We start from the raw sequence: 72,089 nt of genomic DNA on the forward strand, positions 1-72,089 counted from the left end.
ACATGCAACAACTTGGATGAATCTCAAGAGAATTATGGTGAGTTTTTTTAAAAGCCAATCTCAAAAGATACAATCTATTATTCCATTTATGTAACATTCTTGAAAGGACAAAATCAGAGCTGGAAAAGACATTAGTGGTGACCAGGTGAAGGAGGAAGGTAGATGGGGCTGTAAAGGAGTTGCCTAATTGATCCTTGTGGTAGAACTGTTCTGTATCTTGACTGTGATCACATGACTCCACAGATGTGATAAAATCACATAGGACAAAAAGGAGTGCATGTAAAACTGGTGAAATCTGAACAAAGCTGGCGGACTGTGTCAATATCAATTATTTGGTTGTAATATTAGACTACAGTTACATAAAATGTTACCATTAGAAGAAACTGGATGAGGGAGGAATCTTCATTATTTCTTGCAACTGGATGTGATCGAAAATTATCTCAATATAAAAAGTTTAAAAGATTCAACTACTGAGTAAAGTTTAAAATATATTTATAGTTCTTTTTGTCCTTGGAATTCACCCCCGCTAAGCATGGTCAAAATTTTTATATTCTAAAGCTGCTTGAAACAAATCTTTTCTCCATGTAGTTGTATTACCAATTCAATATCCAGTTAAATTTTTTCCATTTGTTTTCAGTATCAGGAATTTTTTGTTAAATTGAGTTGTGTGTGTGTGTTTTTAAACACACATACACAGGCAATGCATTACATGATTTAAGTTATAAATACATGGAAAAATACATAGAGAAGTCTTGTTTCCCTTACTGGGCCCTCCTTCTTACCCTTTACGGGTAATTGTTTTCATCGGTTTCATATGCTTGTACAAACAAATATTTGCCTCCCCTTATTTTACTCAAAAATCAACCTACAACATATGCTATTCTTCATGTTGCTTTCCCCTCCAATATTATTTATTTTGAAACAACAATTTATCTTCTCCTTATCAGTAATACATAAACAATGTCCTCATTTAAAAAAAAAACTTTATTATATTTTACTGCATGGATGTATCATCTACTCAACCAGTTCTCTTTTGCTGAACTCAGGTAGCAAGTAGTAGCATAATGAGTAGAGTGAAACTTATGAAATTTCATACTTATCCTGGTATATCTGTAGTATACATTTCTAGAAGATTGTCATATTTAAATATTAAAACATTTATAGTGTTGCTAAATGCTACCAAATTCTCTATAGGTGATATACCATTTTGCACTCCTTCAAGAAGTTGCAAGCACATGTCCAAAAGGGTTATTTTCTGTATTCTGTATATTCTGCGTTTTTCTCAACTTGATAGTTAAGAAATGGTTCATTACTGTAGTTAAATTTATTTTATTACAAGAGAGGTTGAACATCTTTTTAAACACTTATGTGCTATTTGTACTTCACCACATGATTTGTCTTTTCACGTCCTTTGCCCACTTTTAATTGGGTTGCTCTTAATTTCTAGGAGTTTATACTCCAAATAATTATATAATACTCTATATAAACCATGTTTTACTAGACTGGTCTCTTGATAAAAAGTGTTTTCAGCTCTAATGTGGCCTATTTTCATCTTTATTCAACAGTTCCTCTCTCTGAGGCTTTCCCACAAGGACCAACTATGCACTACCCCAGACATTCTCCCCATCCACTGATCTGTACAGATATAGAGACCTATATTTGTGGGATTTCAACAAGAGCCAAGTATCACTTCAGGATCTGAAGCAAACCACAAAATGTGTGCAAATGGGAAATGCTGTTGTCCTAAACTTTAATCGTTTAGCCTATAATTCCATTTACAACCTATCAATGTCAATCACAGCCACGAGTTAAACTGCACTTTTAAAGTAACCCAAGGAATACTGAACAAGCCATCCAGCCTTGTACAGTCATGTCTTCCCTCAGGGTAATTGTAGCTGTGGGGCACAGCAAGAAAGAACTGAAAGGACAAAAAGCCTGAGCAAACGGTTGCTGGGGCGGGGGGTAAGAGAAAAAATGAACACTAAGTTATATTTATGTGTGATATATTATTAAGGTTTGGGAAACTGTGAAAGACAACCGACTAAAGAAGTCAAATGTCCAAGTTGCACTTGGGAGTTCAGTGGTCAGGAGGCATGCAAAGAGAGGCAGAGAGTGTGGAAAGAAATTAAAAGGAAGCAGGAAAAAAAACAACTTCCAGGAAGAATTAGAATCAAGAAGAAATACAATTCAAGTGTAATAATCTCCTGGGAGATGTCTCTACTATAAGATGAAAGGGAAGGAAAAGTTGTTATAAAGACATACAAGATTGGGTTGAGCCAATCTGTCTGTTTATTCTCTGATCACATTTAAAAATAACTTGTCCCAGAAACAGTTTCAGCACAGCATCAACATTACTGTGTGGGAAACTGAGAGCTGGATTGTGGCATAGGCATTATCGGTCACCTGTTCAGACCTGCTTCTCAAAGTTGTAGCTTAGAAATCATCACCCCAAATGCAAGTGCAGTGGGGTGATAGCAGGAGTGAATATACCTGGGTATGTATGAGTTCTTCAGGATGGTACTAGACTGATAGCCAGGAACCACCACCCACCTAGTCAAAAGTAACAGAAGGAAGCATACAGCTGTGAAGCATTCCTCAAGAGCCACTCACCAGCCTTCAAATCATGGTAGAAAAAAATCAGAAGGGCATGACCTACAGTGCTAACATTCCCAATCATTATATTCCTAGGCAGCTGATCTATTAAGCTTATAGTATTTATGAAAATCAATATTTTAATAATTTTTTTGTAGCACTGGTAGAAGAGAAAGTTTGTACTTGGTGGCAAGAGGATCTGAGTTCAAATTATGCTTCCGCCACTTATTGGCTGTGTGGACTTGGGCAAATGACTCAAGGTCCTAAGGGATCCCATGACCTATTCTAGAAAAGGGGGATAATAATCACTATTACTGGGAAAATGAAATAGTTATTGTGAAATGGAATAACACTTGGCACGTAAGTGCTCACGACATGTACCCTGTCTTCTAGACCATTCTTTAAATTCATTCCTGATAGAAAAATCTTAGTCCCTTTTCTGTCTTAGAAAGTGGGCTTTGGCCTCAATTTTGGAATAAACATGGACAATATAAAGTTAATATAATGAAGAATAGAATATTAAGGTACTTAAGTGAGGGGAAAAACCTATAATCTAACAATATAGAATGTTATAGACACAAAGTCTCAGATGTATATTTGGTAATTATTTCTCTTATCTGTCATTAAAATTTGAGTTGGGTAGGGTTGAATGGGAACAATATAATTTTTTGGAGGACACAATACAGTTTTACAACTTTGAATAGAATGTAAACTTTCAGAATCCTTCGGCATCAAATTCTACTTTACATTTCACTAAATAAGTGAGAAAAGTTATTTGGAGAGGACCTTGAATATATGGCTGAGGGGCTTTAGTGGCAAACAGGAAACCAGCAAAGATTTTTGATCAAATTATGACATGATGGAAGGTAGACTTTGGGAAAATTTTCTTCAACATTGGTAAGCATTCACTGAACACCCCACCAAACAGGATGTATGAAGTAGGGCATGGGATGGATTGAAAGGATGGAGGCAGTTTGCAAGTCATCATAGCAGCAGGATGATCTTTTGAGAGTAAAGAGGGCAAAGGTAGGGCTAACTTCTTGAGGGCAATAAGGAATATTTAACATCTTCTGTGGACTGGTGCTATCAAGATCCAACAAGAGAGCAATAAAGAAATGACAGTCTGTGCTGAAGAATCAGTTCATGTTAGGGAACCTACTTTGCACAGTAATGACTTCTCCAAGCAACAGTAAATAGATACACAGCAGATGAACAGGGCAATGTTGCTTCTCCAGACTTGAATAGTCACAAGATTAGAAACATAAAATATGAAGATTCTGTAATAATTTAAGGAAATTGTTGATACTACCTTAATATCATACTATAATTAATAATGTTCATGAATTTAAAAAATAATTTTTAAGGTAGCACTTCGGCATAGTAAGAATACAAAAATGATATGTGAAGAGGTTCTTTAAGTAGCAATGACATCCACACTAAGAACATTAAGATTATTTAAATATAACATGACTAGCTGAGAAATAAGTAGTAAGTCAAGAACTCCTGAGGCTTGAGTGTTTCCCTTGAGGCTCACAGAGGATATAGTAATTCTTCTGTAAGAGTCTCTGCTTTGACATAGAGATGGTAAAATACCACTCGGCTCAAAAAAATTTTATGATTCACTGGCTTGTAAGGTGAGGCTTAGAGTAGATATTGGAAGGAGAGGAGGACACTAACATTTATTGAATACCTTCCAGGTACTAGTTGAAGTGCTTTACATGTATTTTCCCTAAACATACACCAACTCTTTGCAGTAAGTATTATTAACTCCAATTGAAAAAACCAAGGCTCAACAAGGTAAGTAAATTGACCAAAATCACTCAGCTAGTAGGTGACAAAAGAACCAGAATTATAATCCAGGGCCTATGAAGCCCAAACTCCATGTTCTTTGTACTACACCAAAATAGTCAATTAAATTTAAGTATGGCCTTATAAAAATTTAGGTCAAATAAATATGTCCAACATAATACTGTATTTAAAATGAATTCTGAACATGCTTTACTCTCCCGCTTACAAGACAGTTACAAGACAGCTGTAGCAGATATGTGACCCTGAAAAGAGCTTCTCTTCAATGTGTCATTTTTATCCTTTTAGGAACTGCACCCAAAAGTTGTGCCAAACTAAAATAACAATCAAGTTTACTGAGATATTTATCCCAATGACCTGTCACCTTTCGAATGTTCAGTCTAATGTTCAGTCCTTTCGAATGTTCAGTCTAATATTCAGTCCTTTCAAATGTTCAGTCTAATATTCAGTCCTTTCGAATGTTCAGTCTAATGTTCAGTCCTTTTGAACGTTCAGTCTTTTTATCTTAAAAGAAAAGTGAAACTTAAAATCAAGAAGGTAGCCACCGGAGTATGTTGGTTTTATACCAAATTCCCATTTTTGCTGCTAAAATATAAAGGCAAATGAAATACCAGATGCAATTAACACATATGCTCATCCCTGTGTGGGATGTATAATTGATTACGTCAATGAAAATTGTATTCAGCAGTACAATGTCAAGAAAGTTACTTTTGCAGAATTACTGCATTTATACAAAAAAAAAAAAAAAATACCAATATAGGCAGCCAGTTTACCCAGTGGTTTTCAAAATGTTTGATGTAGAGAAATGGCTGAACTACTTATATACAATATGCAACTATTCTTTCACAATTTGTTAAAAATCTTATAAAGACTAGTTATGTCATTTACTTTTCTACATTTTACTTTTTCATTAGACAGGAAAGTTTCAACCCAACATGTCATTTTCAAAGGAAAATAACTAGACTTGTATAGAACACTTAAATTCCTTAAGACTTTTGTCATTTTAGAAAAGAAAGCAACATTTTGTTTTAATGTTCTTTCAAATTCATTAAAAAGGAACCTTTCCTGAAATTTCGAGCACTGAGTTATTCTTGAGGAAAACACTTATCTGGTTTAATAACAATGATTATCAAATTATTCAGTCTCCAGTATTTTTGAAAAATTGGCCTTTTTTTCCCACCTACATTTTAGTGCCATACTTTGATTCTTTTGATAAGTTAACAAAGATTTAGAAAAATACCTAAAATATAGAAAGTGTTACTAAAGCTTCCTCTACTGCTTTCAGATATTTTGAGGGGGAAAACTCAGAACAGCTTGATAAATCTAATCAGCCATCTCTGAAAAATGTTGTTCCACTGAAAATAATCTGTACACAATAGCAAATGCATCCAAGTTACAGGGAATTTGGCCTTCTCATATCCTGTTACTGTGATTGAAAAGTGGACCAACCTTCTATGAAGTCAATTGGTAATGACTCAAGTTTTTAAATATGCTTTTCCCTTTGACCCAATAGTTCTACTCCCAGGAATTTAACCCAGAGAAACTCATACACAAGTTTCAGAATATATGTGAAAGAAAAATATTCACTGAAACACAGTACAAAATTGTAATTAGAAACAACCTAGCTGAATATCCACTGTAGATTGGCTGACTAAATTGTGGTTTTTAAACAATTAAACGTTGTGGAGCCTCTAAAATGATCAGATAGAGCAACACGTTCTGACATGAACCAAAGTACATCATCTACTGAGTAAAGAATCAGGTTATAGAGCAGCATGTATATTATAGTTCTAAATTATATGTTCTTGTATGGATTGGAAGGATACAGCTCAAGTTTTTAATAAAAGATACTTCTGCACAGTGAAGTTAAAGGTGGGAAGTATTATTTTAGTATATACTTCTATATGGTACAAGCTACAATAGTATATATTACTTTAATTTTTAAAAGTCACCCCCAATTAATTCAATTACTTTTAAATGAGGCAATTTTATATAATTTAGTGGTATTATGGCTATAAATTAAAGAAAAAATATCTCAAATTGTTTTATGATTTCATTTTGTGTTTCAGTTCACCAAGTCTATGATATGTAACACTTCCGCCAGCCACAGTATCTATTACTGTCCAGGCGCTGGACAGTTCTCATGACAGTGCCTGCCTTAGAGAGTCCTGGATGAGGCCACATTGGTTCCTGCCTATTTCAAACCTTCTCCCACCTACTCAGTTTCCATGAACTCCCCAACATCCTTTCACCAAACTCAATTTTTAGCCATGGCCAGTTCCTGTTATACTAGAGCCCTGTTATACTTTGTCTTCAGAAGCTCCATGATGGTTTGAAAAAAATTCTTTAATTCCTCTCATTCCTTCTTAGGCCCTGAAAGAAAGGCTCCTGATCAACAAAAACATGATATTTACAATTGTATTTAAAGTTGTTCCTGGGAGATTTCAACAACAACACTATTGCTGTTTTCCCTAGCTATCTCAATATGGCTAGGATTCCCAGAGAAGGGAAATATTTTGCTGTGGTATCCTGCTCTACTAAATGACTTGTTGCCAGCACCCACGTCCACTTCCACACAGAAACTCCACTACTTGAGCAATGCCCCATGTCACTGAGACGCAGAGAAGTCACAAAATTAGAATGAGAACAGTAGGTGCTTAGAGAGTATCTTAGTGTCATTTATTTTGCATGTAGGCAAAACATTATTCCATATGCACATTAAAGAAGCCTCTCCACCAGATTTATCCTTCTATAAACCATAACTATTCCTTAACTATATCACAGATCATTGTATGACAATAAAGTCCCCAAATGCCAACAACCACTCAAACCTTTTTTTCTTTCCTACAGTGTTCTTCCTCCATGACTTCTCTAAGCTCAGTTATTTTTGTTAGACATGGAAGGAAATGTGACACGTAAAGAAATATAAAAGAGATTAAGAAATATTTTTGCATTCATTTAACACTACTGTGTGTCAAAATCTCTTGATGGCTAGTAGAGATGAGGAAAAGGCAATTTGTCCCAGCAATCTATAAATACTCCCTAAACTATTCATTTGTTTCTCTTATCATTCATCTAGAATGTGTTTCTACCCAAGATCAAGATTTCAATAATAGTATAAAAATAGCTACTAACACATATTGAGGACTTAGCACTTTTTAGGTACTAAGGTAGATATTGTATCAACATTTAATCATTGGAAAAACATCATGAAATAGGTACAGTTTACTATTTCTTTTACAGGTAACTCCACTGTTGGTAGAGAAACTTATAGAGAATTGAATAGATTGTTGGTTTTTCCAATAAATATGCCCTTCTGGAATATTTAAATTATAAGCAAGCATGCTAATAAAGACTTTTGTCTATCACTTTAATACAAATTTATCAGAATATAAATCTACCTGGAATTAAAATATACCTGTTATAGTATGCTATATGAAATATGTTTCTGTCTTCAATGTATGTATCATCAATACTTGAAGAATCCTCATTGAGCATTGTTTCAATGAAGCAAGGTTATCAAGGTAAAAGGAGTATGATAATCAATTTTGGGTTTTAAAGTATTAAAGAAAGAGTCTAACTTGAAGAAAGGTTTGGAGGAAAAAGGTTAGCAAGTGTTTTACTTTCCACCCCGAACAAAGATGAGTGAGCTACTGAAAAAGGAAGAAGGAAGAAAGTTGGAAAACAAGAACAGAATAGACATTGGTGTACATAGTGGTATACAATGCTCCCTCATTTAGGCCTGGATTGTGGGTGGGATGGGAACTCTTATATTTGGACACCCAAGAATAGAAAGCTGTGTATCTGGAGCTCTGCAAGAAAGAAAATCCATCCATGTTCCCTACCCTACGATGGCATGAGTAAAGAAAAATGGAGATGAATGAAATTTAACAGAAGTAGAAAAGTTTTGATGGTCATGCACCTAACACCCCAAGAAAAGCACAGGGGATCAGCTTAACCTGACCCATGCCTTTAGGCATATAAAAGAACATGAACACAGAGAAAACTAGCAGGCAGGAGGGTATTATAGATTGGGACTAAAACATTGGCTATCCATGCAAATGTAGAGATAGATACCAAAAAGTGAAGGTCATGACTGGTTGATTGTGCGTATCAGAAAAAGGAAGGAAAGGAACAAAGTGCAGAAAAAGGAAGGAAAGGAACAAAGTGGATGCCTTTCCTCCCACCGCCACTGCAGCAATAGATTATTCCAAACACCTGCAAATCAACTCCAAGGCCAGAGAGGTAGGTGAACAGGGTTTCATAAATCATCAAGTGATTAAGTTTTACATCTGAAGTGACTGATCACTGACTTTGATGTTGTTTCCACCCCCAAAAGACTGGGAAATCATTAATGTGATGTGACTGTATCTACCTGGATAAGAGCAGACTAATTTTTCTGGTACTGAGAAGGCAAGAAATTCAGAATAGAAATTAAACTCAGCTATGGGAAGAAATAGTTATAAATTTTCCATGCTAGATTTTGACATCAGCCAAACCCATAGCAGGTGATAAAAGACATCTAAAAGCTAAAATTGCCTAATTCCAAATCTGTCCATTTCCACCACGTTCCCAGTGGCCACTGTCTTGGATCAGTCATCATTAACCCCTTCTCTGCTACATACTCTATCACAGGGATCTTGAGTTCTACATTCCCTGGATTTTTTGAAATTTGTTGTAGACACATCACAGCCTAAGTGGAAGGTATAGGGGAGAAACCAAAATTTTCCTTTGAAAAATGTCAATTTTCTCTTCCTATAGTACTTTTAATTGTTTGACAGAGAAGCACTGCTAGTCCTTTCCTGAGTCTGTCTTACCAGGGAATTTACTGGCCAATTCTTTAGGCCCTACCTTATGTTCCTCTGTGTTCTATAGTTTCTTCACTAGAAGCAGTAAGAACTGGAATTTCAGGGTCAAAGAGCTTTCCTCAGCCAAAGTTCTCATCCCTGTCAAGTCCTAATGAAAAACTTCAAATAATTCTTATTTTTATTTAAATATTATCATTACCTATATTGTCTGAATGTGGATGTAAATACAAAAAGCCACAAATATTTCTCCTTTATCTTCTTTCCTGTTACCTTCTCTTGATTTACTAATCATCTTCCACTGTTTTTACTCTTCCTAAGTCAGCTTATTTTCCTCCATAGGATGTAATTTAACAGCTTGTCTGGTCCTTTTTCCTACCCTACTCATATATCAATGCCTTCTTGTTCTGGTCAGCAAATCTTCTGCCAAGCATGTTCTCCCCACTCTTCATTAGATGTACTCTTTCTTTTGCCAGGAGCATTAGTTTAGTATCATGCATTATGGTCCAGAAAACTAAATTCTGTTTGACACCATCTACAGAGCCAGCTGTTCACTTTTCAGTTCTTTCTTTATCTTCCAAAGTTATGACCTTCAATTAGAAGAAATTAAACCACCATCTGTGTTCCCAAGACCTTCAATTTCCTACCCAGGTTTCTAAATACATATACATTCTAGGGTTTTTTTTCTCCTTTCATACATATTTTCAACAGTTCTAATTAAAAATTGTACTGGTGTGTAAATATCAAATGCTAAATGACTTCCTATGGATTAATCAATAATGTTTTATTGTCATTTAGTCCTCAGTATCAATGAATATTGACATATTAATCTTTATAATTCATTTTACTTTCTAAAGAGAATCATTTCAATTATAAGAAATATATGAAACACATTTGAAGCAAAGAATATACATGAAAATATTTTGCAATTATATTCCTGTTAGAGTTCGGAGGAACTAATTTTTCAATGTTTTAGAAGTTTTAGGGTGTGTTTTTTTAAAACACATCCAAGAATAAATCTTTAACATGTTACTCTCCTCTAGTCAATGACTATCTGTTATGTTCACTAATTGCATGCCTTTATTCAAGCTATGAATTTCTACACAGATGAAATGAATGGTCCCATGAAAGATATGAAAATCAATAAGCTTAACTTGACTGTTACTGAGTTAAGCTGAGGATAAGGGCTGTAATTCTGTTTTACCTTTTAAGGAAGACCAAAGACTTTTTCTACAACTTGAATATGTATTCAGGGAAAAAAACAACTATGGATTTGAAAAGTTAAGCTAAAAAATGATCAAAATCATCTTCAACATGTTTTTGTATTTTTGGCACTCGTGTTGCCAGTGTGACACAGAACCATGCAATTTACAAATGTTAAGTTAAACAGTAGGTTAGAACTCTTGGGAAGTTTTACTGCTTACACTTATTATTGAATTAGTATATCCTAACTCCTGAAAGCCAAGGGAAAAATTCTTAAGTAATAAGACACTTCCACAGGATTTGACATGTTCTCCTCCATACAGTGGGTGCTTTCTAAACCCATTCTGAGTCAGCACCTAGATCCCATTATCCCTTAAGGTTTAAATATCAAACTCAAGCTCTCTATCCCTAGGGTTTACTGATAAAATACAAGGCACAGAGTTAAATTTGAATTTCTAAGAAATATTTAGTAGAAATATACCTCAATTGAAAAGGATATACTCATACTAAAAAGTATTTATCTGAAATTCTAATTTAACTTAGTGTCTTGTATTTTTATTTGCCAAATCTGGCAACACAATATCCCTGAGTTATGGGAATTATTTCCAAAGGTTCATTTTCATATGATCAGCTGCAACTCTGAATGTAGTCCTGGGCTCATAGCATCCATGAATTCAGATGCGGCACCAGTATTGAGTTACTTGTTGCTTCGTAAGCATCCATAAATTTTTGGATGGTGAGTTCTAACCCTGTAACCAGAGTGGAATAAAGGTTTTATCTTCCAGGAAATGGCCCTGTGTCTTTATCTCCCTCCTTCTATTCCCCCAGCACCCTTACTCACTGGGGCACCCTTTCTGATTCTTAATAGAGCCATTCCAATGTTCTGAGGACCCCATCTGATTGTACTCTGGTTGTACATGATAATCACCTGGGAAGTTTTGAAAATACGGTAACTCACTCCATCCCAAAGTAATTAAATCAAAACCTCTGAGGCAGAGTATTTGTTACTCACAGATGATTTTAATGTGTAGAAAGGTGGAGAACTTTGCTGCAGAGAGGGGTAGTGATAGTCAAATTTAGTTGCAAATTCAAATCACTTGGGGAGCTTTTTAAACATTCCTACAGCCCAGACTTATTTCATGAGAATATCTGGGGGTGGGACAAAAGCACCAGTTTGTTTTTTTTTTTTAAGCTCCCCAGGTGAATCCAGCTACAGATAAGAATCAATGCCCCATAGGCAGGCAGTGTTTCCACAGAACTTTAAATGTCTCATACCACCACCCACTGATATCCTCTTCTTTCTACTCTTCTCTTACTCAGACAGTATAGATCTTAGCTAATTTTCTTTACACCCACTCCCCGACCACCCCCCTCCAAAATTATTCAGAGTGGCATTTCTATGAGTTGCAGACTTTACTGAAGGTTTGGGGCATAGGGGTTTTATATTTGAGAGATACACACACCAAAAAACTTTAATATTAGACATCCTTAAACCTCAAAGTTTTTGGTTACCCTGACATGTCTTATTTAATTTGTTCTTACTAAAGATATCTTGACCCATCAAATTCACTCACATTTTTACATAAGGCAACTTAGCCCTCCTCCACAGTGTCTGGCTATACACAAAGAATCTTTGAAGTTTTATTTTTTCTCTGGTCTTCCCACCAGTGTCTAGCATAAAAGAACAGTGCACAAACACACACACACACACACACACGCAAATCATAAAAGGTGATATCAATACCCCTATCACCAGCACTGTACACACACCTAGCCCTAAGAAAACTGAGATGTTAATCAACTTGAACTTTAAGTAACATTTTTTTCAAACAGTTACATAAATAACTGTTGTGGGAATGAATGTAATTATAAAATGTGGTAATGAGAATCCTCCATTGAATTCTCTAATTTCAAGGCAGATTTTAAACGTTTACAAACACTTGGTTACAAAAGGTCAAAGGACATACAAACTCAGATTCTCTAAGTAGTAAACTTCTATAAAAGCAAAAGTTAGAGAAGTGGTCAATAAATAAAAATTGAAAATAAAATTTTTAAACTATTCTCACCAATTTATTTCTGGGCCATTCAATTTAAGCCTATTAAATATCCTTTCAGTATTGTTTCTTTAATTATCATTTGTGGTTTTAATATTGTACATACATTTATTTTGCCTTCTCAAGGCTCACAGATTGACCATTTCTTTTTTTTATCATCCCAATTTCCCATTCATTCTCAAATTAGAAATGAATAATTAGGAAGTAAACACAAATTGTTTTAAAGCTGAGTAAATGCTTTAGTGGTACAACTTTGGTGTAAAAAAGTTGTTGAGTTTTCACATTAAATTTTGAAAAGGGATTTTGTTATTTAATAAGATCACAGTAATAGCTACAAATTACACTCAACTATTAATTATCCTAACAAACCAAACAAACTTCAATGGCATACAATGTTTAATTTCATAAGCCCACATTAGCTGGGGTTTGGCTTGTATAGGCTAGGACTCACTGGGATTGACTCTAAGTTGCAGGCTGTGTTCAGGTGTGTTCTACCAATAGCTACCCAAGGCAAATTCCTCTCGTGATGAAATACAGGAGTATAAAAGCAAACTCAACTGCACTTTCAAGCTTTTTCTCACATTATATCCACCAATATCCATTGGCCAAAGCATATAACACGGTGAAGTCCAAAGTCAAGAAACAAGTATACTACCCATCATAAGGTTATAATAGATATTAGTACTACTAAAAACAATTCAAATTTACCACACTATCCTAGATATTTTCATTTCTGGAATATAGGTAATATGTTAATATTTTTCCCCATATATCAAAGCTCAGTGGGAACCTCAAGTCTTTCTCCTCTCTCTCTCTCACCTCTTATTTCTTCCTCCAAGATGGAAGAAGATGTCAAGTACAAGAGGCACTAGAGTATTGTATTAAATAGTATGGACTCTGGTATCCAAGTTTTAATCCCTCCTCAACTATTTCTTAGATGTATAACCTTGGGCAACTTAATCTTTCTGTGTATTGGTTTCCTCATCTGTAAAATAGGGATAGTAATACCTACCTCATATGGTTGTCATCAGGATTAGATGAAATAATCCATGTAAAGTATTTAGAACACTACTAGCAAACAGAAAGTACTCATGAGTTATCTACTTAACAGGAGGAGAAAGCAATTATAAATAGACTTGGGTCAAGGTTAAATGTTTACATCTCCCCCCACTTTATCCCTTGGAGCATCTTTCTTCCAAGTTAATATGTATCCTCCTTCTTCCTACAATGGGTACTCTGGTAAGACTGACCAGTCAAAGGAAGCTCCATTCCTGGAAAGCCCCACCTGGGGAAAGGAAGTTGGTGCAGTCTTAAGAAGCTGGAGCTCTTGTCCTAAAAATATAAAAGAAGTTCCTTTCTTTCATGATCCTTTTTCTAACTGAGTAGGAAAATATTCTCCAAGTAATTTCTTCATAGAATGAAAGCCATAATTTGAGCACTTACTTTGGGCCAAAAATTCTGCTAAACATTTTGCATGTATTATCTTATTCAATCCTCTCAAATATACTAGGATATGGATTATATTTTCACTACATACAAATGAAGAAAATTTAACTTGCCCAAGGATTAACAGCTAACAAGTGGCCAAAACTCAATTTAAAATAGATCTGACTCCAGAGCCTCTTTGAAACAGTAATTTTAGGAGTCCTTCAAAATTCTTAGAATATGGCATCTAAAAATATATATTCTGAAAATAAATACAAAATAGGTATGAGATAGTGCTTTATATATAATCTGAGTATGAAGAAAAAAGATCACTTTGGCAGTTCAACAACTGATCCTTTTCCATACTTACCAAGGAGAACCAAGGTTGAAGTTCCCTTTCAGATTCTAGAACTTACCCAAAGGAAACTCAATCAGGCAATCTAATTGTTTCCCAATTGAATCTTGCTTAGGGGTTACACTGGTAATAGGAGGCTTGCAAACCCCTGATGGAAACAAATCCCACATTTTACAGAGGCAACTAGTAAAGCCAAGATATGTACTAACCCATCTAGTATCACTCAGCTAGTAGTAAACCTGAGGTTAAAATTCAGGTCTCATATTTAAGATTAGAACTCAATTATAATGAGATACTCGATTTTGAAAATGCTATAGCCAAAAAAAGGGAAAAAAAAGTACTCATTCCATCACTTAACAATGAATGCTAGGACACTTTCTTCATCACCTCAACTAAGAATGTCTTCCTGGCCCTTGCTCACCCTTGAGAATATTTCCGAGATAATATTATGACATCCACGGCTACCATGGATGGCCACACAGATGTGCACAAGTTGATGGGGGCCTTAACCATACACGGTATAATTTACACTGCACCCGGAGTTGTGCAACATAGTGATCTAAATGACATCCCGCTCATTTGATAAAAACTCAGATCACAGAAAAACGAGTGCTCTGATATTCCCTCCATCCATTCCATGAAATTTTTATCCTCTTTAGAAAAGGGGACAGTGCTTTTTCCTGGAGCATTTTGCACACTACAATAAGCCTCCATACAAAATCTGAAAATATCTTGTTACAAAAATGCAGGATAATGGCTTAGCTCCTGTTATCTTCTTTAGCTGGAGAGTGGATGCAAGTTCTAAGAGTCTGTCACAGATAATGGCAATTTCATACTAGCTCTGCTAAGGTACTCATAACATCCATCCAGTTTCAAAAGACTACAAAATCGTGTTACTTTCAGATTTATATTCTGCATTTTTATCAATTTGTAGGGTCTTCCAGCTACATTAGAGTGATATTATGGTCTGTATATGAAACAGAAAACTATCATCTTAAAATAGACTATAATATTGCACCTTATTAAAAAATACAAGTGCATTTTCTCCTAGAGACCATGGCTTACAATAATGACAGTTATCAATATGCAATTACTTTGGTTACCTTGGAACATATTTACATTCATTTATTTAATGATAATGTAACACATTTGTATTCATTGAGGTAATCTGTAAATATGATTAAACATGGATGCCCATCTTATTCTAAGGGATAAAATAAAAATTGTAATCAGCTTTTGCACCGCTAAAAATAGCTCATATTAAATTGAGAAAATTGCATTATGGCTTATTTCAAACACAATTGCAAATTATTATACGGAAACAAAATCACAACTTGGATAACTGCTATGCCTATGTGAGAACATTCATTCTACCCTACAACGGGACATTGGAACTAGACTAACAGGGCAAGTGCTTCAATTAAAGCATCATTGATTGTTCAAGAGCAATTGTCCATTTATCTCCATTATAGTAGATGGATGCAGAGAGATGGTCAAGTGGTGTCTAAGGTATATTATTGAGAACATAATTGGAGATGATGCCATGGACTAAACTGTTTTAATATTAACAAGAATTCATTTGGTTGGCGGTTGGAAATATGGCTTAAAGATTCATATTTATATCAGGATTTTTTTAATGCTCGAATTCATAAAGCTGTCTGATTAGGTGATCAATTAATATTCAGAGATTTATATCTGGGAAGCAAAAAATGCTGGGATTAAAATATACAAATATGCCATAATAAAAACTCATTTTAATGTAACTTAACTTACAATTTTTTATACCTTAAAACACTTTGAAAATGTCACCAGAAACACATCACTCATTAAGGATAAGTAAAAAAGTTCTCTTACAAGTGGCTCTAATTAGTGGTCCTCCTGGAACTTAAGAACAAAGCTCTCTTTATTCCATGCCACCCACAATGTTGTCTTCTCTCAACATTATTGTTCTTTATCACAAGCACGTTAGGGGCTCCCTTGTTCAAAAACATCAGTCCTTCTAGGCAGGGTTTCCTACACCAGCAATAATTAAGATGCTTCATTGATCAAAGAAGTCATTTTTCAGATAAACTATAAAGTTTCTTTGCTACAGAGATGAAAAATTATGTTCCATCTTTGTTAATAGTTTGAAAAGTATCCATATGTGATAGTCTTTCCAAATGATACTTTCACTCTAGGGTAGGAGGGAGAGGAGAGAAGTTATACATTAGCATGTGAGTTCCATTCAACTTTCACCAACAGAAAACACATCAACTCTAAAATTCACAACTTTACTAAAAAAGAATGACTCAGACTCACAGGAATAAATTTACTTGATATCTACTTCTCCGATCATTTTTTTCCTTTATCAGTATTTTGATTAGAAAGCCAGCATTTTGTGAAAGATTTTAAAGTGCTTAAAAACCAAGGTGTATGTGGAGTAACTTATTTCATTCTTTCATTTTTTAAAAAAAGTTATGCCTCTGATTTCAAGGGAACAAAAATGAAATACACCAACTCGTCTAACTTCTGCACACACACCAGAGTATCCCTGGGAAGGATGGAGGATAAAAGTGTGATCTGACCAGCCATCCTTCACCAGGCCATTTAATGGCATCTCTAGGTGGTAGATAATGTGAACTGATATTCTCCATTTGCATTCCATTCTGCTGGCTGGAGATGGGGAAACTGTACTTCCCCCATTCTTTTGAAGCTATGTTCTCAATGTAAGTTAGGATGCGTGAGATTTGGAAGGTAGAAGTGAGACAAGAGTTCTCTGCCTTCCCCTTCAGCTCTTTCTATTAGGAAGCAAATTTTTAGAAATGTTGGGGTTTTTGGTCCAGTTCTCTAGTATCCCTTCTCCATCCTAGGGGATCAGAGGCTATTGCAGCTGCAGCACCTTATTATCAATTCTGGCCTCCTATCCCTGGATTACAGCTGCAGGGTGTGTCTTGAAACCACAATACAAGTGGAGGTCTTAAAGGTAGAAGTTCTCCTAGGGAGTCATTCCTGGAACTTAGTGTCCACTTTTTGTTAACATCTAGTTCTCTGTATTAAACCACTTCCTGCTAAAGATGGTGCATCATTTCTTCACTGATCCCTCACTGATGCACTGCCAATTCTTTCAAACAAAGAGCAAGATCATCTCAGAGGGGACTCAGCTGGCACCAAATTGCTCTTTCAGAAAAAGTGTATGTATATGGGTATCAGAAGTTTACTTATATACCACCTATATATAATACATTTATACATAAAAATTCAATATTTTAAATACATACATTATAGATTACAGAGAGAATGGAAAGGGTGATTGATTATGTAGGGTAAAATTTTCTTTATCTTTCAAGAAAGAAGAAAGGAAATTAGAAATTTATACAGTAAAAAGGGAGCAATAGTGAGTACTTAATTTTAAAAAGTCCTGAAGTACTACTATATTACTATTTATAGCCTGTTTTAACTTGTCTTTCTTCCTAAGAGTTATAAATATCTATATTAATAGATATAATACACTTTTGTTTCCCCACAGGTTCATTAAAAGCAAAGGCAAAACATTCACATTCATCAAAACTGAGGCAAATGACTTACCTAAAGGCAAAGTCATACAGGACCCACCCCCTGCTCTCATCCCATAGCTCACCATTGAGCCAGGGGAGGGAAGCCTAGGTTCAAAGACGAGCCCTAACCTCTGCTTTCCCATCATCTGATCCTTGCACCAAGTACCTAGTGGTCACATCAACATGGATGTCCAGGTTTTCCACACACTCCCACTACCAAAAACTAGAAAGCATTTAAGGTTATTTTAAGAATTCCTAGGAAGTTGGATGATCCAGAAAAAATTTAAAATAATATTCTGATTTTCTTCATTTATAAGAGAGTCTGCTCCCCAAAGGTAGTATTACTAGCAAACTTCAGAAAATAAAAGCTGAAATATACTTTATCATCATTAATTTGAAATCTAGTTCTCCATAAAATTGATTCTAGAAAGGTTAAAGAATTGAAACTATGTAGGCTGGATTTTATTTATTCCCTGAAGATCCATCTCAGCCTCCATGTGTCTCTGAATTTCTGCCTGTTTTTCCATCTCAGTCTCTTTCTCCTTGATATCTCTCTACCACTGCTTTCAGTTCTTCTCCCCAACTCCAAGTACATTTTCTGCCTTTCCCTCTCCCACTTAATTTTTTCTTTATTAACTAGCTATTGTATAAAATTGAAATTGCTCTCTCCTGTTGTATTTAGTTTTAGTCTCTAAAAGTAAAGGATTGAAAAGTTTTATAATTTTCTCTAAAAACACTAATTTTTCTGTATATCAGTAACTCTCAATTAAAAAAAAAATTCCCAGCATTTCTCAAAACTGCTGCCTTACATGAAATGTGATACTCATATTGTGACCTTACTTCCACTTGGAATCACTCCTAACTGTAAAGGACTTTTTAAAAAAATAATTCTTACATCTAGAATATGAAAATTATATTTAGTTTTGGCAGTAAGATTTCTTAACAATTGATTTTTTTTCTTCTTCACTTCGTATTTTTGCAGTGTATACTCTAACAGGAGAAAACTTGCAAACTTATAAATATCAATTGATTAAAATTCCAGTTTCTCTATATGCTATAAGGATAATGTGACACACATAAATATAAAACTTTTACCTTTTAGGGCAACATCAGTGTTGTTTAAATAGATGTATTTTTCCTTGTAAAGGACAGATGTACTCATGAATAAATTGCATCCACATATTAACATGGCTTTGTTTGCAACCCAGCCAGTTTAATAAGAACTAGACAATAGAAAACAAAACCAGAAAATGTTCTGTAGGAAGAACAGTGGCTGTTCTAAACAGTCTAGCCTTATCTCTTCCTTGCTTCCATCTGAGGCTTCAGCTCACCTTTTATTGTTCTATAATTACTTTGATCTACTGGGTTTTATAAAACTAAACATTTTTAAATAGCCATGGCATATTCCTTTCAGTTTAATTTCAGCCTATACTAGTCGAATTCTGTCTCCTCTTTTATCATGCAGCACTTGGTGTGGAACGTGCTCAGATTCGACCTGGCAGAGTTAATTGCCAGCCAACACAGCTGCACCTGAACCTTATCAGCGGCACAGCACTCTGTAGCAAAAAGAGTCCGACTGGGTGACCCGATACCCTGGTAAAGTTTCTATCTTGAATGACCTTGAGCAAACTCATCAATTCTCTGGTTCTGACTTTCCTCACCTGGAAAACAAGAATTTTTGGCTTGACGAATATAGAGCTCCTTGAAGCAAAACAGTCTATTATTCCAAGACTTATTTTCCAAATGTCAGATATACCCTAACTGAAGGGACACACTCTGTAAAGGTGAAAGTGTTTTTTGTAACAAATACAAGTATAACCCAAACAAGTCAACATTTATGGAAGAAGCAAACGTGATCCAACTATGGTATTTGATGCCATGAAAGACAATCAAAAAAGTTCCTACCCTTGAGGAGGGTAAATCAAATTAAGGTTACAAGGCATTATGTATAAAGTAAGATTCCAAAAGACAGATTAGCAAGCACAAACCACAGGAGACAAAATGGCATGAAACGGTGCTGAGGAGAAGCATGAAATGTCAGGAAGATCTAATCAGGAAGGATTTCCTGGCGGTGTCTGTGTTCTGAGTGAATCATTGCAAGTAAGGTTTGTGTACTAGGAAAGTGTACTAGGAAAAGGAGGTAAAGAATTTGGGGCTCAGGAGGAATGTATGAAGGTACAGAGGCATAAGCAAATATTTAAAGGGCAACAGTGGAGTCAATCATACATTGGGGTTTCTTCCCCTGCAGAGTATGTCCTTCAGCACACCTGAGGCAACATAACTGTAAACTCATCCAGTTAATTTATGCTGAGATCACATCAGCAGGAGAGGCTAGCTGTACTGTCCCTGCAGCTCTGATTCTCAGGCTCATTACAGCCACGGGTTTATACTCCCATGATATTAGACTTCATGATCCAACATCTCCCAGACACTTCCTCAGAACTTACCAGGTGGTATTAATTAGATCACATGTTGCTCTGCCTCCAATTACTGTTAACTTACTTTACATGTTACTTCTCTTACTAGCGTTCCCATAAAGAGGAGACCCCCAATCAAATACCTGAGGGTGACATCAACAAAAGTCACACTCAGCCAAACCCTCACCATTTAATGGAATTCCTACTGCTGTTCTTGCTTGCTTCACCTCATTTTTGTGGTATCAAGAATGTAAACACTCTAAAGTTTTTAAGAGGCTTTTAAAAGAATGTTTCCAAATGTTTTCATTGGATTGAGTTAACCCATTCTATTTTTACTTACCATAACTAAAACATTTTCCACCTCTAATAAAAGATACTACTCTTTTGATAATACTATCCAATGAGGAGAAAGGTTCATCTTAGAAGACCATAGAGAATCAGATATTTTTATCATTACAAAATATATAACAAGTCCATAATAAAATTTGCATTTGAGGAAATGTATTAGCGGCTATGGATGTAATACATAGGTGCTGATAAGTGAACAGATGGAGGCAAGACAGAAGCCATTTCAGTCTTCTAGATATAAAATAGGAAGGCCCCTGCTTAGGCTGGGATGATAGCATGGAAATAAGAAGGCCTAAACCTAACACATATACACAGACAAATGTTAAAAGCGCTTAACAATGCACTGAATTAGAGGTAGGAGTACCAAAGACATGTAAAGAGTTACATTAGAAGACTAAGAATGACGTTTAGGGATGCCATAGTTGCTAAGACAAACCTTGTTCCTTTCTTCAAGGAGTTTAAAAACTATCAACATATGGTTGTAAGTAATCAGTTTTTGTTTAAAGTGCTGCATTAGGGGAGTCCAAGTTATTATGGGACAGGAGACTCAAGCAGTTTGATACTTAAGGGAAGATCTGAAGGGTACACAGGAGAGGAGGTGGGAAGAGCAATGCATTCAAATGAGATCCATTTTCAGTGCAGTGCTTCATTTGAGATGTTCATGAGAAATCCAATTATTTTCAAACAACTCTATGCTACACATTTTACAAATGCTGTTTCATTCAAATCACACAGCAGTCCTACAAGGTAATTATTATTCCATTTCTAAACCCCCAAACTGCTAACACATTAAACTGACCATGGTGGCAAGGCAGGTAAGTACCAAAGTTGGAATTTGCCCCAGTAGGCTGCCGAAAGACCCTGCTTTGGTACATCAGGTGTTTTTCATTCTGAATGAATTTATGTCTGTACTCACTCCCTTTGGCACTAGCTCCACTCTGAATAAACCCAATTCATCTTTTTGACAGCTCTTAAAATATTTAAAGACACAATTATGCTCACCAACCCAGCTTTTAAGTTTTCACCACGTTGTAAGGATATATGTGTTTGCATATTATAATCACAAGAACTATTACCTTACCCACCGCCTTGTGGCTTGTTTATTCTTGTCAACAAAGCAGTAATATCATTTTATATTGAGACACGGCCTGATTTCTGTTATGAACCGCATATACGTTTCTCAGCACTCCGTCCAATTCCTTTTGCATACTCCACATCTCCTTTCAATCCCCTTCAACCTACATTTCTCTCTTTGACTTCCCTTATTATTTTTCACAGTCCCAGTCACTTTGACATTAGTTATCAGTAAGTGTTTATCACAACACCCCCCCCCCCGGCCTGTTCCTTTTAGCTCTCTGCCTTAATCTTTCATCTCTATTACCTGATAGATTTTTAGTTATTTTATTTGCCTCACCAAGCTTCTCCATTTGCTGTTTCTCTTATTCATGAGCTACCTTAAGATTCTGCCCCTTCCTTGGGCTAAACTCCTACAGAATTGTCTGTGCCACAGCTAACACATTTATCTTATTGCGATTTTAGCAATTTTCCTATTAGAAAATCCTATTAGATTTTCTAGTAGAAATCCTAATAGATTTTCTATTAGATTTTCTAATAGGAAATCCTAAAATTTCCTATTAGAAAATCCAGAAGCAGTTTTCCTATTAGAGTAACCATTAATCAATGCTGACTAAACACTATAACATTTACAGGAAGCCAAAGTTTTTCCCTAGTAGTTCTCTCTCACACATTTCTAATTAAAGCCTGCAAGTAAAAGCTTGACTGAAAACAGGTGAGCTTTACTAAAGAACACCTGTTTTAAGACTTGAGAGTCAAATGGAAAGACCCCTTGTTACATTTTTTTAAATATGTATAACAGACATTTTCTTTTCTTGTGTCTGAGATTTAAGGATCATTAGTTTGAAACAATAAAGTACATAAGTGAATATCTTTAGGGAATTTAAGGAAATTTGTCAAATATCTCTGTGACAAGTAGGTATTTTATAATTTCTAAACATTGACTTCAAAACCACTTTCAGCTTGCAAAGACAGGGGTTTATTCTGTCCCACTGTACATTAAATCCCATTAATGTTAATAGGAAAACATAATGAGCCTCATGATATGTGTAGGGGAGTGGAAGACTTTCAAACTGAGAGAAGACGCCGTAATTGTTTTGCTGCCTTTAAACTAGCAAAATCCACTAGATGGCTACACCAGTAAAAGTTCCTATGTGTTATATACAATATCACCAGAAGCAGTTTTCCTATTAGAGTAACCATTAATCAATGCTGACCAAACACTGTAACATTTACAGGAAGCCAAAGTTTTTCCCTAGTAGTTCTCTCTCACACAAAACACACACACATACTTCATAGCACTTCTGAGGAGAGGGAGCTCTGACCCTAGAAAATTCTCAGGACACAAAGGTTATACCACCATGACTGTTGTTTTCAACAGAAGTGAAGACCAGAGGCAAGAGAGAGCATGGGCCCCTGAAAACCAACTGAGAATCACTCTTGAATCTATTTCTTCTATAATTTCTCTCCCTGGGCACTTTCGAGTCTTTTTCTCTACTCTAAATTTTGTCTCATATGTGTGGTATAAGGTAGGCTTCAGACTCCTCCCTCTTTAGAGAGATCTCATCCCTGGAAGACCAGGGTGAGTAGAAGGGTACCATTTTGTCCCCTCTGGGTGTTCCTACCTTGTCATATGAAGAGATGCTTCTTCTTCTTCAGAAGTAACTGAGATCCTCCAACCTGCCTCCCATCCTCCTCACTCTCCCCCTCAAAGAGGTTCTCTTATCAAACCGTGCAATGAGGAGAAGAAACACTACCCATACACAGCCCAGGCTTCTTTCTCGCCTTTTGAGCTACGGAATATGTGGATGTTCCTCCCACTCCCGTTCTTCATTAGTAAGTACACCTGAGCCTACAGCGCCAATTTACAAAGTGGGATCCATGAACAGCAGTAGTAGCAACACCTGTAAACTTGTTAGAAATGTAAACTGTCCTGCTGCATTCCAAGCCTACTGAATCTGACACCCTGGAGTTAGGGCCCAAAAATCTGTGTTTTCACAAGCCTTCCAGGGGGTCCTTATGCATGGCTAAAGTTTAAGAAGTACTGTTCTAGAGCAGTGCTTCTAAAATTGTAACATGCACTTGAATAGCCTGGGAATATTGTTAAATTGCACACTGTGATTCTGAGATGGAACCCAAGTTCTGCATGTCTAGCAAAGTATCAGGTGACTCTAATGCAGTTGGTCTTTGGACAACCCACTTTTTCAGCTTTGGCTGAACACTGGAATCACCTGGAGAGCTTAAACACCATGAATGATTGAGCCCCACCCCCCAGATATTCTGATTTAATTAGTATAGTGTACAGCCTGGGCATCTGGACCAATTTTAATTACAGATCCAGTTGATATTTCAGTATCTATGTCAATTTTTCATTAGATCTAAATTCATAAATAGAATAATGTGATTGGTACCTTAAATCCCAAGTGGGAAGTTCATTGGGAAGAAGTTAATAGCATAATCTTACTCCACTGCAGTCCATGGAAAGAAATGCTGTTTTTCAAATTCATTTGACAATTACTGTTCTTTCCACAAGAGCGTTAAGACCTAAGATTTTCAAGGTCAAGATTAGAGTATGAGCCTAGGAGAAAGGGAGCAAAGAGATTTCTCAAGTCTGCTTTTTAAAAGGAGGAGTCACAACACCCTTATGGTTTGTCAGGCTCATCAGTATGAAAGACTAGATAAGGGAATTGCGTCAACTCTAATGGGTAAGATAGTATAAATTAGTGGAGTTTCCTCTGTGGCAGCTAGCCCTGAGTACCTCACAAGAAGGAGAAAATAGCAAGGTGATCACAGAGTTGGGAATCTATATTCTTTTGAAGACGTGCCTAAGAATTAACATCTACTGAGAACCAATCCAATAAATAATGGTCAGATGCCTACTTTTGGGCAGGTGCTGGGGATAAAATAATGAAGAAAGGGAATTCCACTTCCAGATTGGTAGCCTAAGGAGGAGACTGGCAATCCTGCCCCCTAGCAAAACAACGATAACTGGTGAAAAAATTCTGTCTTTAAAATCTTTCAAAAACTTCTAAGTATTGGGCTTCCCTGGTGGCGCAGTGGTTGAGAATCTGCCTGCCAATGCAGGGAACACGGGCTCGAGCCCTGGTCTGGAAAGATCCCACACGCCGCGGAGCAACTAGGCCCGTGAGCCACAACTACTGAGCCTGCGCGTCTGGAGCCTGTGCTCCGCAACAAGAGAGGCCGCGACAGTGAGAGGCCCGCGCACCGCGATGAAGAGCGGCCCCCGCTTGCCGCAACTAGAGAAAGCCCTAGCACAGAAACGAAGACCCAACACAGCCAAAAATAAATAAATAAAAATTCTAAGTCTCTGCAAATTTTCCTAAGGACAAAAAGAAAATGAAGAAATACATATTCAAGGAAATCTACTAAAACTCATTAAGAACAGAGTCTATGACATTTAAACCAATACTCACCTCCTATGAACAAATATATGCCAATAAATTAGATCACTTAGATTAATGGAAAAATTCTTAGAAAGATGCAAAGTACCAAAACTGACTCAAGATAAAATAGAAAAAACTACCCACAGAAAAAAGTCCAGTCCTAGATGGCTTCATGGGTAAATTCTACCAAACATATAAAAAATTAATACCAATTATTTACAAAGTTTTCCAAAACACTGAAAGGGAGTCACTGCCCAACTCATTCCAAAAGGCCTGTATTACGCTGATACTGAAACTAGACAAAGACATCACAAGAAAAGAAGACTACAGACCAATATCTTATGAGTATGGATGCAAAAATCCTCAACAAAATACTAGCAAGCCAAATTCAGCAACACATAGAAAGGATTATACACCATGACTAAATGAGACATCCCAGGAATTCAAGGTGGGTTTAACATTCGAAAAATCAATTAATGTTATACATTATATCAATAGAATAAAGGACAAAATCCACATAATCTTTCAACAGACTCAGAAAAAACATTTGGCAAAATCCAACACACCTTCATGATAAAAACTTTGAACACAATAAGATAAAAGGGAACTTCTTCAACCTGATAAAGGATATCTATTCAATGATACCCTATCAAAATCACAAATTTTTTTTTCTGCAGAAATTGTCAAGCTGATCCTAAAACTTGTATGAAAATGCAAGAGACCCAGAAGAACCAAAACAATTTTGAAAAAAACAACGTTGAAGAACGCAAACTTCCAGTTTCAAAACTTACTACAATACTACAGTAATCAAGATAGTGTGGTACTGGCATAAAGACAAACATAGGTAAACAGAATAGAATTGAGAGTCTAGAAATAAACCCTCACATTTATACTCAACTGATTTTCCACATGGGTGCCAAGACAATTCAATGGGGAAAGAATAGTCCCCATTGAACTTTCAACAAATGGTGCTGGGACAACTGGAAAGGCACATCCAAAAGAATGAAGTTGGGCTCTTACTTCACACCTTTACATGGATCAAAGACCTGACTATAATATTTAAAAGTATAAAACTCTTGGAAGAAAATATAGGCAGAAATCTTTGTGACCTTGAAGTAAGCAATGGATTTTTAGACATGACACCTAAACTACAAGCCAAAAAAAAAAAAAAAAATACACAGTTTGGACTTTATCAAAATTAAAAGCATTTGTGCTTCAAAGGATGTTATCAAAATAGTAAAAAGATAACCCACAGAATGGGAGAAAATAATTGCAAATCATATATCAATCAACAAGGGATTTGTATCTAGAATATATAAAGAACTCTTAGATAACTCAATAATAAAAAAAGATAACCCAATTTTTTAAATGGGCAAAAACATTTCTTCAAAGAAAATATACAAATGACTTGTAAACACATGTAAAATATTCAACATCATTGGCCATCAGGAAAATGTAAAATAAAAATCACTACTTTATACCCACTGGATGACTAAAAAAGACTGATAACAACAAGTGTTGGTGAAGATGTGAGAAATCAGAACCCCTCATACACTGCTGGTGAGAAGGTAAAATGGTGCAGTCATTTTGGAAAATGGTCTGGCAGTTCTTCAAAAGATTAAACAGAGTTACCATATAACCCTGCAATTCTACTTATAGGTTATATATCCATGAACAGTAAAAACATGCCCACCCCACAAAAACTAGCACATGAATGTTCACAGCAGCATTATTCATAATAGCTAAAGAGGGAAAACAATTCACAGGTCCATAGCTGATGAATGTATAAATAAAATATGGTATATCCATACAATTGGAATTCTATTTAGCCATAAAAAGGAATGAAGTACTAATACATGCCACAACATGGATAAACCTTAAAAATATTATGGTAAGTAAAACAAACCAAGCACACAAGTCCACATATTACATGATTCACTTTGTACGAAAAGTCCAAAATAGGTAAATCTACAGATATAGAAAGTAGATTAGTGGTTGCCTAGGTTTGAGGGAGTGAGCAAAAATGGATGCGTGACTGCCAAGGGTACGGGATTTCCTTTGGGGGTGATGAAAATGTTGTAAAATTGATTGTGATAATGGTTACATGACTCTGTGAATATGCTGAATCCATCTAACTGTATACTTCAAATGAGTAAATGTTATATATGTGAATCGTATCTCAATGAAATTGTTACCAAAACATAGTGACTAAGATCACCAGTAATCCCTGCTCCCAGGGAATATTCCAATCTCATAATTTTCTCCCAGAGTAGTATAATATGCCATGGGAAGAGATAGGAAGGGTATTTAATGTTGCCTTGGGGGTGGGCTTTTTCAAAAGAACTTCCCAGAGAAATGATAAGTCAGCAAAGATTAGAAGACTAAATAGGAATATTGAATCAAGAGAATAACTAAAGCAAGGAGAATATTTCAAACGAGGAAATTTACACTATGAAGGGCTAGAGCAAGAGAGAGTTCGAACATTTGAGGAACTAAAATAAAATCCAACTGAAAGAGTTGTATGATAACTAGGGCATGTGTGTGTGTGTTGGTGGTGGGGGGGGGTGCTAGATGAGAAAATTACTGTGAAGAACCATGTGGCCCATGGTATAAATCTGAAATTATACTACATCCTAAGAAAAAATGGGGAGCTACTGAAGAGTTTTAAACAGAAGATGGAAGGGGCATTGGTAAGATATCTTCTCATGCACACACCATGTTTGGATTTATTTGTCTTATCTAGTAGCTTTTGAGTTCCTATACATAGTCTCAGGAAAAAAAAAAAAATCTTGCTAATGTGACACATAAATCAGAAGACATAATTTGTCAGATTGACAAATTTGGCTACTCAGAACATTTTTAAAAAAATTCTTTTTGGCAAATATCGCTTTGCTGACTTTACCAAAAGTAAAGTCAGAAGGCAATTGCCAAAACCTTGAAAAGCAAAATCAGAAGGCCATGGCAAGACAAAAAAAAATTTGTAAATTACCTGTCAGATAAATATTAATTTCCCTAAACAATGAATAGTCCTTATAAATCAAAGAAAAAAGCCAACTTACAGAATGAAAATAGACAAACCATGAATAGAAAGTTAAAAGAAATGGAATACAAATGACTCAAGGCTTTGAGGGTATTCTCCAGTCCTCTTAATGACTGTGAGATTCCCAAAATCCTTTTATAAAAAGTATTCTGTTTAATCAGAGTTAGTTCTGTTGCTTGCATCTAAGCACACTCATAGGAAGCTTACAGTTTACTAAATACCAAAATATATGTATGTCATGTATTCCAATACACAAACTCCAAGGTAATTAAGTTGCTGTATTTCTTATGTAATAACATGCTCTGGGATTAGTAAAGAGTTCTCAGGGAGGTTCATTTCCCTAAGTTCTCTGAAAAAGGAAAAGAAGAAACTTGCACAACAAATTGCAATGGGAAGCTGTTTCCTTATCTAATAAATGTCATTATTGTTAACTGTACCCTTGCACTGAATTGAGGAAAACAGTAAAGAAATAATAGTAATAAACACTATCTGCTTTACATTGTGAAAATTAATAAAGGGAAACTTCACTGAAATCGGGCTAGTAGGCCAGAAAGGGGAACTCTCATTCATGTACCACTCAAGAACAATAGAGATCCCAACAGAAAGAGATGTATCTTGCATCTCCAGCAGGAAGTAACACTACTTTACTACATTCAGCAGGAGGAAGAAAACATTTCTCTTTGCCTGGAAACAGTTCAGCCAATCAGAGATTCTCACAACTCAGCCAATGAAAAGTCACCATACTATGGACTCCCAGTTTCCTCCAATGGACTTTCTGTTATAACAGCCCCTCCCAACTTCTCTTTCTCCTCTGAAAAAAGAGTTTCCTCTCCTTTCTTTTACCAGGCTTGCATGTGGTTTGCCATAGTTGCACCATCCCAAATTACAATTCTTTGTTGTTCCTTAATAAACCTGTTTTGCTGGTAAAATAACTATCTGTTTTGTTGTTTTAGGTTAACAACATACACTATCTTTTTCAAACCACACAACATCCCAAGGTAGGAGCTCATTTTACACATGCTGAAACAACTATCAGAGATGTTAATTACCTTGCTTAAGGTCATAACTAGCTTTGAACCAGATAATCTAGTCCTCCTCTTAATGGCTACATTGCATTACCTATCTAAAGCACAGAGAAAATTACTTAAGGCTGTTTACCTGTCTATTAATAATAACTATTCATGAATGAAAAACTGTATTGTTTCTAACCTAAAAGATGGTCTAGGTAAGAACAATAATATACAGAGCTACTACAAAAGACTAAACAAATGCCTTGAAGACATCTTAAGATTCTTAACACCATCATTATTACCCTGAGAACATACCCAAATAGTTCCAGGAGGCAAGTTAATATTAACCCTACCATAAAGCACTCTACATTTCCTGTAAAGCGTTTGTTCTCCATCTTTTAATTCATTGTATCTAGACGTTTCTTTTTGCCCATTTGAACCAGTGCTGCTTTTTTAAGTTACAATTCCCTTTATTTTTTTCCAAATATTTTAAGATTTTTTTTTAAAGAAGATTTTGAGATACGGAAGGACTCAAGCTAAGGATGAATTCAAGGCCCCAAACTAGTCGAATTACAAAAAGAAAGGAAATCATCAAGTGTTTGCTAGTCACTCTCATAAATTTGCCAATGGAGCACCATGTATTCTTCAACAGACATTTACCGGGAGCCTAATTACTTTCCAAGGTGACAGGAAAACACACAAGAATAATTAATGCATGGTCTATGTCTTCACAAAACTCACAATCTAATAGAAAAGATAGGACATAATCAAAAATAACTATAATTCAAGTTGAAAATAAATGCCATGAGAAGGAAATATATTACTTTTGACTAAGAAACAGAAAAACATTCCAGAGAAGTACAAATTTGACATGCAAATTGTCCAGGGAGAGCATTCCAAGTGTAAGGGGCAACGTGAGGAAAAGCTCAAGGAATGAAAGCCTTGGTGTCTGTGCGCAACATAGAAAAGTATGATTTCACTGTTTGGTAGCATTATGAAGGGTAGAGTGTGGGATTCGACTGGAAATAGAGTTTGACTTGTGAAAACTTTCAGTGCCTGGCTCATGAGTCAGAACTTGAATTAAGTTATGTAATAGAGGCCATGATCATCTAAACTAGGTACAGGTACACTGAATTCTGACTGTGTTTAGGCCATAGCAGGTGCTCAATCAGTGATGCCAACTGCATCATTATTTATTATGACATATCTTTTACATTAGTAGAATTAGTGAGGTGGGCAAAAGAAATGACCCATAAGTAAATGGATACATTTAGATTTTAGTCTTTATCTCTTACATTTATTCTGCATGGCATTTAGAGTTTTGAGAAATACATGACATGCATAATGCTTCCCAAAATATTTACTTGATAGGTAACAAAGTTAAATGAGTTCTCATACTTGAAATAAAGAACTGGATGTCCTAAATACTTACATAAACATACTTACTTACATACTTACATAAACATAAATCTGGGTTTGTTTGTTTTTTTTCATTTCTGTGCCCAGCATGAAGCTGTTAGAATAGAGTTGTTTTATACATCATTAAATAATAATATTTATCCTGCAGAGTTAAGCCATATTAATTGCATTTCTCATTTTTTCTTTTGACTTCAAACTGAAACAATGCAAAAAATTACAATCATTTTAAAGTTGATAACTATAAAGTCCAAAATTTAATTTTTCTACTCAAGTTATACTAAGCATCTATTTTCATTATACGAATAATAAACTTTTAGACACATGTAAGTTTAATTCATTTCCTCCTTAGTTTGCTTTGGGGGACACCTAGTTCCCTACTATTGGGATCAAGGTGTTTTTAATTACCATTTAAGTTGTGTGAAAATTAGTTTTGAGACATCATTTTTTTTTTTTTTTTCTAATATGTGTCTCCTACCTGATGACTGTTCTTGAGAGAATCATTTTCCAGGTGATAAAGTATGCCCAGAAAAATACTAATCATTTGTCATTTAGGAAAACAGGGGGCATACATATGTGCTTTTGTTTATTAAAATATTTCTCTTGAGTACACACTAAGCTTAAGAATCTGTCACATGATACACCATATATATATATATATATATATATATATATATATGTATATGTGTGTGTATGTATATGTGTGTGTGTATATATATGTATATAAAGTTGAATTCAAGTTAAAGTTCAAACTCAGCCATGTAAAAAGATGACTGTGACTTCATAATTATCAGGGCAGAGCTCCAGGCCTCTTTATAGGTCAAACATGGTGGTCTCTATCATCCTGTTCTAGTTGTTGGTGGATCTGTGCTAATGACAACCTATAAATTATGAGCCCAGAAGCTGAGGGTCAAATACAGTGTTTATATCAAAGAGTTGGTTGTGTTCCCTTGAATCTGGAGACAGGTTGGCCTAGGAGTCAGCAGAATTGGGTTTTGTCCCAATTTAGCCACCAACAAGTTTGTGAAACATCTTCTCCAATCTGGTCCTCATCTGTGAAGTAGCATTGATTCTAAAGGAAGACCACCTCTGGCCATAATGTTATAATAACAAGAAAAAGCACTTATATGGCATATTTCCATATTCATTGCCTAAAATAATACTCACCATGAACCTGTGAGAAGGTATAGGATAAATGTGAAAGACAAGAGGCTCATAGCAAATGCAAAAATTTCAAAAGATAACTCCAAGGCTAATAAGATATTTCCCAAGCAGCCTGTCATAGCCTTACTAAAATTACCATGACCCGGGGTTTGGTCCTCAGATTTACAGGCTTCAGAACTCTCATTTACTGACAGAATTATCACTACCATCACTACTTTACAAATAAAAAATCTTTGGCTGAAGAAGTTACAATTTAGTCCATGATCTAAATGGAAATGGGTAAAAAAAGACAGAGCCTGCTATTGATAATAATGAGCAGAGCAATGCGAATTTGGAAGGACAAATCAAACTGGTTGTAAAATAAAAGCATTTTTACAAGCCTGGTAAAGAGGTTTCAGCTGTTTGTGTATGCAATGTCACTCTCATTAGTAAAGGTTATCTTGCAGCTCCAGTCTGTAGTTTCTTATTAACAAAATGGAAAGTGAATATACATACTAAATTAAACGTTTCACCTCTTCAGGGCCATATCTGACAACTCTGTTTATCCATGCATTCACTCAATTCAACAGTCATTTATTAAGCCTTGCTATATAGAAGGCAGTTTCATTTTGGGTAGCATAGAAAAAGTCAATACTCTCACAAGCAGATTCATATTTTTTATTGAATCATAAAAATGTAGCTTACAAAGAAGGTATATAATAGCACTGATATCTTTGGCTGAAGCAAAATGTTATCCATTCAAAACTGGGATATGTCCTGTATTTTACACTCTTTCTAGACGCTGCAATTCAGTACCTGCACTGCAGAGCCAGGGTTGGGAGTGCCGCTCCCCAGGGGCCTGCTACAGCTGCCCCTACACCTCTGTTTCAGAAAGATCCACCTTTGCCTGTTACCAAAAACTTACATTTCAGCTGCTGCTGGAAGGATTTTTGTTCTGAGTATTACATTCAGGTTTTGAATCAAAGGTTATATGGGAAAATAGCCAATAGTCAACCATTCTCCTAAAATAATCTATGGAATGAATAACTACATAATTGACAAAAACTTACACGCCACTTCTTCTACAAAGATTTCCTTGTTCCCTTCAGCTACAATTAAGTTCATCTTTTTTCAACATTCTCATTCTGAGGAGGGTTGGGTTAAAAACTTTCTTTTTATAAAAGATAAAGTAATAAAATATAGTTTCATTCTTAATGTTCTTATTTTATTTTTAAAGCTAAAATATATTCTACACAACTTTAATAGTAATCTCTGGAAGAAATAAAAATAAGATCAACGTATAATAATAGAACTTGTAAATTTAAAAAAAAAGAAGAAAGAAATGGCCAGAACACACAAAAGATAGAAAGCATGCAACAAAATCATAGAGATAAAGTTAAGTATTTCTGTTATTAGCAGCAAATATAAATGGCTTAAACGCTTCTGTATATATATTTTTAATGGCTTTCAGCTTAGTTTTAAAAAAGAAACAAATGCCAATTATATAACTTACAAAACACACAGCTAAAACAAAATAATACAGAAAGAGTATGGGAAGGAAAGGGTTAACGGCAGATCTGTAACTCAGTCCCTCCCTTCTCAGGGACACCAGAGGCCCTTTGACCTCAACTAGAACTCCTTATCACACTGATAGAATTTAATAACCATAAAAAAAATGAGGCTCTTCCTGTGGCTTCTATATACTCATGTAAAGAATCCTTCTACCAGGATATATCTGCTCTGACTGGATTTTTTTCTTTTTCTAATGAATAAGCCTGAATTTTAAATTGATTATCCCAAGCTCTACTGGAAAGTTGCAGTTAGTCACATAGCATTCCTAGTCACATGGCTAACTAAGAGATCTCCAAACTGAGCAGCTTGCCTGTGCTAACTCATCTGGCACAGAATTAGACCTGGCACTCCAAACCCAAATAATCCCAGATCTTTGTCTAGCTAGGAGCATCTGACTGATTCAGTCACTCCAGGACAGCAGTTTAATGATGGGCATGGCTCCCTTCTTAAGTCCTTTGCACAATCCTTACTGCAGCTTTGTGCTAGGTAAGACTTTGTTTTGTTTGAGCCTGATGGACAATTGAGGCCTTTGTGATAGTGCAGAGGATAGTGTAAGGCAGGGCCATGATTTATAATAAGACCAATAAGGAAACAAACAAACAATATTGCCATAGTGTGGCATTATTATTTTTTGAAAAGGTAGACTTTGAGGCAAAGGACACTAAATGGAATCCCAAAAAAAGAAACATGCAAACCAATATCCTTTATATATTGGATATGGATTTTAAAATGTTTAACCAAATATATATAGTGATATATAAAAGAATTTTATGCCATAACCAAGTAAGATTTATCCTAGCTATATATAGAAAGGATTATATATCACAACCAAATGAGATTTATCCTAGGAATGCTAGACTGATTTGAACATCCAAAAATCAACTAATGTAACATGCCATATCAATAGAATAAAGGACAAAAATCACAATATATGATAAAAAAGGAAAGGTCTCTCAACAAACAAGGATTAGAAAGGAACTTCCTAAACCTCAAAAAAAATCTACAAAAAACTTACAGCTAACATATACTTAATGATGAAAGGCTAAATGTTTTCTTTCCTAAAATCAGGGACAAGACAAGGATGTCAACTTTCACCACTACTATTCAATATTGTACTGGAAGTTCTAGTCAGTGCAGTAAGAAAAGAAAAAGAAATAAAAAACAACAGCTTGCAAGGGAAGAAGTAAAACTGAGCTTATTTACAAATGATCTGATTGTCTATGTAGATATCCTAAGGAATTTACAGAAGAAAAAAAACTACTAGAAATAATAAAAAGTTTAGCAAAGGTCATAGAATACAAGATTAAAATGTTAACTTTATTTCTATATACTAGAAACAAACAAACAATATAAAAATGAAATTAAGGGACAATTCCATTCATAATACTATAAAAAAGATTTAAATATTTAGGAATAAATTCAACAAAAGAAGTATAAGACTTGTAACAAAAAACTAGAAAACATTGCAGAGATAAATTAAAGATCCAAGCAAATGGAAAGATATATCATGTTCATGGATTGTTAACAAGGTAATTTCTCTCAACTTCAACATATCAGATTCAACATAAAAATCAAAATCCCAGCAGCCATTTTTTTAGAACTTGACAATCTAAACTTAAAACTTATATAGAAATATAAAGGGCCTAGAACAGCCAAAACAGTTTTGAAAAAGAATAAATGAATTAGGTTTACAATACCTGACTTCAACACTTACTATGAAGTTACAGTAATCAAGACAGTGTGGTAGTGGCATAAGGATAAGCACATAAATCAATGGAGCAGAGGTAAACCCCTAAATTATGGTCATTTAATTTTTGACAAGATGCCAGGCAATTCAATGGGGAAAGAATAATCTTTTCAATAAATATTGAAAGGCAATGCCAATCTATATGCCCCCCAAAAAATTATACTAAAAGCTTCCCTCAACCTCATATCATACAAAAAAATTAACTCAAAATGGATCATAAGCTAAATGTAAATCTGTAATACGGCTACAAGAAAGCATAAGAGAAAATCTCTGGAATGCTGGATTAGGCAAAGATTTCTTATATATGACACCAAAACAAGATCCATTTAAAAAACTGATAAAATTTAAAATTTAAAAAGTTGAAAAAATAATAATAAAGGCTAAATTATACCATCATGATAATTTGTATTGAACTGTTTGGTATACTAACATTCATAGCACTAAACAAAATAATCTTTAAGAATGGTATAGGCTATTCTGATCTTGTGGCTTCCTGGTAGACAAAATGCTTTCAAGGGATAGGTCTTTATTTGCTCTGTATATTTCAAAAAGAATATATCTTGCTTAGTACTGTAAAATTCATGTGCTGTTTGTAGTGGATTGGATCACTGGTCTCCATTCTTTAATCTCTTTGCCATGGCCTCATGGGAGACAAGAGACTTCTTCCCTGCCCCTTGACTTTGGGTTTCTCCATGTGACTTGTGCAGGTGAATGGGACGTTAGTGGATGTGATGCAAACAAAGATTTGAAATGTGCTTATGTAATTAGTTTTGCCCCCCTTGAACTCTTGCCTTTCACCATGAAGATATGCTTTGGAGAGCTCCTTGTCCAAGAAGGAGGAGAGATACGTGGAGCAGATGTGGACCTAACTCTTACCTTTGAATCACAACGGAACCCAGCCTTTATCAGTAAAACCCACCCAACTATCCCATAGATGCATGAACAAGCAATATATGCTTATTGTTGAATACCAAAAAAAATTTCTTTTTTATTTTGTTCTTCAAAAGAAGAGCAAAGAAGAAAATGAAAATAAAAAGACAAGTCACAATCTAGGAGAAATTATTTTCAAATCATATGTCATCATATATCTGACAAAGGACTTGTAAGGTCCAGAATATATAAAGAACTTTTACAAATCAATGACATTAAAAAAAAAAACAGTTTAAAAATGGGCAAAAATCTGAGTAAGCATTCATGAAAGATGATATGCAAATATCTAATAAGCACATGAAAAGATGTTCAACATTATTAGTCATTAGGGAAATGCATATTAAAATCATAATGAGATATCACTACACTCTCATTAGAGGGGCCGTAATTCTGAAGACTAATGACACTAATGTGGATGAGAATACAAAAATACTGAACCTTCATACATTTCTGTTAATAATTTTAAATGATACATCAACTTTGAAAACCAATTTGGCAATTTCTTAAAAAGTTAAACAGATACCTGCCATGCAACACAGCAATTCCACTCCTAGGTATCTACCCAAGGGAAATAAAAACTTAGGTCCACAAAAATAAATAAATAAATAAATATATAAGCATGTGTGCACACATTCGTGCACACACACACACAAATGTTCATAACAGCATTATTCAAAAGAGCCCAAAATGGGAAACAAAGTAGATTAACTGGTAAATGGACAAGCAAAATAATTTTATATCCATACAATGAACAGTATAAAGGAACAAACTCTTCATACATGCTACAACAAGGATAAACCTCAAAAACACTATACAGCCTGACACAAAAAAAGACTACATATTGCATGATTCTATTCATTTGAAATTTCTATACAAGGCAAACCTATAGAGACAGAATGCAGATTGGTGGTTACCTAAGGTTATGGATGGGAACAGGGATTGACTACACACATAGAAGAGAACTTTTAGGCTGATGGAAATGCTCTGAAACATGGTGTAAATTTATTCTTATTTTACTACTGGGTAATACAAGATCCTATGTAATGAGATAATAATACAGCATTCCATTTAATGAGATATGCACATACATCTCATAGCTAGTGTTATGATTCTACTTATTATTGTCATTGCTATTATTAAACCATAGGAAGGTTATGGTAACCTTAACCTATGTAAGACAATGTAACCATAAAAAGAACTTGATCCTTCCATCCAAGATTATCCTAAACCCATGGCAGCTCACAAAAGACCAGTCTGTTACTTAAGTTGAGAAATTGGTATCTTTTCTTATTATATACAAAATATTTTGGCCTTAAAATAACTGTTTCAAAGAATGAATTCACTCTGTGAGTTATAGTATTTCTTGACATTTGCTAACACTTTCTAGTTCCAACGCATTTTCATATATAATCTTTGTCAATGCAGAAGAAATGGAAGGCATTTTATCTCCAGTTTACATGATGGAACTGAAGCTTGGGGATTTTTAAACGAACTGCTAAATTCACAGATATGTTAGGAAAGGGAGCCAGGACATGACCCTGAGTCTTTCTGCTCCCAGATGTCTACTTCCCCTCACTGCAGTACCATTTATCTTAAATGAATTCTTTTTTCCCCTGAAGGCACAAAATAACATTTTAAATAAACAACTTGTTTAAAATATATTCAAAGAAATCGAGTAACAATAATCAAAAATCCTGTCTTACATTGGAATAGTACCATCTACTTTTTTTTCAGTTTTATTGAGGTGTAATTGAAAAAAACTTTTAAAGTGCAACATGATGATTTCATGTATGTCTAAATGAGTTCTTGTAACTTTGTATACTATGCTCTGTGATCTGGGTCACTGGAAGAATTGGTTTTGCCAGGAGTTTTAAATAAGTGCATAAAACCCTTGCTTAAAAAAAAAAAAAAACTTCTAAATACAAAAAACAGAAATGAACAAAGGCTAAATAGTTACCTAATAATTTCATACTATTATATATTCATAAATCAAATAAGCATAATGTGGTTTAAAATAAGTAAAACCATGTAAACAAGGAAAATTTAAATATTACCTCAGAATTCTACTAATCAGCTAATTTTTTTTTTCTCTAAGTACCCAAGAAATCAAAGGGATTTTGGGATTTATATTCTGGGAAAATCTACCAAGTTGCTTTTTAATCTCAATAATTAAATATCATGAAAGCATATAGGTATTAATATATATATAAGTATACATTGGAGCACATTTTATTCAGTTGATACATATACATATTATACATTTACATACTTATATGTGTGCATGTGCCTACTAAGGAAAAATAACTTAATTTTTTAAGTTGTGTCATAGATTTTCTTGTATATCTACTTAGGAATTATAAAAAATTTTGTGCAGTCAAAATTCCAGTTAAATTGTGAATAGTGAATCACTCAAGTAACTAATTCTCGAAGAAAATAATATTGAGCTCAGTTGACAGTCTCTTATTCATATCATACTCTTTTCAACGTCAGAACTAGGCAGGCAAACTTTGAACTAAGAAAAGGTTGTTTCTGATTCCTCCTACTCTCTCTGAGAATTTTTCTCCTTGCTCACTTCATCCTATAACATTTTTCCTTGGGATGTCCAGACCTCTCTGTTCCAAAAGGTGCTGCTTAGCTGAAACATTCAGAAAGGGATCAGATATACAAATTCCTGCCAAGGTGTTAACGTCCTACTGAAGATCAAAATCGAACTCTCGAATATCTCCTGATGGTTTACGGGTAGGAAGGAAAAGCAATGGAAAGGGCTTTAGATGGAGGTAACTAACAGACATGTGTAACATTCTTTGTCTTCTCTGATGACCGACCCTTATCATGATTCTTATCACTTTAATTAATATTTATTGACAATAATTAAGATCAATGTCATAGGCTAAAGGCCACTATGTTGAAAGAATTTAAATATATCTCTATTCCTTAGGATTTGAAAATAAGTTGACAAGGAGTCTGGCAGGACTATATTTCATTTGAGAAAAATGAAACAGAGAAATTCTATGTCATCTCTTTTATGCTTAGTCCATTGCAAAAGAATTCCAAGAAGAGAGAACAGAGCCAGATCTTTAAATATTAATATTTGTAAGGTAAAATGGTTACTCCTGCTAATAAATTAAACTTATGGTAAGCTTCTGAGATTTTTAGGTATTAAATGAATATATGCATAATTAATTAGATATAATCAGAGATGGACAGCCCCACTTAAGCAAAACATTAGCATCATTATATGAACAGAGAGAAGATGGGATAACTTAAACAGTGACATTATTTTCAAATCACTTAACCCAAATAATTCTGAATCCAAAAGCTTTGATCATGTATAATCCTGCTGAAAGACTGAATTGTAATCAGCCTATGATACATTATGTTGCAAAGCTGCAGCACTAGTGCATAACAGAATCTTATTTTCCATTAATTCATTTTTTTTTCTGAAAATGCAAGCACTCCATATGCTTAATAGCCCAAAAAAAGAATGTTCTCCCATTTTGAGATTGCCCATTAGTGAGTATTTTATATTTTTAAAAAACACACATGCAAAGAAAACAGTGACTCTCAAAGCCATTTTTGAAAACTGACTTAACCTATGTGCTAAATCAAGGAGAGTAACCTGTCAAATAGTATTAGTTCAATTGTGTATTTTAGCAAAAAAATCAACAACATATGCTGTATTTATAGTGACTTTTGAACTCATTTAATGTGATACTTCCTCCACAAGACTGGATTCAGAGGCAGGATGCAAAAGAAAGAGCTCTAGTAGAAGCAAATTACATGGGAGGATCTGTCACTACTATAAGGACCCCCCCAATGAAGAAAATTTCACTGGAAATAGACCCCTTTTACAAATATTAATCTAAGAATAGAGACAAACAAGATACCTGGGCCATAAAACTGCCTCATATTCTAGAGTTGTATTGTCCAAAGAGGTAGCCATTAGCCACATGTGACTCTTTAAATTTAAATTTTTTAATTAATTACAATTAAATAAAATTTTAAATACCATTCATCACTCACAGTTAGTCATGCTTTAAGCACTCAAAAGCCACACGTGGTTATAGTGCTGAACAGCACAAAAAGAATTTCCCATCATCACAAAAATTTCTATTGGACAGCACTGTTCTAGAACTCCAAATGGGCAGGGACCATAAGTGTTTGAACCACTAATGTAAGTGCCTAGCACAGTACCCGGTGCCTAGAACATATTTAGTAAACATTGGCCTAATTAATTAACAACCAAATGAATGGCCATCATTTTTCTTGGTAGCTCCACTACTCTACCTAAGGCTGGACAAAGTCACCACTAATTAGATGATTCACAGCCCTGAAGACAAACTACCCCATCTAAATTCCCACTTTCTACACCAAAATGGCTGAAACTGGAAGGTGATTTGTGAAAAGGTTAGATAAATGCACTTCATGTCATATTTAAGCTATTTTTGGTAAATGATATTGTTTACCTATTTTGTTTATTCTGGTCATCAGAATCTTTACTGCAAAAGTCAGATGGTATACTTGTAACTACAAATTTTAATCATTAGAATACCCGAAGTGGTCCTTTAACTCAGATCTTTATAAAAACAACAACAAAAAGTTATAAATTACTGAACTCACATGATAAAATGAGAACAATAAGCAGCTTTCTACAATATATATTAATTTTAGAGTGTATATAATACATTGTACATAATATACCGTGGGATTCTGATATCAGTTTCTAATTCTCCTCCGAGGAAATTTAAAAAGAAAAAAAAAAGTGAAACTCTTAAAGTGGTTAAGATAACTATTCCTGTTTTCGTTTGCTCTGGATCTCTCCTCTGGTGTGTTCCATATTCTCCTGTTCTTCTATATGCTTCATAGGAATGAAGATGTTCATGTACTTGAAACAAAATTAGAAGTACTCACCTTCCCTGGTGGCACAGTGGTTAAGAATCTGCCTGCTAATGCAGGGGACACGGGTTCGAGCCCTGGTCTGGGAGGATCCCACATGCCGCGGAGCAACTAGGCCCGTGAGCCACAACTACTGAGCCTGAGCATCTGGAGCCTGTGCTCTGCAACAAGAGAGGCCACGATAGTTAGAAGCTCGCGCACCGCGATGAAGAGTGGCCCCCACTCGTCACAACTAGAGAAAGCCCTCACACAGAGATGAAGACCCAACACAGCCAAAAATAAATAAATAAATAAATGAAAATTTTAAAAAAAAATAGTTACTAGTACTACTTGCAGACTTTCTCAGCTTTTGCCAGCAATTGCTCCAACTTGATTTTAAATACCTACTATTTTTCAACAGATTCTTATGAAAGTTTTTTCCTCCACATACTCTGCAAACTATGTGCCATTAAATATGTTTTGATTGGAGCTCTGTCTTTAGGCCTGAACACCCTATGCAATCTAAGTTCTGTCTTTTCTGTTCCCTGCCCTGCCCTGGAATGACAGAAATGGGCATGTGCTGCTGCTGACTGAGGTCCATTCCACAGAAACATGGCAGACAGCATGGTATTTCCTTCATAACACCTTTTCCACAGCTAACCCACCAACACCATGGACCACTCAAGCAGCATACCAGAGGCAAGGTAGGGACTTACAAGTGGGGGGCCAGGTGTTGGGAAGCCAGTAGACAGTTGGAGAGACAGGGAATTTACTGATAAAATATCAATCAGCAGCTGCTGTCATACAAAGGGACTTGTGTTACATAGTATCAGCTGCACTCCCCTGTTTACTGCAGCATTATTCATTACAGCCAAGATACGGAAACAACCTAAGGGTCCATTGACGGATGAACGGATAAAGAAGATATGGTGTGTGTGTGTGTGTGTGTGTGTGTGTGTGTGTGTACACACAATGGAATATTATTCAGCCATGAGAAAAAAAGGAAATCCTGCCATTTTCCATCAAGTTCCATAGATGGAACTTGAGGGCATTATGCTAAGTGAGATTGTAATACAGAAAAAGACAAATATACTGCATGGTATCACTTATGCATGGAATCTAAAAAAAAAGTCAAACTCATGGAAACAAAGAACAGAAAAGTGGTTGCCAGGGGCAAGGAGTGGGGGAAATAGGGAGAGGTTGGTAAAAGGGTACAAGCTTTCAGTTACAAGATGAATAAGGTCACAGGCTCTAATACAAATCATGGTGACTATCGTTGACAACACTGTATTGTATAATTGAAATTTCCTAAGAGAGTAGAATTTAAATTTTCTCACACATACACACACACACACACACACACACACACACACACAAACAAGGTAAGTATGTAAGGTAATGGGTGTGTAAGTTAACTAGATGGAGGAAATCCTTTCACAATGTATACATGAATCAAATCACCATGATGTACACTTCAAATATCTTATGATTGTATATGTTAATTATACCTTAATAAAGCTAATTTTTTTAAGCCTCTAAACCAATTGATTCTGTGTGGTTTCCTGGATACACACAAAAAATTAATGATAATGGCTTTAGAAATGACACTAACTTTCTCATCCCATTCTTTATTTAAATAAATGATAAAATATATGGTATGGGAAGGATTAAACATTTTCTCAAAGCTCATAAGATAATAATGTTTATTAAAAATAAACAATTATTATAAAGTTTAATAATGCTAATAATTATTTAATTATTATTAAAATAACTTTAATTTTTAATTTTTCAGATTTTAATTTAATATTTAAAAATAATGTTCCATTATCTGTTGTAATTCTAACTTCTCAAGCACTCATAATTATGTTCAATATTTATACTTAAAAACATACATATACATATAAACACACACACATACACACTACTCAATTACTAGAAACTTTTAAAATAAAGTTTCAGGCTACTATAGGTATATGGACAAGAAAAAAAAGAGGCTGAAATCTAGTGATAGAAAGAATACAAGAAAATCAATCAATAAAGGCATAAATCTTACTGTGGCGCCCAGCAAGTACCCAAATACAGTAGAATTATTTAGCGGTAAGAACTTGCTGGTTTGCTTGATTTTTTTTCACTGAGGAATCAGCAGCTAGTATTGACTAGGATACTGGCTACATGTGGTTGTAAGTACAGGTTGATAGTTACATTCTTCAATGGTAGGAAGTTGCAGCTTATCCTCTTAGCTGGTTAGCTCCAAACAGAAATCATTAAAACAACCTTATCTCCTTCAGGGATCTCCACCCTCTGCCTCAGTCAGTGCGCTTCAGTTTTTACAGCATCATTTGTTTCTCCGGCATCTCAATTTTCCTCTCCATAGACCCATGAGATTTAATCACACATATAGCAAAAACCTTATGTTGTATTTCCTCTTTTTGAAGGGCTACAGTTTCACATCTGTGCTGCCTGCCCACACCACCACAGACTTAATTTACTTGTCTAACACATCAAAATTTCAGACACATTCATGCCTTCTTTCTCGATGATCTTCTCACTTCCTTCTCACTTCCTTCTCTCTTCCAAAGAGCCAAAGCTCACATGAGCCTGATTCTCCAGCCACACAGCCATCACTGTCCATTTCACCCTCGGCAGTTTCTCGTCATTTCTTCTTGCTTGGAGAATGTTGTTTCTCTATATATTTCCAATTGTTTTACCCTGATACATTTGTAGCCTCATTTATTAATGGAGATTAAAACAACAACAACAACAAAATGGTCCAGTCCCAAATTCAACAACCTGAATTAATGAAAACTCCCCAGTAGAGCAGTAGACTGTCCCAGATCTAACTTTAATACGTGTCAGATTTCAAAGATTCTCTTCTACCTATAAGAGTGTTGTATTTCAGTTGGGGTCCAAGTGGAGAAGCACTCAGCTAGGGTTAGTATATGCTGAGGTTCACGCTTAAGGAGTCAGGCTGAGGGTTTTCAGAGGCTTATTACTACTCTTTTTTTCTCATTCGATTCTCCCTAGGAAAATTCCATCAAAGGAATTTTTTTATCTAACCAATAGGAAAACAGGTGAGTGAGGCAAATTTCCAATTTGCCAGAACTAAAACACATAGGTATTTTATCCAATATTTCATACTCAATTCACTGCACCCTGGAATGTCCTTTCTTTATATCGTGGGCTTAAATTAACTGAGCCTTGGATTACCTCTACGGTGCATTTCCCTCAGGTGTTTGAGAAGCTGGGATTACTGTTTTAAGTCATCCCTCGCCTGCCCATACACTGCCTTTAACAAGCCCTGATGATTAAGAGAGCCAGCTGAGCCATGAAAAAAATGGTACCTTTACCAAGTAATGCCAATAATACCACACCTCCTTTTCCTTGGAGGAACCATCTTATCACTTAAAAAAAAAAGCTAAAAATACATGGATATGTGTATCTATTCTCTTATGGTTGGTTAGGACCTTGAATAAGTTAGATTATGTTTGATAGGAACTTAAGTTTCAAGATGGTTGTGATAGATCCCCAAGTGCATAGAAATGGTGCTATAACTGAATAATCCAAGGATAAAACCAGAGAAAATTACTTTTCCCCATATAGTAATTAACTCACCTGGATTTGCAATGTCTCTACCTAAAAAAGAAAACAAGATAGAATCAGTGATGTTTTGAAGTATGTTAAGAATTTTCAAAAGATTACTACTTTATACAAAGATGCTACAAATTCCTTCAGAGATTAAAAGGGTGGAGGATTTCTCTGACTCCTCTAGAATAGCCTCATTGACCCAATATTTTTCAGTCTGTATGTCTAGCCAACTCTTTCCCAAACAACTAGAATGATGCAGCAAGCTGTCAAAGCTGGTGAAAGGAATATTGAAATTTACAAGCTTCTTAGTATTTGCAAATTGAATACTTGTGTTATTCATTGGGAGCTTTAGTAAAAGAAAAGAATCACTTCCTTTGTGAGGTAGTTCACAGTTCTTTAAAAACACTCAAATTATCTCAAAGACTTGTTAAATTTCTGCAGTAAATGTGTTTTAGCAAAAGCTGAATATAAATAGGGACTTCCTTTAGCACCCCATTTTTCAGTGACCAAAGTCAAGTTGTTATAAAACAAAACAAGTCAGCCTTCCAGTTCAGAGTATCTCCAAAAGCAAATTCTCTAGAGTTAAGGGCCAAAATCTCAACAGAAACATGTATATATTTCAAGTTCTATCATGAATTAGAATTGATAATGTCCAGTAAACCTATATGCAAACTCATTATGATAAGGCTACAACTATGCTAAAAAATTCATTTGTATACTTGAATACTAAGGTTTCTCAGGGAGAGGCAGGTCATGAGGTTTGAATTCACTTCAAAATAATTTTTCAGATACTCAGAACTTACCTTTTTGCTGCTAATTTTTCTTTCCCATGAGTCTTTTTGTGTAAAAATAAATATATATTTTTACTTTCCCTTCTTTATTATATAAAAGACATATACTATTAGTTATCTATTGCTGCATAACCTATAACTATAAAACTAAACAATTAGAACAATACACATTTAATATCTCACAGTCTCTGTGGGATCAGGAATTCAGACACAGCTTCACTAAGTGGATCCTCTGCTCGAGGGTTTCTCATGAGATTGCAATCACAGTGTCAGCCCAGGGTCCCTAACGCGGCTGCAGTCAAGGGGGCAGCCCAGGCTGAAGTCATCTCAATGTTCAGCTGAAACAGGATCCACTAGCTCACTCAGTGGTTGGTGGCATGATTTGGTTTCTCCCAAGCTACTAAATTGAGGGCCTCACTTTCTTGAAGGCTGTTCACAGGAGGCTGCCCAGATAACCCTCTCCATCAAAGCTAGCATATGAGGAGATCCAGGGAGGGAGGATATCAACAAGACAGAAGTCATAGTCTTTTATGACGGCATTCCATCACTTTTGCTGTAATCTATCTTTGAGAAGCAAGTCACAAAATTCAGCTACACTCAGGGGAGGGCTAGAATACCAGGAAGTAGGGATCACTGGAAACCATGCCAGAAGCTGCCTACTACAACTATATTTATACTCTTTTTACAACTTTTTTTTTTTTCCACATAAGAATAAATTGCAGAAATTATTTGCTCTCAGTTTATAGAGACTTTTTCATGGTCACATAGTAGTCCACTGGTTGTGGTACCATATTCAACCAATTTTTTGTAGTTGGGCATTTAGGTTATTTCCCACATTTTATTATTACAAACAATGACACAGTCAACAGCCCTCTACATTTTTAATTTCACATTTGTGTAGGTGTATCTTCAAAGTAAATCTCTAAAAATGGTCAATAGGTAAATGCATATTTAACTTTATTAGATATTGCAAAATTCCCCTCTACAGGGATTGTAACATTTTGCCCTCACACCAACAGGACAACATATGTTGCTCCAAAGCCTTACCAACAAAGTATATTGTCAAGCTTTTATGTTTTTGCCAGTCTTTCAATCATTCCATATATTTAAGAGCCGTTAGATATCTTTTTCCGTGAACTGTTTATGTCTTTTGCCCATTTTTTTTCTATCCGGTTTTGGCCTTTTTTCCCCTCACTTTTTATGACCCCCTTTATATATTAAGAAAATTGGCTCATTGTCTATTATATGTTGTAGATATTTTCTCCCAATTGGTCATTTGTCTTTTGACTTTGCTGATGATTTTTTTCCCCATGCAAAAGTTTTATGTAGTCAAATTTATCAATCTTTAATTTTATTACTTCTGAATTTTAAGTCATAAATAGAAAGTTTTTCCCACACCAAAGTTATAAGAAAATTCACTGATGTTATCTCCTAGAACATGAATAGTTTCACTTTTTTATATTTAAATCTCTGATCCATTTACAGTTTATTCTAGTGTTTTATGGAAAATGGATCAGAGATTTAAATATAAATTTAAATTTGATGAAATTCTCTTTCATCAAATCTAGCCAAAATACAAAAATCATATACATCAATACATATTGATTTTTGTACCTTAATTTTACATCTTATTACAATGCATCAATATATCCCAAACCACATAAGCACACTGTGCCTATCCATAATCTGAGTAAATGGGAATTTGAGAGACTTCAAGGTTATCCACAATTTATACCTATACTAGAATTGAAATTCTAGTAACTTTTAAAATCCTGGTTAAAGAATTTATTACTGCTAGTTTTAAGGGTGAAGAAATTTTAATGATTACAGTGCATTTTGAAATGTTCCAATTAAATCATAAACAGTAAGGGAAATACTGCTTTTATTATACAGGTTAAATCAGTTTTTACTAAACTGATTTACTATTTTAAATAACTAATATTTTTTAGAAACAAAATGAATAAATGTTCATGCTTCAGATAGTGCAATGCCAAGTTTAATACTACCTCAGATATCATATTAAAAGAAATAAAGTTCACACATACTGAATGAACAAACAGATGAATAATAATAAAAGGCACTAGGCCATTTATCCATTACAGTAATGAATGCTGCCTCATATTCATTTGGTCAGGAAGAAAAATCTAAGCAGTTTCTGTCCACAAACATCAATATTTCTTACTGATAGATGAAATCAAATCACAAAAGCAAGCAACTTTTATTGGCGGTTTTCCCTCTACTAAATCTGCTTTCTGACAAGCAATGAAATAATAACACATACTATCAGAATCAAATTCTGTAATCACCAACAGGAACTCTCTGAAACCTAAATGAAGATGAAGACCCATGTAAGGGATGTACTTGAAATCTTAAATAGTTACAATGAGATCATCTCAAATAGTTATTTTTAGCCCAAACACATAAGCCAAAGAACACTAAATACAAATCAATTAAGTTGTCAGAAAATCTCTTCAACTCCAGCCCTATAATGTGAAAACTACACTATGCAAAATTGCTGAGGTTAAAATGCAACACCATTTTAGAAAGAATAATTTTTTTAATGCACACTGAAAGGAAAAGTCTCAGTTGAAGTAAATGTCCTTGAGTTCTTTATGTAAACAAGTTTTGAATGTGGTAATGAGAAAGAACATACTGGATTTATATGCTAGAACTATAGCTCACCTTAACATAAAAAAAAAAAAAATCAAATTGCAAAGATGCCTTCCCCTTCACCTAATTCTACATTAACCTTCCACTTTTATATTTAACAGTCAATCCCAAGCCAGCTCATCCCACCTCCCTGTAAAGCACTTTAATATTTCTTTCCTTCTATAATAATAATCTAATAAAAGTGTGTAATTTTGCCTCACTTTTCTTTCTTTGAGAGTATTTAGGGAATAATAATAAATGAAGGTTTTGACATTTAATAGAATTTGGCCACAGCTTTATTAAACTTCACTGAACTCCATCAAGTTCATTTTTATATAGGGCTGAATATCTTAACACAACTCAAAAACCAATTCTTACTATTTCTGATGTTGTACAGTTCCAGATGGGTTCAAGTGTAGTTTTTAGAATAGACCGGAATCAGAAAATAGTAGTTATGTAAAATTTTTAAAAGATTCTGTAAAACCACAAAAAACATTGAACTTTAAAAAATATTAAGAACATATGATATTTAAAAGATAAGGAGAAACTGACTGATGGCATTCTAGTTCAAGATAAAGCTTTCCATCTGTTCTCTTTTGCAGCCAAACAAACCTATCCCCATTATGGAAGATCCATCATTCCAAAATTTCAAACAGCCCTTTTATTTCGCTAATCAGAAGCTTGTACAATAGTCAAAAACATACCTGACAAAACAGGCCTCTTGTCATTTATTGCTGCTTACTCTTGAATGCATTTCACAGCTTGAATAAGTCTTTGTTTTACCAACTCTACCCCACAAAAAAGCTCACTTGTCAACCCACATAGAAAATAACTCAAATTGCTTCTTTACAATTTGAGATTATAGAGTGGTGGTAACCATTTCATCCAGAGTACCTTAGCAATGCCAATTTATTTCTGACTTTTACATTTTAAAGCACCCAAATCAGATGGTTCAGTAACTCTCAAGTAAAAATTCCTAGTAAGCATTTAAAAAATAAGAATCAAAAAGTGGTTCGTTATCATCAAGGTCACACAGAAAAATGTAGGAGTAACCAACTGCTCAATGAGTAAATGCATTTACATTAAAGGTTAATATATTCAGTCTTGCAGTTCAAGAATAAACCATCTGGTTTCAAATGCAGAGTTGAAATGAGTCTATAAAAAGGTAAGAATTCTTGAAAACAGCTCAGAAACATACATCCAGCAACTTCAAATATTCACTATTTCTTTTTTTAAAAAATTTTATAATTTATATTCAAACCTACCAAATGAACATCTGCCTTCGACACATCACTGACACACAGTCAATAGGGTATTGTTACCTATAGATTTCAATCTACCAAGAGTTGTTGTCATTTTAATGTGTCAGTATAGCAGTCAAGCAGACCTATACCTGCCCTAAGAAAAGAATTACATTCCTCGTCTGCCTTCTTCCCTCTACCTATGGGCATCTCCCTCTCCATCTTGTGGGCACAGGGCCATGCAGGGCTGTGACAGAAGTAGGAACCTGTGGCCTCACCTCCATGACTCCCCTGAGAAGAACTGCCATTTTTTGACTTCTCAGCAATACTTGCTACTCTTCCAGTACCTCTGTAAGAGTGTCCACCAAATGGAATAAACCACTTTCTTAACCTTGTAGAAACACACCAAATAACTTCAAGCGAGTTCCAAAATTAAAGCTCAAAATACAATCCTCTGGTCCCCAAAAGTCCTTTGTATCAGTTATCTATTGCAATTTACCAAACTACCCCAAAACTTAGTGGCTCAAAATAGCAATTTATGATGTCTCACAATTCTGAAGGTAGTTCTCTGTTCCACATGGTGTTGGCTGGGGTCCCTCATGCAGCTGCATTTTTTTGGTAGCTGAGCAGAGGCTGGATCGACCAAGAAGACCTCATTCATATAGCTAGGACTTAGTGCAGTCCTCAGCTGGACAACTCAGTTTTTCTCCATGTGGCCTCTCTCTCATATGGTGACTCACCTTCCAGGGCCTCCCCACATGGTTCTTCTCACCATCAGGATGGCCTGGAGTTCCCTACATCATGGCAGCTGGATTCCAAGAAAGCAAGAGCAAAACTGCCACTCCCTCAAAACAAGGCCCAGAAGTGGCTCAGCATCACTTTTTTGTCTTCAGTATTCTATTGGTCAAAGCAAGTCACAAGGCCAGCCCAGCTCAAGGCGGGAGCGGTGTTCAGGAGATAGACTGAAACTCTTGATTGGAGTGGAATGCATATATAGGAAAAGGAGGAATTGTTGTGCAGCTATCTTGGGAGACTATCTATCACATCCTAAGCACAACTTGAATGAAAATTCCTCTAAAGAAGAAGAGAAGGTGTCCTGGGACCTAATGAAATTTAAAAGCTTTTGCACAGCAAAGGAAACCACAAACAAGACGAAAAGACAGCCCTCAGAATGGGAGAAAATATTTGCAAACAAAGCAACTGACAAAGGATTAATCTCCAAAATATACAAGCAGCTCATGCAGCTCAATATCCAAAAAACAAACAACCCAACCCAAAAATGGGCAGAAGACCTAAATAGATATTTCTCCAAAGAAGATATACAGATTGCCAACAAACACATGAAAGGATGCTCAACATCACTAATCATTAGAGAAATGCAAATCAAAACTACAATGAGGTATCACCTCAGACCAGTCAGAATGGTCATCTTCAAAAACCTACAAACAATAAATGCTGGAGAGGGTGTGGAGAAAAGGGAACACTCTTGCACTGTTGGTGGGAATGTAAATTGATACAGCCACTGTGGAGAACGGTATGGAGGTTCCTTAAAAAACTAAAAATAGAACTACCATATGACCCAGCAATCCCACTACTGGGCATATACCCTTAGAAAACCATAATTCAAAAAGAGTCATGTACCACAGTGTTCATTGCAGCACTATTTACAACAGCCAGGACATGGAAGCAACCTAAGTGTCCATCGACAGATAAATGGATAAAGAAGATGTGGCACATATATACAATGGAATATTACTCAGCCATAAAAAGAAATGAAATTGAGTTATTTGTAGTGAGGTGGATGGACCTAGAGTCTGTCATACAGAGTGAAGTAAGTCAGAAAGAGAAAAACAAATACAGTATGCTAACACATGTATATGGAATCTAAAAAAGAAAAAAAGGTTCTGAAGAACCTAGGGGCAGGACAGGAATAAAGATGCAGACATAGAGAATGGACGTGAGGACACAGGGAGGGGGAAGAGTAAGCTAAGTGAAAGAGTGGCATTGACTACCAAATTTTGTAGTGGCATATACACTACCAAATGTAAAATAGATAGCTAGTGGGAAGCAGCCACATAGCACAGGGAGACCAGCTTGGTGCTTTGTGACCACCTAGAGGGGTGGGATACGGAAAGTGGGAGGGAGACACAAGAGGGAGGGGATATGGGGATATATGTATACGTATAGCTGATTCACTTTGTTATACAGCAGAAACTAACACAACAATGTAAAGCAATTATACTCCAATAAAGATGTTAAAAAAAATTTTTTTTAATAAAAAATAGGGTAACATATGTTTACTTGTTAACTCTTTGCTAGCGTAGGAAACAGACATTAAATAATACAAGGAGGAAATGTCAAGAAAAGTCTATTTTTGTTTAATGCTATGATATTTAAAAATCAGGACAGCATGATATGCTTCTTTTATTCTTAATATTACTCAGTCCCATGATTACTAAAATTTAGTAAAAATACCACTGCAGTAACTAATGAGAGTTACACTGCTATACCAGAGCTTTCCCAGCTTGGCTTTCTTTCTTTCTTTCTTTCTTTTTTAAATAAATCTATTTGTTTATTTATTTTTGGCTGCATTGGGCCTTCGTTGTTGCACTCAGGCTTTCTCTAGTTGCGGCGAGCGGGGGCTACTCTTCATTGCGGTGCGTGGGCTTCTTATTGCAGTGGCTTCTCTTGTGTTGTGGAGCATGGGCTAGAGCCCATGTAGAGCCCAGTAGTTGCAGCACATGGGCTCAGTAGTTGTGGCTCACGGGCTCTAGAGCACAGACTCAGTAGCTGTGGCACATGAGCTTAGCTGCTCCACGGCATGTGGGATCTTCCCAGGCCAGGGATCAAACCTGTGTCCCCTGCATTGGCAGGAGGATTCTTAACCACTGCGCTACCAGGGAAGCCCCTTGGCTTGTTTTCAATGGCAATCAGTCATATCCTACTGCAGTAAACACAGAGGTCCAGGAATTTGAACAGGCGCTACGTAAAGGAGTCAGAGCACCTTTCCCAAAACCACAGATCAGATAGGAGTATCTATTACTGCATTGGTAGCTATGTTAATACTTAGTTAATACTTACACTGTTTTCATCCCCCAGTAATTATTTAAGTCTTGCCAGGGTATAGGCATGTTTGGAAAGAAAATGATGTTACAGTATCAATTCCTACCTTTGAGTACCACTTCAAATTTACAACCAAAGTATGAAGATATTGCTTCCCCAATAACCTCCTTTCTGATGTCCAAAAGTAGAAGAAAAAGAAAATTGAAATAAAAATGGAGGCCCCCCCCAGAGGAAGAAGAATAAGAAGTTATATGCCTAAAGTACCCTTCCTATACACTAAAGTCTTGACTAGCCCCAAGAGCCTTTCTCTTTAAAAGAGTCAACAGTAATTGGACTATGGTGGATTGATCTTTAGAAACCATATGGAATGATGGAAATGCCATCAAATGAGATAGGGAAGACTGGAGCAGGAACAGCTTTGAAAGGGAAGAGTTTTGGACATAATCTGGTTTGCGATGCCTGTTAGATATCCAAGTGGAGAAGTCAAGTCAGTGGTTAAATACTGATTTCTGTAGTTCAGACTCTGGGCCGGAGATATAAATTTGGGATTTGTTGGCATCTACTTGGTATATCAGCTATGAGAATGGATGCAATCACCAAGGGAGTGAGTGTGCTGGAATACTTGAGCTATCAGAGGAAAGGGAGAAAAGGGAGCATCAGTTAATGAAACTGAGAAGAACTGGCCAGTGTATCCAGATGAAAACCACAAAACTATGTGAAGAAAGGGTATCAAGGAAGAGGGTGTGAGCAACTGTGTCATATGCTCTGAGAAGTCAAGTAAAAAGAAGACTGAGAATTGACCATTAAAAAACAAAGCAAAAACAAAACGCATTATTTCACAAGCACAATGTCAAACTGCCCTGTGAGACAGCATCTAATCATGCCCTAATAACCACATAAATTTAAATTTTCTAGTCCCATATTCTTCTACTTAAGATTAAAGGAAAAGCTATTAAGTAAACTGGTTTTCTGTCAGACACAAGTGCAAATGTTACTTTTTGATTCCCAAAATCAACATGGCATGACCATATGCCTTATGCTTAGTTACCTCAATAACAGCATTTCCTACAGTGCAGGACACAGCCTGCGGTTAAGATCAGACACGAGGCTCCAGTACCCATCTGTTTTGAAGTCTCCTTTTCCCTAGTCTTCCTTATCTACAGAAAATGATCTGAGTAAAAGAAAAGAAAATTAAAAAAAAAAAAAAAAAAACCAGAGATAATACAAGTCAAAAGCTAACCATAAACTGTAAGAGCAACACTGCAACATCCCAAAGATTAAAAATAAAAGTTCCACTGAGAAAAAAACTTAACATTGTCTTGAGTTCTTATCTTTAAGTATATTTTTTCACCAAATCGTAGAACAAGGCAATATGAAGAACTTGCAAAAGGAATTACACACTCTCAAAAAAAGAACTTTACCCACTGTCTGACACCTATGTGTTACATATGGCAAGTAAACAGCATAAACGTTAAGAACGTTACTGTTACATTAACAGGGGTGCAAGGATGATGGACTCTTAAAATGCTAGAGTAACTCATTTTTCTCAGGACAGGAAAAAAGAAAGAAAGAAAAAAAAGGAAGAGATCAAAATGATAAACTCTCTAGCATTTCATCACATTTCCCTTGCTGCGACGATTTTCTTCAAGCCCATGACACTATTATCTTGTCATCCATCTTCCAGCTACAAGAATAAAAGTGTTTATTACTTTACACATTAGCTATATTTCTAATGAAGCAGTGTACAAATAGAACTGTATTTTTCTTATGATTGAGATTATGATTTCAGAGTTCTGAAGCAAGACATACTTTAAAATTATCTTTCAAAATGAAACACACTCAATCAACAGTGAGATATGCATGGAATGCTAGTACATGTGAGACAGCACTGCAGGCACTGTGATTTCAAAGCACAGCTCCTGCTTACAAGGAGGTATGACCTCTGTGCAGTCATAAAAACATATGGGCCTAAAAGATAACAATAAAGAGGTGGGTAACATTAGCACCAAGTGAGTGATACAGAAAATAAGTGATAGGGAACCTCGGGTCTACAAAAGATGACTCCCGAGAGATGTGGTCTAGAGAGTCTCCAAAAGCCAATGGATCTTCCCCAGGGCCTTTCAGATGGAGTAGGAATTGAACCTAGAGGGAAAAGACAGGACGTGGCATGGACAAAGGCACAGAGGTGAGGTGGTTCTAGGTCAATGACTAGATACGACCAGTTGAAGTGGAAAATTCAAACAGGAAGATTGAAAAGAAAAGGAAACGAATGGCCATGTGCTAAGGACAGCACCAGAGCTCTTCTTTCCCTCTCATTTCTCTCTTCTTCTCCCCATACCCCATACCACCCTCTGCCTAACTCTGAATTAACCATGGCCTCTGGAGACAGAGAAACTTGAATCCCAACTATACTTCTCAGTACCTGTATAACCTGAGAAAGTTATTGAACTATCTGGGCCTCAGTTTCCTTACATATGAATGGTGATAAGTACATTTATTTTAAAAAATCTTATATTTTTATTATTTTTTAATTGGAGTATAATTGCTTTACAATGTTGTGTTAGTTTCTGCTGTACAACAAAGTAACTCAGCTATATGTATATATACATCCCCTCCCTCTTGGACCTCCCTGCCACCCACCCCTATCCCACCCATCTAGGTCATCAGAGAGCACCGAGCTGAGCTCCGTGTGCTCTACAGCAGGTTCCCATTAGCTATCTATTTTACACATGGTAGTACGTACATATTTATAGTAATAATAATACCTAGTACTGTGTTAGACACCATGCTCAGATCATTTGTACTCATTTAAACCTTATTTAATCCTCAGCTGCCCTCAGGGTATATATTATTTCCTTTGTGCACTGAGAAAATTGATGAGCAGGTCAAATTAGTTGGCCCAAACCATAAAGACAAAAATTGGCAAAGCAAGGATGGATCAGAGGTGTTGCTGACCCCAAAGTCCTTATTCTTAGCCACTCTGATACACTAGACATAATAAATGCAAGACTTCAGTACAAAGCCTGCAGATAGTACGATGCTTGCTCTTGGTATTATCATTACTGTCCAAAATTCTATAAGATGGTTTTTATTCGTTATTCTTGTTTTTCTCGCTATTATCATTACTATTACAGATGAGAAAACTGAAATCCAGAGATTTTATTTAACTTTCCCCATGTGACATTGCTGGTAACTGACAGAGCAAAAATAGACTAGAGTCTGATTAACCAAGTTCTTAGATTTCAAGTTGAGAAGTTCATTTTCCTCCATTAATAGAGCACCACTGCAGTTTGTTTAATGTAGGAGTAGAATGATAAAGGCATTGCTTTAGGAGGGTTGATCTGATTCTTGAAGGTTTTACTTAATATTTCCCTAACAGAATCAAAATTTTCTGTCTTTGGACCTCTTCTGTAGTCCAGAAATGCCTATATCACTTTGTTATATATGTTGGACATAGTTCTTCCCTCTAGTCTTGACTAGAAGTTCTTTAAGAAGAAAATTTATTTCCTATATATCTTTGCATATCCAGAGCTTAGCACAAATGTACCAAATTTAGTGCAGATGCAAAAGTGTTTGATGGATAAATGAATGGATGAATGAGATGGATATGATAAATTCAAATGGAAGCACTTTTAGGAGTCTACATGGCAGCTTCAGGGATTTATGAACCCCACTGAAATTTATATAAAATGTGGACTATACGTACTTAAAAAGTGTTTTCAAGAAAGAAGTTCCACAGTTCTCTCAGATTCTCAGAAAGATGCAGGACTTCATAAACATTAAGTGCCATTAGACTCAAGGTAGAGAGACCAGTTAAAAGTAATTGAATTTGTACAGAAAATAACGAAAGGACTAAACTAGTGGTACTGCAATAGATATGGAAATAATAACACAGTAAATGACATTCCATAAATAAGTCTACAGAATTTGACACCAAAAACCAGTAGTCACACAGACATAGAGAACAGACTTGTGGTTGCCAAGGGAGAAGCGGGGTGGGAAAGGGAAGGTTTGGGAGTTTGGGATTAGCAAACTATCCCAAATGCAAACTATTGTATATAGGATGATTACACAACAAGGTCTTACTGTATAGCACAGGGAGCTATAGTCAATATTCTGTGATAAACCATGATGGAAAAGAATATGAAAAAGGATATATATGTATAATGGAGTCACTTTGCAGTACAGCAGAAATTAACACAACATTGTAAATCAACTATACTTCAGTAAAATTAAAAAAATAAAACAGTAGTCATTAGGTCTAGCATTGAGCATATAATACTGTGCGGTGTCATTGTAATGGTTAGTTCTAGGGATATATGGCAGAGATAACTTTTCCAGCTACCTGGCTTATTTCATGAAATGTTAGAAAGTCTTTAGAAATTTAAAATGCATATATCACATTCTTACAATCCTACAGTGAAAGCAATCTGTTTGCAAGTGATCGTCTACAAATGTTTACTGAATTCTGATATATGTGAAGAACTAAAAATTAGAGACACAGAGATAAGGAGTAGCAATTGTCTCCCTCCATTTTTGCTGGAAAACTGGAGAAATCTTACTTTTATGAGAAGAAGAAGGCCAGAGATTTTTAAAGTATACTTAATGAATCAGTAATATGATATGGATTGAACCATATATCATGGCCTCTCTAGTAAGACTGAGGGTGTATATTTGTCTCTAGGCATTGTGGGGTTGAGATAAATCATCCTGTGATCTTGCTCTTATTACCCCCACCCCCGTTTCTCAGTATGTTTATATGTATTATATTAAGCTTTAAAAAACATGAGTTTTCAATAAAAACTCAAAGAGAGGGCTCCAAAGAAGAAAACAAAAGAAGATGTTTGGAAAAAATAAGGGCCAGTCAACCTTGCTGTTGGTTAGAGGTTTACAGTGATAGGTACATAAAAATTTCAAGCTGTAGTATTTGTACTAATAGAGATACTTTTCACTGCTTTCTCTCTAGGTGACTGCCAGTATAGCTGGACATCAGCTGCCTTGTTTTATTTCTGGTTTTAAACTAACTAATTCTGGTATTCTGAAAGTGATCATGCATGTTGAATGTACATGGAAGAAATTACTCAAAGACAAAAGAAAGTTTACAAAAATATTTAACATCTTTGTGAACTAAAAAAAGAATGAAAACTGAAGACAGTGTGTGCAGGTACAATCATAGGCGTCCTCTACTCTTGACTCAGAAGCAGCCACTAGTGGCTCAGAGTGTTGCTCCTACAGGATAATATGGACTAAATGTTCCCCTAGAGAGGAGATGTGACAAAGTCAGAGTCATTGATGGAAGTCAAAGGCTGGAGTGTTGTAACTCCCACAACTTGTTCTTGAGGCAGGTCTAGTTTTATAAGAAGCTCTGGACCAAGTGAGGCAAGAGAAGAACAGCACAGCCTCATTAAAGTCAAGCCAAGCCTCTCTAGGATAAGTGGATGGATGTGCACTATTGCTACTAGATAGTGACAATCATTCCATTATGAGGCTTGGATCTGGGATGGGACACCAGAGAGCTGGTAGGAAACAACTGCAAAAATAAGACTATGAGGGATGTTCCAGAAGTAGAGAGCAGGAAAAAAAAAATGCAAAAATCTCCCACAAAAGCTGATCTTACTTTTGCAATTTTATTGCATGTTATTAGCCAGAGAGGGGGGAAAAACATCTAGAGAAGTATAACCAAGCTAGCACCAGTGGTTATTTCTAGAAATTTTGCTTTCTATTACGTATTCCTTTTATACTTATTTTTATAATGACTTTATATCAGAAGAAACAAAGATATGTATCTTTATGCCTATATTAAAAAAAAAAAACTGATCTTTCCAAACAAAATTCTGGAATCCCATGAAGATGCATAGTGCCAGAAAAAACTAAAAAATCAAGTGATAAATTCACTCAAAATTAATTTTATGAAATAGTGTGGCAAAAACTTTTTTTTTTAATTGTATATAGTCAAGGTGTACTATAGCAAAGACTTTCAAATAAGTATGTTTAGGTTGTTCAAAGAGATGTATTAGGGAGACCTTCAAGATGGCAGAGGAGTAAGAAGTGGAAATCATCTTCCTCCCCACAAATACATCAGAAATACATCCACATGTGGATAAACTCCTACAGAACACCTACTGAACGCTGGCAGAAGACCTCAGACTTCCCAAAAAGCAAGAAACTCCCCACGTACCTGGGTAGGGGCAAAAGAAAAAAGAAAAAACAGAGACAAAAGAATAGGGATGGGACCTGTACCTCTGGGAGGGAGCTGTGAAAGAGGAAAAGTTTCCACACACTAGGAAGCCCCTACACTGGCGGAGATGGTGGGGGGAGGGGGGGTGGCAGGGGGAAGCTTCAGAGCCACGGAGGAGAGAGCAGCAATAGGGGTGCAGAGGGCAAAGCAGAGAGATTCCTGCACAGAGGATCGGTGCCGAGCAGCACTCGCCAGCCCGAGAGGCTTCTCTGCTCACCCACCAGGACAGGTGGGGGCTGGGAGCTGAGGCTCGGGCTTCGGAGGTCAGATCCCAGGGAGAGGACTGGGGTGGGCTGCGTGAACACAGCCTGAAGGGAGCTAGTGCGCCACAGCTAGCCAGGAGGGAGTCGGGGAAAAAGCCTGGACCTGCTTAAGAGGCAAGAGACCACTGTTTCCTGGTGCGTGAGGAGAGGGGATTCAGAGCACTGCCTAAAAGAGCACCAGAGACGGGCGCGAGCCATGGCTATCAGCGCAGACACCAGAGACGGACATGAAACGCTAAGGCTGCTGCTGCAGCCACCAAGAAGCCTGTGTGCAAGCACAGGTCACTATGCACACCTCCCCTCCTGGGAGCCTGCGTAGCCCGCCACTGCCAGGATCCTGTGATCCAGGGACAACTTCCCTGGGAGAACACACGGCACGCCTCAGGCTGCTGCAACATCACGCCGGCCTCTGCCACCGAAGGCTTCCCCCGCATTCCGCACCCTGCCCTCCCCCCGGGCCTGAGTGAGTCAGAGCCCCCTAATCAGCTGCTACTTTAACCCAGTCCTGCCTGGGGGTGGAACAGTTGCCCTCAGGCAGTCTACATGCAGAGGTGGGGCCAAATCCAAAGCTGAACCCCAGGAGTTGTGCAAACAAAGAGAAAGGGAAATCTCTCCCAGCAGCCTCAGGAGCGGTGGATTAAATCTCCACAATCAACTTGATGTACCCTGCAACTCTGGAATACCTGAATAGACAACGAATCATCCCAAGATTGAGTCAGTGGACTTTGGGAGCAACTGTAGACTTGGGATTGGCTTTATGCATCTAATTTGTTTCTGGTTTTATGTTTATCTTAGTTTAGTATTTAGAGTTTATTATCATTGGTAGATTTGTTTATTGATTTGGTTGCTCTCTTCCTTTTATTTTTTTATATATAGATTTTTTTTTCCTTTTTCTTTCTGTGAGTGTGTATGTGTATGCTTCTTTGTATGATTTTGTCTGTAGAGCTTTCCTTTTACCATTTGTCCTAGGGTTCAGTCTGTCTGGGTTTTTTTTTTCTTTTTTTTTTTTTATACTTATTAGTGCTTGTTATCTTTGGTGGATTTGTTTTTTTGGTTTGGTTGCTGTCTTCTTTCTTTCTTTCTTTTTTTATTACTTTTTAATTTTTTTATTTTTAGTAATTTTTTTATTTTTTATTTTAATGACTTTATTTTATTTTATTTTTCTCTTTCTTTGTTTCTTTTTTTCTCCCTTATCTTCTGAGCTGTGTGGCTGACACGGTCTTGGTGCCCCGGCCGGATGTCAGGCCTGTGCCTCTGAGGTGGGAGAGCCGAGTTCAGGACATTGGTCCTCCAGAGACCTCCTGGCACCACAAAATATCAAATGGCGAAAGCTCTCCCAGGGATCTCATGCTCAACGCTAAGACCCAGTTCCACTCAATGAACAGCAAGCTACAGTGCTGGACACCCTATGCCAGACAATTAGCAAGACAAGAACACAATTTCACACATTAGCAGAGAGGCTGCCTAAAATCATCATAAGGTCACAGACACTCCAAAACAAACGACCAGACATGGCGCTGCCCACCAGAAAGACAAGATCCAACCTCAAACACCACAACACAGGTACCAGTCCCCTCCACCAGGAAGACTACACAACCCACTAAACCAACATCAGCCACTGGGGGCAGACAACAAAAAAACTGGAACTCCGAACCTGCAGCCTGTGAAAAAGGAGACCCCAAACACAGTAAGATAAGCAAAATGAGAAGACAGAGAAATACACAGCAGAAGAAGAAGCAAGGTAAAAACCCACCAGACCAAACAAATGAAGAAGAAATAGGCAGTCTACCTGAAAAAGAATTTAGAGTAATGATAGTAAAGCTGATCCAAAATCTTGGAAATAGAATGGAGAAAATACAAGAAATGTTTCACAAGGACCTAGAGGAACTAAAGAGCAAACAAACAATGATGAACAACAAAATAAATGAAATTAAAAATTCTCTAGAAGGCATCAATAGCAGAATAACTGAGGCAGAAGAACGGATAACTGACCTGGAAGATAAAATAGTGGAAATAACTACCACAAAGCAGAATAAAGAAAAAGGAATGAAAATAATTGAGGGCATTCATAGAGACCTCTGGGACAACATTAAATGCACCAACAATTGAATTATAGGGACCCCAGAAGAAGAAGAGAAAAAGAAAGGGACTAAGAAAATATTTGAAGAGATAATAGTTGAAAACTTCCCTAATACGGGAAGGGAAATAGTCAAGTCCAGGAAGCACACAGAGTCCCATAAAGGATAAATCCAAGGAGAAACACAGCATGACACATATTAATCAATCTATCAAAAATTAAATACAAAGAAAAAATATTAAAAGCAGTAAGGGAAAAACAACAAATAACATACAAGGGAATCTCCATAAGGCTAACAGCTGATCTTTCAGCAGAAACTCTGCAAGCCAGAAGGGAGTGGCAGGACATATTTAAAGTGATGAAGGGAAAATCCCACAACCAAGATGACTCCACCCAGCAAGGATCTCATTCAGATTTGACAAAGAAATTAAAACCTTTACAGACAAGCAAAAGCTAAGAGATTTCAGCACCACCAAGGAACTTCTCTAGGCAGGAAACACAAGAGAAGGAAAAGACCTACAATAACAATCCCAAAACACTTAAGAAAATGGTAATAGGAATATACATAGTGATAACTACCTTAAATGTAAATGGATTAAATGTTCCAACCAAAAGACATAAACTGGCTGAATGGATACAAAAACAAGACCCATATATATGCTGTCTACAAGAGACCCACTTCAGACCTCGGGACACATACAGGCTGAAAGTGAGGGGATGGAAAAAGATATTCCATGCAAATGGAAATCAAAAGAAAGTTGGAGTAGCAATTCTCATATCAGACAAAATACACTTTAAAATAAAGACTATTACAAGAGACAAAGAAGGACACTACATATGATCCAGGGATCAATCCAAGAAGAAGACATAACAATTGTAAATATTTATGCATCCAACATAGGAGCACCTCAATACATAAGGCAAATGCGAACACCCATAAAAGGGGAAATTGACAGTAACACAATCATAGTAGGAGACTTTTAACACCCCACTTTCACCAATGCCCAGATCATCCAAAATGAAAATAAATAAGGAAACACAAGCTTTAAATGACACATTAAACAAGATGGACTTAATTGATATTTATAGGACATTCCATCCAAAAACAACAGAATACACATTCTTCTCAAGTGCTCATGGAACATTCTCCAGGATAGATCATGTATTGGGTCACAAACCAAGCCTTGGTAAATTTAAGAAAATTGAAATCGTATCAAGTATCTTTTCCGACCACAAGGCTATGAGACTAGATATCAAGTACAGAAAAAAATTCTGTTAAAAATACAAACACATGGAGGCTAAACACTACACTACTAAATAACCAAGATATCACTGAAGAAATCAAAGAGGAAATAGAAAAATACCTAGAAACAAATGACAAAGAAAACACGATGACCCAAAACCTATGGGATGCAGAAAAAGCAGTTCTAAGAGGGAAGTTTATAGCAATACAATCCTACCTCAAGAAACAAGAAACATCTCAAATAAATAACCTAAACCTTACACCTAAAGCAATTAGAGAAAGAAGAACAACAAAAAAAAAAACCCTATTTAGCAGAAGGAAAGAAATCATAAAGATCAGATCAGAAATAAATGAAAAAGAAATGAAGGAAACAATAGGAAAGATCAGTAAAACTAAAAGCTGGTTCTTTGAGAAGATAAACAAAATTGATAAACCATTAGCCAGACTCATCAAGAAAGAAAGGGAGAAGACTCAAATCAATAGAATTAGAAATGAAAAAGGAGAAGTAAAAACTGACACTGCAGAAATACAAAGGATCATGAGAGATTACTACAAGCAACTATATGCCAATAAAATGTACAACCTGGAAGAAATGGACAAATTCTTAGAAAAGCACAACCTTCCAAGACTGAACCAGGAAGAAATAGAAAATAAAAACAGACCAATCACAAGCACTGAAACTGAAATTGTGATTAAAAATCTTCCAACAAACAAAAGCCCAGGACCAGATGGCTTCACAGGCGAATTCTATCAAACATTTCCAGAAGAGTTAACACCTATCCTTCTCAAAATCTTCCAAAATATAGCAGAGGGAGGAACACTCCCAAACTCATTCTACAAGGCAACGATCACCTTGATAGCAAAACCAGACAAAGATGTCACAAAAAAAGAAAACTACAGGCCAATAACACTGATGAACATAGATGCAGAAATCCTCAGTAAAATACTAGCAAACAGGATCCAACAGCACATTAAAAGGATCATACACCATGATCAAGTGGGGTTTATCCCAGGAATGCAAGGATTCTTCAATATATGCAAATCAATCAATGTGATAAACCATATTAACAAACTGAAGGATAAAAACCATATGATCATCTCAATAGATGCAGAAAAATCTTTTGACAAAATTCAACACCCATTTATGATAAAAACCCTCCAGAAAGTAGGCATAGAGGGAACTTACCTCAACATAATAAAGGCCATATATGACAAGCCCACAGCCAACATCATTCTCAATGGTGAAACTGAAACCATTTCCACTAAGATCAGGAACAAGACAAGGTTGCCCACTCTCACCACTATTATTCTACATACTTTTGGACGTTTTAGCCATAGCAATCAGAGAAGAAAAAGAAATAAAAGGAATCCAAACTGGAAAAGAAGAAGTAAAACTGTCTCGTTGGCAGATGACATGATACTATATACAGAGAATCCTAAAGACGGTACCATAAAACTACTAGAGCTAATCAATGAATTTGGTAAAGTACCAGGATAGAAAATTAATGCACAGAAATCTTTGGCATTCCTATGCACTAATGAAGAAAAATCTGAAAGAGAAATTAAGGAAACACTCCCATTTACCATTGCAACAGAAAGAATAAAATACCTAGAAATAAACCTACCTAAGGAGACCTCTGTGCAGAAAACTATAAGACACTGATGATAGAAATTAAAGATGATACAAACAGATGGAGACATATACCATGTTCTTGGATTGGAAGACTCAACATTGTGAAAATGACTATACAACCCAAAGCAATCTACAGATTCAGTGAAATCCCTATCAAACTACCAATGGCATTTTTCACAGAACTAGAACAAAAAATTTCACAATTTGTATGGAAACAAAAAAGACCCCAAATAGCCAAAGCAATCTTGAGAAAGAAAAATGGAACTGGAGGAATCAGGCTCCTGGACTTCAGACTATATTACAAAGCTACAGTAATCAAGACAGTAGGAACTGGCACAAAAACAGAAATATAGATCAATAGAACAAGATAGAAAGCCCAGAGATAAACCCCTGCACATATGGTCACCTTATTTTTGATAAAGGAGGCAAGAATATACAATGGAGAAAAGACAGCCTCTTCAATAAGTGGTGCTGGGAAAACTGGACAGCTACCTGTAAAGGAATGAAATTAGAACACTCCCTAACACCATACACAAAAATAAACTCAGAATGGATTAAAGACCTAAATGTTAGGCCAGACACTATAAAACTCTTAGAAGAAAACATAGGCAGAGCACCCTATGACATATATCACAGCAAGATCCTTTTTGACCCACCTCCTAGAGAAATGGAAATAAAAACAAAAATAAACAAATGGGACCTAATGAAACTTAAAACCTTTTGCACAGCAAAGGAAACCATAAGCAAGACAAAAAGACAACCCTCAGAATGGGAGAAAATATTTGCAAATGAAGCAACTGACAAAGGATTAATCTCCAAAATTTACAAGCAGCTCATGCAGCTCAATATCAAAAAAACAAACAACCCAATCCAAAACTGGGCAGAAGACCTACATAGACATTTCTCCAAAGAAGATATACAGATTGCCAACAAACACATGAAAGGATGCTCAACATCACTAATCATTAGAGAAATGCAAATCAAAACTACAATGAGGTATCACCTCACACCAGTCAGAATGGCCATCTTCAAAAAATCTACAAACAATAAGTGCTGGAGAGGATGTGGACAAAAGAGAACCCTATTGCACTGTTGGTGGGAATGTAAATTGATACAGCCACCATGGAGAACAGTATGGAGGTTCCTTAAAAAACTAAAAATAGAACAACCATACGACCCAGCAATCCCACTACTGGGAATATACCCTGAGGAAACCATAATTCAAAAAGAGTCATATACCACAATGTTCATTGCAGCTCTATTTACAATACACTGGACATGGAAGCAACCTAAGTGTCCATCAACAGATGAATGGATAAAGAAGATGTGGCACATATATACAATGGAATATTACTCAGCCATAAAAAGAAACAAAATTGAGTTATTTGTAGTGAGGTGGATGGACCTAGAGTCTGTCATACAGAGTGAAGTAAGTCAGAAAGAGAAAAACAAATACTGTATGCTAACACATATATATGGAATCTAAAAAAAACCAAAATGGTTCTGAAGAACCTAGGGGTAGGACAGGAATGAAGATGCAGACATAGAGAATGGACTTGAGGACATGGGGAGGGGGAAGGGTAAGCTGGGATGGAGTGAGAGAGTTGCATGGACATATATATACTACCGAATGCAAAATAGATAGCTAGCGGGAAGCAGCTGCATAGCACAGGGAGATCAGCTCGGTGCTTTGTGACCACCTAGATGGGTGGGATAGGGATGTTGGGAAGGAGACACAAGAGGGAGGAGATATGGGGATATGTGTATATGTATAGCTGATTCACTTTGTTATAAAGCAGAAACTAACACACCATTGTAAAGCAATTATACTACAATAAAGATGTTGAAAAAAAAAAAAATAAAGAGATGTATTAAAGAAAAACTTGCCTGAAAAAAGTGAAGAAGAAATTATGAAACAAAATGGCAAAAGTGTTTAGACTCAAACACTGAGGAAATTGCCCAGAATGCTGCATAAAGGGATGAAGGCATTTTTTAAAAGAAAGACCAGTCAAGAAATACAGAAGAACAAGAAGCAGTCCCGTCCATGATAACTATTTCATAACTGCTGTATTTAGGTATAATTTACATACAATAAATTCAACCATTTTAAAGAAAAAAAAAAAAAGAACTATGGAAGATACATTGAGAATCTCCAGTATACACATAAGAGGAGTTCCAGAAGAAAAGAGAATAGGCCATAGGAGCAGAAATATCTGAAGAAGCAATAACTAAGAAATTTTCAAATGTGAAGCAGTACATGTATCTTCAGATCAAAAATGCACTGCTAGTACCAAGCGTAATAAATGAATTCACACCCTGATGCATTAAGGTGAAAGTGAAATAACATCAGGAGCGAAAGCATATCAAAAACATACCCAAGTAATACATTAGACATTTTTATCCACATTATTACTTGTATTTTTAAATCTCTCGCATAGTATTTATTTCTCTATTCTTTTTTTAAAAATATTTATTTATTTATGTATTTATTTAAGTTATTTTGGCTGCACAGGGTCTCAGTTGTGGCATGCGGGATCTTTATTTAGTTGCGGCATGCGTACTTCTTAGCTGTAGCATGTGGACTCTTAGTTGTGTCATGCATGCGGGATTTAGTTCCCTGACCAGGGATCAAACCTGGGTGCCCTGCATTGGGAGCTCCAAGTCTTACCCACTGAACCACCAGGAAAGTCCCTATTTCTCTACTCTTAATTTTCTTGTCCTTCTCTGATTTAATCTTCACTGTATCTTTTTGAGATCAGTAGTATTATTATTTTACTATAATGTGAGACAAATATTATTATTTCACTAATATTTTAGTCCATAAGGACAGAGATCATGTGCTCTTTTTCACAGTTGTAACTCCAGCACTTGGAAATGTCTGGTACATAGTTCTAGTGCCTAATAATGTTTAATAGTTGAAAGAGTAAATACTCTAAGAAATTAAGTAACTTCCCCACCTCTGACTCCTAATAAATGATAGAGCTGAACAACTTGCTGTTGACTGTTGACTCATTTCGATTTCACCACAGGGTCAAATCCTTAAGTATTCTTTCTACATAGGCTACTGCCCATCCATTTCCCCTTCATTCATTTCTGGGCCAACGGTTTCTATTAGATCAATGTTATAATTAATCCTGCTTTTTTTTTTTTAACCCCTGTCTTCTTTTTTGGCTCTTAATTTTGTCATTCAACATGTTATCAGTCACAAATTTAGATAATCCTCAAATTTATTGCACATATTTTTATATCTATATACAAGTTATTGGGACAAATATACCTCAGAAATAGGCAAGTCAAGAAAAGATGATGATTTGAGGAGTTAAGGGCAACTCAACAGATATTTTTTAAGGCATATGTTCACAGCAAGATGCTAGGTACAGCCCTCAAAAATATTATGTAGTATATTAGAAAAGCACATTATAAATATATAAATATGACAGAGGATGGTGCTGGGGGAAAGTAATATGCTACAGCATTCTAAAAAGGAAAGATGATACCTCTTTGGGGAGCATAGGGAAACATCATGGAGTACGTGCCTATTGTGAGGGCCTTGCAGAGAGTACCAGCACATTGACAGAAGGATATGGAAGTAGATAGAATTCCAGTTCAAGAAAAAGAATGAGCAAAAAATTGGAAGCAGAAAAATATGGGACTATTTAAAATGCAGCAATCTCTTAACTTGGTCTTCATGATAGAGTATGTGTGGAAAAGTAACAAAGAAGAAGAAAAGGGTTGGAAATATGGCTTGAGGATATATAGAGCCTTGAATGTCATGCTGGAGATCTTGTATATAATTTAGTAGGCAACAAGGAACCATTAAAGACTTTTTAAAAGGGAAACTGTATTATATCAAAGATATGCTTTTTGGAGTTTGAATATGGAGTTAGTACTTATACCCATGAATTTAAGTTTTGGCAGAATATCTAGGGGGAAATGCACAGTTGAAAATGAAAGATGGCACTCAGGAGAGGAACTGGAGCTAGAGACGATGATTAACATCTTGGGAGTGAATAGGGACAAAGACAAATGTAAAACACATTAGGCAGCTGTTCAAGGATCCAGTCAGTGAGCTTGGGGCAGTCAGCAATAATGAGTGCTTCATTAAGTCAAGAGGAAATAAGATTAAGAAAAAGACCCTGGATTTGGCCTTTAGAAAATGTTCTTCAATGATAAATATCAGTACCAGTGGGATGGGTAAGGGCAGAAGCCTAAATGGTAGAGATAATAAATTAAACTGTAAAATAGGAGAAAGAACTAATGTCCTATGGGAAAATCTGGTAGAAAAAGGTGACCACTAAGAGAGTGGAATGGGGTTACTTAGGATAAGGGAATCCTGAGCATTCTTTTGACATAGGGGAAGAATTAGGGCTCTTCTCTTTGTGCTAATGTCACAAACTCTCAAAGTACTCATTCCTCTGTCTTGTGATGCCTGTTTACTGCTCATTCCTCCATGCTAGACTGTAAGTTAATCAAGGGCAGATGCTGTGTCTTATTCACTGTTGTTTTCCCAGCAACTAACCCACTGCCTAACACACTGAAGACACTTAATACAAATATTTTAAGGTTCAAGAAAAGGTTTAAAAATGGTATGAGGGAAAATGAAATTGGTATAGCAAGGTCCTGGAGGATGTGTGAAGGATTAGGATCAGGAATAGGATGAAGGGTTAAATGTGGTGATAATAGTGGTTTATTATCTAATTATCCCCAGTGGTTTATTTGAAGAGTTTAAAAAGTCACATTATAGAACTTTTGATATAGAAAATAAATACTAACCTATATAGGTAGTATATATTCTTTATTCCAAAGTAGAACACAGGTAATCTGAGAGTTATGTCACTGTATCAGGAGTGTTCTGTTTTCAGCTTTGAAACACCCATTCAAAAAAGTTTGTGTGATCTTAAATAATATTTTAAATAATAAATAAATAAGCTTGAAAGTTAAAGCAAGAAAAATTAATCCTGACTCAAGAAGAAAAAGCTGGAAAATCTAATAAATCTTTGATGAGCAGAAAGGGGAAGAAAGTCACATAGCACAGAAGCTATAGATAAAACTCAGGAGAATATTCATTGTCCCTATACTATCCCCACTGCCTTCTTTGCTTGTTTGGTTGGCTGGTTTGCGGGGTTTGTTTTTGCCAAGTATTTCTGGCCCTGTGAGAATAAAGAAGCCAGGGTATAGATGTTCGTATTTCAAATACACATGAGTTTCCAGCTTGTTCTATGGTACCAGTTGGAAGCTGCATTTTAAGAATTTGAGAAAAAGAGGAATAAAGGCATCACTGTACCTGCCAGGAATCGACTTGGTTCCCAAAGTAGCCACATGGTGAGAACCTGTCTCTTGGAGGGTCTGGAGATAGAGTCTATCTTGATGTCCAGAAGTTTTGGGTGAGGTCAAAGTGATTGAAGGTGGCAATGTTTTCTATTCCAACTTATCCAGGTGAATAGATTGCAACAGAATAATTATTATGTAAGATGCCTCTAGTTTCAGTTCCTGAAATTTCAAATGTGAATGGGATTGGGGGAGGTAGTAGCAATGAACACAGACAGCTGTAAGGAAGTAATGGTGTTTCTCCTGATTTCCCAATTAAGTGAGAGACTCCATAAGAGGAAAGCAAATATGCCTATGCCCATTAGGTATGCTGTCACCTTCTGAACTCATTCAGATGCAGCAACTGAATCTCAGATGTGAAGTGATTTGCCTGTACAGGCACATATGGTGAGCTAATCACAGTGCCTGGATCAGAATGTATCATCCCCTAATTTTCAGTCTGTTCCTGAGTCTTGAGCCATTAGCCTATTATGATTTTATTCTTCAGTTTATCCAGAGATATTTTTATTGCATTTACATTGTATTTCTGTTTAATGTTTCTCTTTCCACCCAAGCAGTCTGTCTTCTAAAACTTTGCTGGCCTTCACAATTATCTCTTTCCCAGTGTGATACCATCTTCTCCACAGCCCTCCCAGTGGGCTAGGTTAGTCATAACTCTGTAGGGATTTTCAGGTTTTGAAGAAGAAGGTGATTTCTCATGCAAAAGCAAACCATTACACTGGTTTCATACATCCCTGGAGCACTAATCTCCTTAGAGTTCTGGTCCCAGAAGAACAGATGTGTTTCTCTAGTCCTAACACCAAAATTACTCTTTTGGTAACTTTTAATGCTGTTGAAGAAACAAAACTCCATAATAGAGGGAAAGACAAAATAACATGCCAATACTACCAGAGAAATTTTCAACAGTAAGTATGAAATTTGCTTTTTTAATTTCTTTTCATTTCATGAAATATTGGGCAAACACTAATAATTGTCCCTCATTCTCTCTCTGAAAACGAATCCCTTTTTATGAGAGAAAAAAATACTAAAACATGGAGAATGCTTTGCTATAATTCATTCAAGCCAGATCATTTGCACATCAGCATACCAAACTGCTTTTGCACATCAGGACCTAGAATCATAAATCAACTGGCCATGCAAGGCACCGAAAAGTGATCTAGTACAACTCACTACCTTCATTAAGAGGGGGACTCTCAAATCACCAAGGATAGAAGAGGTTTTTAATGACCTTTAAAGAAAAATATATCTTCGTTCTTTCTAATATTTAACAATGCTGAGAGAAGGGAAGGAAGGAAGGAAGGAAGGAAGGAAGGAAGGAAGGAAGGAAGGAAGGAAGGAAGGAAGAAAGAAAGAAAGAAAGAAAGAAAGAAAGAAAGAAAGAAAGAAAGAAAGAAAGAAAATGCCATTATATCCAACCAAAATACTTTAAGAAGCAACAGTAAAATAGCATAAGAGTTTTGTTTTATTTCATAACATATTGTTAATTTCTTAATGACATATTTGATGACTATGGTGGGAAAAGTAAAATTGCATATGTATAATTTATATAATTCATAATTTATATAGCTTTATATTTCCAAATATTTAATACTGGCTCTTAAAAATAACAGATCATTGTTTAGGATGATATAAACAAACAGCATGAACTAAGCCTCCTACACAACATGCTGTTACATAAAACCTGGAGGAAGTAATTCTAGAGGCAACTTTGTATCTTAGAAATAGTTATATTTAGTGGTAGAAGCAATGAATTAATTTAAATAAAAAACTGAACTGAGCAATAACTGAAGAATAATTTTCTTTCCATCATGTAAGACTTGGAAAATATTCCCTTTTAAAGGGATTATGTAAGTGAATTATAGTTTCTAAAAGGGGTATTATGTTTTCACAAAGATGTTTTTTACAGACTAAAATTTTAGTAGGCAATTATTTAAATACTTTTTCTTAACTTTAAATCTCTTTGAGTTTGTATTGCCTGATATTTACAGTTTAGCTCCCAGATTTGCACATTCCAGACTCAGTATTTTTTTAAATCACCAATAGCTTTCTTGTCACAATATGATGTACCTTTTATTAAAATTCCCTGCCCATGCTTGTGCCACCATTTCCAAGGTTACTCCAAACAGAGGATGAAGAGAAGTGACAAGGTTGGTGACAGATAGAGGTCATGGATTTCTAGGAAAAGTTTATGCAAAACTTCAAAGGACTTCAAAATTCCTATGGGTCATTTCATTTGCCATTGAAAAGAAGAATCAGAGCAATTCCTAGGTCATGGTACACATGAGTTGTTCAAGGACCTTCTCTAGATTTTGTTATTGTCCAGATACTTATGTGCAATCTTCACCTGGATACACAGACCCCCAAGGGGACTGTGGATAAAATTCAGGGGATCAGTGAATGTGGATTGGAAAAAGTAACATTTTTATTTTCACTGACCTCTAAATGAAATTTATCATTTCCTGAAATTATGAGGCAACAAACCACAATGGTATTAAAGTCCTTATGACTTTGTCACCAATAGAAATCATAGATATTTCCATATCATAATATGGTTGTTGCAGATATTCTAAAATATATGATTCATTTATGTTCATATATACCTTAAAGTAGGGTAGTTATGTACACTGATAGAGTAGGGGGTCTCTAGAGAAAGAGAACCAGGGATGGCTTTCTTGACATGAGAAGCCATTTTAGACATAAGCCATTTCGTGACCTAAGCCTGGCCACAACACTTGCCCCTGAACAGGTCTCAGTAATTAATGATCGTAAGGGAACAAAGGAGTGCAGGAACAAGGGGAAAGCGGTCATGAAACAATAGTTCAGAGATAAAATAAAGTCCTAGTTCCTCCTCGAGGGACATACATAAGATTCTGATACATATCTTTGAGTTCTGTAGTAACTAAGGTCCCCACCCAGGTGAAGGATGGAGACTACCAGCTAAGACCTCAGACTGGTCAGTGGGAACCTGAGGAATGATGGTGTTGACCTTTTCTGGCCCTCGTGACTTCAACCAACTAAAGTTTGGACTCTGTCAACCTTTGTCCCAGTTCTATGCTGAATTCTGCTCTGCTGAAGCCCCTTCATGAGTATGCATATACCAGCCCAGCTCATATGTGAATATGCATGTACCCTTTGCTTAAAACTTCTCCAGTTTAGCTGTTCCAGGAGACATTGCTGGTGTTCTCCAGACTTGCCCCAGTTCTATGCTGAATTCTCCTCTGCTGAAGCC

The sequence above is a fragment of the Balaenoptera borealis genome (assembly GCF_965194805.1).
Source record: "Balaenoptera borealis genome assembly, chromosome: 6".
Lineage (NCBI taxonomy): Eukaryota > Metazoa > Chordata > Mammalia > Artiodactyla > Balaenopteridae > Balaenoptera > Balaenoptera borealis.